Genomic DNA, 72,089 nt, shown 5'->3' on the forward strand with positions numbered 1-72,089 from the left:
CGCAGATCTCCGGGAAAATGGTGTGGCAGCCATTTTCCCAGTGATTTCCTTACGGTGGGAAACGGCCGAAAAATGGCTGCTGCACCATTTTCCTGGTGATTTGCACTACTACTGCCGACTCTGGAGGGTAAGTATTGAAAAAAATGGGTGCATAAGTGTGGCCCCCCTGGACCCCGGGGGGCCCGTGTGCACCACACACACTGCACCCATTACAAATATGCCAGTGTTCAGTGGGCCAGATTCTGATTTGGAAGTACAGCAAAAAAAAGGCAAGGAACTTTGTATGTGGAATAAACCATGTTGCTACGCAAAGGTTTTTGCTGTGCAGGGTAAATAGTGGCTGCTTTTTCATGAAGCCCACAAATGTCAACTTTATATTTACACTGCTATTTAGATTTCTGTTTGGACACATCTCACCCAAATCTAACTCTCTCTGCACACGTTACATCTGCCCCACCTGCAGTGCAGCACGGTTTTGCCCAGATGCACAGTTACTCATACTTGCCTACTTTTGAATAAGCATTTCAGGGAGATTGTGAAAGTAACACATAGCGCGGACGTGTACTGCTACATTGGAGAGGCATGTCATGAAAATGACTAAAGGGCCCTACACATTTAAAGATCCGCCGCTGAGCTGCCCGACGGCGAACACAGGTGACCCGGCGGCGGGGGGGCAGTGACGGGGGGAGTGAAGTTTCTTCACTCCCCCCGTCACCCGGCTCCATTGAAGTGCAGGCAAATATGGACGAGATCGTCCATATTGGCCTGCATGCACAGCCGACGGGGCACCAGCGATGAACGAGCGTGGGGCCGTGCATCGTTCATCGCTGGTGACTCCACACTCAAAGATATGAACGTTATCTCGTTCAATAATGAACGAGATCGTTCATATCTTTGAGGATTATCGGCCAGTGTGTAGGGCCTATTACATACAAATTTAAAGAGCCCCAAAGTTACAGTAGTAAGATCTATTTTTTGAAGAAAAGACTCTGATATTTTGCAGGATTTGTTTGTGTATTGTGTTTTACAAGAGGTTCCATATACTGGAAGTGGCCACGAGAAACCTCATTTGAAATGCATGTAGCCATAGTGATCATTGGGGGTCATTCCGAGTTGATCGCTACCTGCCGTTGTTCGCAGCGATCAGGCTAAATATTAGCACTCCTGCGCATGCATATGGTGCGCACTGCGCACGCGCGACGTACTTTCACAAAAGCCAATGTAGTTTTACACAAGGTCTAGCGACGCTTTACAGTCGCACTGCTGATCGGTGAGTGATTGAGAGGAAGTGGGTGTTTCTGGGCGGAAACTGACCGTTTTCGGGGTGTGTGTGAAAAAACGCTGGCGTGCCAGATAAAAACGCAGGAGTGACTGGAGAAACGGGGGAGTGGCTGGCCGAACGCAGGGCGTGTTTGTGACGTCAAAACAGGAACTAAACAGTCTGAAGTGATCGCAAGGTAGGAGTCTGAAACTGCTCAATTTATTTTTGTAGCAGCGCTGCGATCCTTTCGTTCGCACTTCTGCTAAGCTAAGATACACTCCCAGAGGGCGGCGGCTTAGCGTTTGCACGGCTGCTAAAAGCAGCTAGCGAGCGAACAACTCGGAATGAGGGCCATAGTGCGTAATAACCAATGCAGGGAAATGGCACTGATGAGCCACTTTAAATGTATGTATCAATGATTTCTTCCCCCCCACCAAGAATGTAATGGCTATATAATGGAGGTAAGGTGCAATCAGGGAGATTGCTGGTCTATTCAGGGAGTGAGGGAGATTGCTACTATTTCAGGGAGTCTCCTGCAGAATGAGGGAGAGTAGTAAACTATGCAGTTATGGTGCCCATACACTTGTGAGATAATCGGTGATAACCTTCGATTTCGACCGGATCTGTGAGAGAAATCGAAGGGTTGTATGCACATTTTAGGTACCTTGAGACGCGATGCTCGGGCACGCTGGTCGAATGTCGCGTCTCAAGATAGTATGTGCTGCACTTAATATTTATCGAATCGCAGTGCGATCGCATGTGTTTTTAAAAACACATGCGATATATCGCACTGCGATGCGCGATGGGCACCCGCCGGGAGCGGACGGAGGCCTCTCCCACTCGGCGGTGACGTGCCCATCACATGATTACCATGCGATCTATCACATGATCGCATGGTAATCACTTTGGCAGGTCAGGTGCGATTTCATCGCACCTGAACTGCCAGTGCGATGCCCCGCAAAGTCGCGTCGCAGGGCATCGCACAAGTGTATGGGCACCATTAGTTTCTTTTTGCTTTACTTCCAAATCAGAATCAGGGACCCTTTTAAGACGCCAAGAGACTTCAGGCTCTCTCCAAGACACACTGAATGGATTGGCAGAGCCAGACGGTAACATTTCCCTGTAACGTTTTTCCATACAATAACTCTGAATTTCTGTGAATTAAGATGTGCAATATTTTTATTTGACATTGTTAGTTGACTGTTTTGCATTTAATAGAAAGATGTTTGGATCTCAACAAGAGTAATAAAAATGAATGTTGATGTACAGCATAAAAGGAAGTGATTCCATTTTGCCTGTGTAATGCCTTATGTATTGTACTAAAATTTTCATTGTTTCAGAAGCTATTACAATAAAAATACTAAGTTAATTCCCATCTAAAAGATGGGAATTTAATAGAAACTTTACGACTGATAATTACTAACACAATCTGAAATGCATTACAGGCAATTTTCCAGACAGCCGCTGAGGTTTGCACAGTTCTAACAATCTTTAGAATATAATTTTTTGTAGACTATAAATACATTATTTTATCTTTTGCCTCTGCAGTTGTCGCTTCTGTTTCGTCAAACAATTTATCTCCTAAAGTTTTTGATTGTGTGGCACTTAGCAAACACGAGAACAATTTTGCATTTAATAATAGTGCAAAATTACAAAGGTATTATATATGTTTTAACATACAAAATGCTCAAAAAATGTTTCCTTTAACAAAGAATTCACAGATGGTAAATGTATTTCCACCAGGAAAGTCAGTTTCAAACTATCGGGGAACTTGGCCACCTTTCCGGGGGATGGGAGTGGCAACCAATTTTCAGGAGCCTCTCGGACATTCTAGGAGGGTAGGAAAGTATGGCTTGGGACCAGAAGGATCTGAGATTTCTACGTATTTTGGAATATTTGTATACCATAATGAGATATCTTGGGAATGGGACCTGAGTTTAAACACATAGGGGTATATTCAATTAGCAGCGATAACGGACTTTTCGCGTGAAAAGTCTGGTTATCGCGCGAAAAACCAGACTTTGCCCGCAAAACGCAATTACAGCCTATTCAATTTTCCGGGAAAATTTATCGGTGATCATTTTTTCACTAATTTCACTTCACCTACTCTGAAGCAGGTGAAAAGTTGGGAAAAGTCACTATTTTAAGGTAAAAATGTTTGGATATGGTACAGAACTCCTGGGACACCCCCCTTAATGACTAATTAAGCACGTTGAGGTTTTTAATTATTTTTAATTGGCCAATAATGACATGTCATTTTTGGGGTGAAAAAGTACAAAGTGATGGAAATTGGGGTTCAAGGTATAGGACAGGTATATTGGGGTGCTTTATGAGTGGGACAGGTGTTTTTAGGCTTGCAGATGGGAGTAATCGGTCTGTTTCCACTTTTTTTAAAGTACCCTAAAATGACCCAAATATATACTTATACCCATTTTCATGTACCCCAAATTTAATGAGCATTTATTTTGCTCAAAAAAACTTGCTTTCTATCATTTTTTTGCATTTTAAAAAAAAATGCATATAACAGCCATTTCACACAATTTAACTCCCCAAAAACTCTCTAATGTGATCTCTAATACACTTCTCTTCTGTTTTCCTATGTTAGTTTAGCATTTTTTGGGGTACAGGCTGATTTCCCCATTTTCACCTGCACTTTTCACTGCAAGAATTTTCACGTGAAACCCGTTTGGAATTAAATAGGTCGAAAAACGGAGCGTTTTTGCGGCAATTTTCGCCCGATTGGCGCGGAAAAATTTCGGGCGGAAAATTGCTGCGAATTTGCGGATAATTGAATACCCTAGATAATTAATTTAGGTTTTAATATTCATCTTATAGGCAATATTGTTAAACAATGTTTTTAATAATTTTTTGCATGAAACTAAATTTGTGTACGTTGAACCATCACAAAAGAAAGGTGTCACATTCTCAGTCGTGCTCAAAATTTTTTAGAATTCAGAATATTTCTGATTTTTCATATGGGAGACTGAAACTGTACAATCCTATTGATTTGAACATATTAATTTTAAACAAGTTATTATGGGGCATATTCATTTAACAGCTGAAAGGATCCCCAGTTTGTAAGAATGAGGGACTATATCAGATATCATTGAGATCTGCCTCGATTGTTCCATTTCCTACCACAAAAGTAGCATACATGGGGTTTGCTAAACGGCTGGATTCAACCAAAAAAAGTCAGAAACTGACTTCTTACCGACTTGACGCCAGTTCCAACTTCAATTGAATACACCTATTAGCGGTACAGCCTGAAAGCGCGGGCTTCACCTGATTAGCCCCACAGCAGCCAGTGCAGCGTAAAAGGAGGAGGCCGCATACAGAGATATTCCTCATATTTTTTCTAGATGAATTCAATGGCGCCCCCCAGTAGCCGGCGCCCCTAGGCAGCCGCCTAAAGCTGCCTAATGGTAGAGCCGGCCCTGCCTGAACCAAGAAGCAAAGTGATAGCAATACTTTAACAAGAACTTGTGTTCTTGAAAGCATTGCCAAGATGCCTGAAGGTTCCTAAACTTTCCCAATACGGAGGACCTGCATCAGGAGGGGCAACTGAATGAAGGAAGAAAGGATACCGGGACTCCACATTCATATATTTTTCTGCCCTTTTAAGTGGACTTCTCGTAGCATTGACTGGCATCACTGCAGTAGGTGGGGGTGGGTGGGTGTCACCCTTCGGGGCAGACTCCAAAATGCCAACTCCTTCACAGTGACAGGGAGCCGGCAGTGCAGACAGAGTGTCCGGAGGCAGCCCAGTATCTCTGGGAATGCTGGGTACGCCACAGAAGTCCCGAAAATGGGGTCATATCGCAAGGTCATACCACCCCACTATAGGTCTCGTCCTTCCCCCCAATGTCATCACTTTATGTATTTTAAATTTAAAACAATATTACATTATGGAGCCGATGTTTCGAAATGGATTGTATTAAAAAAAATATATATATATATATGACATTAAATATCACACGAGGAATGTAAACATGTAGGGCCAGATGTACTAAGCCTGAAAAGTGATAAATATCACAGTGATAAAGTACCAGCCAATCGGCTCCTAACTGTCATTTTTCAAACACACCCTGTAACATGGCAGTTAGGAGCCGATTGGCTGGTGCTTTATCACAGTGATATTTATCACTTTTCAGGCTTAGTACATCTCCCCCGTAGTATCAGTCAGATGTATTAAGCAAGAAATGACTGTAATAAATATTTATTTAGTGATGATTCCAAACTTCCGTCTTGCAATTGAAAAAAAGTAGAAATGCGAAAATTCTCAAATGCATCATTAAAAAATAGCAAATATTTCTCGGATTTTCTTGCTCCTGTTTATCGCTTACCTCAGATGGTGTAGAAAAAGCTTTATCATAAGACGGAAGTATGAGAGGTTGATCTGAGAGTCCACCCATGTACTGTATAATAAGACCCCCCCCCCCCCCCCCCCCGTGTAGTGCAGCTCCTTATTTTTGCGTGATCAGGAGCCTTCATCAAATACCACTTCAACTGAATCTTTAATCATTATTAATTATTCTACACATGTAATAAATGGATCCACAACATATGATATGTCAGAACTGAATAATTGTAATCCTATCTTACCGGTAACAGGTAATCACAATATGTTTATGGCATACAATACTTACCTACTCCTCAGGTCTCCTCTCGGAGATGAAAAGTTGCTTGGCACTTCAGGAGGCGGGGACGGGCTGTCATTAGCACCGCCCCCTCCATTCAATGCCATGATTCTCCTGTCTAATCTCCTCATCCTGTCTGCTTCACTTGCAGCTGCCAAGTCTAGGATCCCTCCAACTGGAATCAAAGAGTATCTCCCCCTCAGTAATAAAACAAACTGTATCTGGCATGTCACTGTGCAGAAAAGATTAGGGGCGGGATGTACAAAGGTCAGAAATGGAGGCAAAACTCTGAAAATGACGTTTTTTGAGGTATGGCCGCATTCCCATATAATAATACAAACGGGTATGTGAATTGGCGCTATTGACTATAAATGCTCTAGAAAGCCACTTTTACTTTTCTAAAAACTTAAGTGACATGAATAATTGATTTCACAATTTATTTAAAGTAAAGTGCATATGCAACACTTAAAAACAGCTTCAAACATTAAAAAACATACAAATCACGGAGTGGACCAGAAAGTGCAAACGCAGGTTTTGGATGTATAATGTATCTCACTATTTATTAGGGCTGCGGTGGGCTTAGCTTAATAGTAAAGCAAAAGCCCTGGGCTTAAATGCACGGCACCACCGCAGATGGCATAAGAATGCCCCAGAGGCAAGTCTCTCCTGTAACCGGTCAATTCCTGGATAGCAGCATACAAGTCCGTGCAACGCGTTTCAGTCCGCTGGACCTTTGTCAAGAACGCATTCCCATATGTAACAAGCTCCGGAATGTGATACATTCTGGAGCTTGGACCTGGTGGGTAACGCACCCAATAGGTGTCTATGGGCTTCTTTTCGCTTTTCTCTCCGAGAGGGATCAATCAGATCCCTCCCAGCAACACCTGACGGCACCCACATCGAGAAGGACTCCTGGGTCATAAACATGGAAGTCCACTGATCGCAATCGGGAGAGCTGTCCTTTGTGATACTAATCACAATTCTAGGTAAAGATATGGTCACCCAGGAACTTTAGAGAGTCTGTACACAACCATTCCACCACACGCCTTGGCTCCATTAACCTGACGGCCTCTACGGAAGCAGGACCGCGGTGTAACCACTGCTAAACGTACGCACGTTTCACTCTGTTCCCTGATCCCACTCTGTGAAAAGAAAGCTTACAATTCTGTCTTCATTATTTCAGATATGCACACTTTGCACTTAACCGTGAATAATAAATATGTGTATTAAGAAAGGCAAATATTGTTATAGCAAATTGAATCCGAGTCAACGAGAAGGAATGACGCTCTAATCTGGGAGGGAGGGGGGGGGGAGTGTTTAAAGTCCTGTAAAGCAGAGATATCACACATCTGAGGAGATCAGCACATCCCTAACACGGAAGGTGACAGCTGACGTATATGTGGGAGGTAGAGGAGAATATTGCTTTGTAACAGTTGCCAACTGCTAGGAGGATTTATAAAAATGAAAGGAAAAAAAACTCCCACGGTTTCTCTAGAACATTTCCACTTTATTAAGAGAAGGAAACAATAATAAAGTCTCTAAAATGCAGAAATATCCAGAATTTCATTAAAAAAAAAAAAAAAAAAAATCTTGTTTTAGGGGAAATCTTGTAAAGGGTAAAAAAAATCTATCATCTTAATGTCTATGTCTGTGTACATATAAAATTAGGCAAATAACTGTTTGCAAGGTTCTACAGCATTCTATTTATCAAGTACTGTATGTGCCTGCCTTAAAACATGAGGAAACAAGTTTGGTCCTGGTGATAACTAAAGCCAATGTAGCACATATACACTGCTCAAAAAAAATAAGGGGAACACTAAAATAACACATCCTAGATCTGAATGAATGAAATATTCTTATTAAATACTTTGTTCTTTACATAGTTGAATGTGCTGACAACAAAATCACACAAAAATTATCAATGGAAATAAATTTATTAACACATGGAGGTCTGGATTTGGAGTCACCCTCAAAATTAAATTGGAAAAACACACTACAGGCTGATCCAACTTTGATGTAATGTCCTTAAATCAAGTCAAAATGAGGCTCAGTAGTGTGTGTGGCCTCCACGTGCCTGTATGACCTCCCTACAATGCCTGGGCATGCTCCTGATGAGGTGGCGGATGGTCTCCTGAGGGATCTCCTCCCATACCTGGACTAAAGCATCCGCCAACTCCTGGACAGTCTGTGGTGCAACGTGGCGTTGGTGGATGGAGCGAGACATGATGTCCCAGATGTGCTCAATTGGATTCAGGTCTGGGGAACGGGCGGGCCAGTCCATAGCATCAATGCCTTCATCTTGCAGGAACTGCTGACACACTCCAGCCACATGAGGTCTAGCATTGTCTTGCATTAGGAGGAACCCAGGGCCAACCGCACCAGCATATGGTCTCACAAGGGGTCTGAGGATCTCACCTCGGTACCTAATGGCAGTCAGGCTACCTCTGGCGAGCACATGGAGGGCTGTGCGGCCCCCCAAAGAAATGCCACCCCACACCATTACTGACCCACTGTCAAACCGGTCATGCTGGAGGATGTTGCAGGCAGCAGAACGTTCTCCTTGGCGTCTCCAGACTCTGTCACGTCTGTCACATGTGCTCAGTGAGAACCTGCTTTCATCTGTGAAGAGCACAGGGAGCCAGTGGCAAATTTGCCAATCTTGGTGTTCTCTGGCAAATGTCAAACGTCCTGCACGGTGTTGGGCTGTAAGCACAACCCCCACCTGTGGGCGTCGGGCCCTCATACCACCCTCATGGAGTCTGTTTCTGATCGTTTGAGTAGACACATGCACATTTGAGGCTTGCTGGAGGTCATATTGCAGGGCTCTGGCAGTCCTCCTCCTGTTCCTCCTTGCACAAAGGCGGAGGTAGCGGTCCTGCTGCTGGGTTGTTGCCCTCCTACGGCCTCCTCCACGTCTCCTGATGTACTGGCCTGTCTCCTGGTAGCGCCTCCATGCTCTGGACACTACGCTGACAGGCACAGCAAACCTTCTTGCCACAGCTCGCATTGATGTGCCATTCTGGATGAGCTCCACTACCTGAGCCACTTGTGTGGGTTGTAGGGAGGTCATACAGGCACGTGGAGGCCACACACACTACTGAGCCTCATTTTGACTTGTTTTAAGGACATTACATCAAAGTTGGATCAGCCTGTAGTGTGTTTTTCCACTTTAATTTTGAGGGTGACTCCAAAGCCAGACCTCCATGGGTTAATAAATTTGATTTCCATTGATAATTTTTGTGTGATTTTGTTGTCAGCACATTCAACTATGTAAAGAACAAAGTATTTAATAAGAATATTTCATTCTTTCAGATCTAGGATGTGTTATTTTAGTGTTCCCTTTATTTTTTTGAGCAGTGTAGTATCACTGGAGAGGGATCTGAGGATCCCCCCCCCCCCCCCAGCAGCTTAAACTGTGCACAAGCAGGACCCAATGGCCACACATGTGAAGTAGCTATCTATGCCAAGTCACACCCTGGCAGTAAGTGATTACTACTTACCTCTGCATTCTGCTGGGACAGGCTCTTACTGGTGAAGCTCTCCTGGCCAGGGGTGTTTCATAAATAGCCACAAAATGTCATTGCTTATTGGTGCTAATCTGTGTTTTTCAGAGGGAAAATGCAAAGCATTTTAAAAAGATTCTTAAATGTTTCCAAGTGAGATAACGGCACCGCTGCAATCAGTACTAAGAGCTACTTTCACCTGAGCACAATGGTGTCACATGTGCCACAAAGATCATTAGCGGTTCCCTCCAGTGCTTCACCTTGCCGGGACTTTATTCACCAGTGGCTGGCCCCACTATGCCATAACTGCTAGATGACTTGGAGCCTGATTTTGTTCATATTCCCCCATGTCACGTTCCTTCTAATAGACAAGTGAGAACCTGCTGTTTAATACAAAATCCGTCCTGGAGCCGCAGACAGCATGGGGCTGCAGTCAAGGAGAGGCAATGCAAACCAATTCAATAAGCAAGTACCAATACTGCCAGGGACAGTTATTTATCACTGTGCCCTGTATAAGACACACCATCATTGGAACCTACAGTAGATGTGAAATGGGAGGTATGTGTCTAATCTTGAAACTAGGGGCTACATTTACTAACTGAATCAGGCGAGCTTGGGAGAAGCAGTGCACAGATCACTATGATATATCTCTCCCAGTGAACAGCGTCTGTTCACTGGGAGAGAGGGAAAGGGGTGCATGTCAGCACGCTGGGCATCCCCCCCACACCAGCGAAAACAGGGCGTGTCCTCGCAGGAAGTGCTGCGATCGTGGCATATGTGACAGATTACCCCACATCCATAGTCACGGAATGGGAGAAGGGAGGGTAATTGGGAATGTTTTCTACAGCTGACATGTTTTACTCCTTTTGTCTACTTGCAATCACAACCACAGCAAAGCCTTTCACTGTCATACAAATGACTGTACATTTACTATACAGGGATCAGCACCACCCGCTGCATGACAGCTCCTTACTACAGAACCCACTCAGGTGGGGCTCAGACTGACTTCACTGGTTGTAGAACAGCCCTCTATGACTTTCACTGATACAAATACACACATGGCTTCTAGGGCCTAATCCAGACCTGATCGCTAGGCTGCGTTCTCGTACTAAACTGTGCATGCGTATGCACCGCAATGCGCATGCGTGTCGCACGGGTACAAAGCGGATCGCCGCTCAACGATGGGTTTGTGCGAAGGATCCATTCTCACGGGCGTTCGCAAGGAGATTGACAGGAAGAAGATGTTTGTGGGTGGCTACTGACCGTTTTCAGGGAGTGGTTGGAAAAACACAGATATGTCCAGGCGTTTGCTGGGCGGGATCCTGAAGTCAATTCCGGCCCCAGACAGGCTGATGTGATCGCAGCGGCTGAGTAAGTCCTGGGCTACTCAGAGACTGCACAAAATCTGTTTGTACCGCTCTGCTACACATGCGATCGCACACTTGCACAGCAAAAATAGTATACACTCCCCTTGTAGGCTGCCACTATCTGATCACAGGACTGCAAAAAAATCCTAGCGAGCGAACAGGTCTGAATTAGCCCCATAAGGCCTAATTCAGACCTGATCGCTGCTGTGCGTTTTCGCACGGCAGCTGATCAGGTCTGAGCTGCACTGGCGTCGCAGTGCGCCAGCACGTGCCAGACAGCCGATGGCCATCTCAGCCAAGCGATCGCCTCTGCCCGACTGACAGGGCGGGCCTGGCGGCGTTGGGCCACCAGTTTAAGGCTGCGGTGCGGGCAACGCAGGCGTGCCTGGACCGTGCAGGGGGCGAATGGCAGCAGCTGCGTGACATCACACGCAGCCGCTGCGACCCTACAGCAACGGGTAGCTCCCTGCCAGCGTGCAGGAGCTGTGCTGGTGGGGAGCTACTTTTCAGGTACAAAAGCATCGCCGCTGTGCAATGCTTCCGTACCTGTGCGCAGGGGGCAGGTCCTGATATGCGGGGTGGACTAGCCCTGTGCTGGGCGTCCCCCCGCATGTATGAGTAAGATCAGGTCTGAATTAGGCTCATAGATGGAGCTTTAAGAAAAAATGTAAATAATAAAGCACTTAAAGCTTTTGTCTTCCAGTTTAACACGTCACATTTACTGGTTGCTTTGTAGGAGCAGAAAGATACATTATGCATAAAATAAAACGTCATTAACAAAATATTGTACTATCCCGAAATATAAATTCATGATGATCTGCTGAAATGAAAATCTGGGCAGGTAATTAGTCACCCTCTGTAATTAGAATCTAACATGATTGAGACCACATGTGTTTACGCTGCAATAAACTCTGATGAGTGTAATGTTTCTATATTAAGCATTTGCGGAGTAGAAGTCGTAGCGTCTGAAAATAACATGTACATGACAAGGCATTCACTCCCTACATTACCCTTAGGGAATGCACAGCATAATATGGTCTGTACTGCACTCACTATTTCAGTATAGGAAGGGCTGCGGAGAGTTAAACTTCTCTACACTCCGTCACTGTGTGATCCCGCATCTCCAGGCGTTCACAGTTTTTTTTTACACAGGTGGTTACCTGTCCCTGAGTAACCTGAGTGGGCTTATTCACCACTCCTAGGGATTCCCTCTCACAGTCAGTAACCGCCTGTTACTGACTCCTAACACTGCGTAGAGGGCAGGTGACTCTCTGCCACCACCAGGCACACTAACACCTGGAACTGCCTACTTCTGGGTATGTGTGGGTGCTGCTGCAACACTTCTTGAGTAGTATCGGCAAATTCACGGTGGCCCGTTACTCTGGACCAGTCTGCAATGTAGACGTTTGAGCTTGGAGACACTGGGCCAGATGTACTAAGCCAAAAGTATCAGCCAATCAGCTGCTAACTGCCATGATACAGGCTGGGTTTGAGAAGTTAGTAGCTGATTGGTTGGTATTTATCACTCTCCACTTTATCAGTTTTCAAGGCTTAGTACATCTAGCCCACTGTGCTTAATCCAGAAAAGCAGCAGAATAGCATAGCATTTTACTCTATTCTGTTGTTCAAAAGATTCAGCAGATGTTGACGCTCTTAAGGCAAGATGTTTATTGCTCAAATGTCACTTAAGGTGCTTCTCTTCTCGCGGTAATCAGCGATAGCGGTATATGGCCGGCCAGCTATCGCTGGTTACTGCAAGAAGAGAAGACCGCTGTCGTATTACCATTAGGTGGGTATAGCTAGGGCCAGCAATCACCGCTGTTCATGCGGTCTGGACTTTACCTGTCCACTGAAGCTCGGTTATTCACTGTGCCTAACATATTACCTAACATACCTGAGAAGCTACAGCGCACACATAACAGCGCAGCTTACTACACAGTCCGAATGCTTTGGGATGGGATGTAGCCATTGCGTGTTAACCCTTTGATGTTTGGGTTGGGAAGCACGTATGGACAGGGAACATGGGAAGTTTGCACATACTGTACACAAAGGAGCTGTTTTTCTATTGGATGTTGGGATTGCGATGATCAACGCCATCACGTACTACTTCCCAATGGCTCATATGATAACTGCTGTGGATACCAGGCACTCAATGGAAAAAACACTTCCATTGGATTAGGAACATCCATTGCTGCCAACCACTGGTTTCCTATGTCCATCCCTGTCGGCCAAACATGTCGTTAGTACATGAACTAATGGACATGTGACAGTGTGACACATGACTGTACACACACGTCTCTGGTTTAATGTTTTATACCAATTTCGCAATTCAACCGATACTTCAACAAAAGGTCGACGTGGTAAATAAGTCAACACAAGAAAACATCGACATGAGTTTTGGTTAGGGGGGAAATTATGTCATGACCACGAATCCCAATTAGTGCACTGCGTCCCCTTCCTAATCGTAGTCCACGTGGAAGGTAAAGTACGAAAAAGTTGAAAATAAAAAAAATTTGTGAAAAAACTCATGACGGCCTTATCCCGTGTCGATCTTTTGTCCCTGTAGATAGTTAATAGTGGTCGACTTATTGACTATCAAGTAGTACTGTTGACTTATCATCCGGATATCGTCACCAGCTCCCGATTCTGAAACATTTACGACCGCTGCTGGACAAGACTGACCCATACAAAGAAACAAATGAACTTTCCCTAAAGAGGAATATGTAATTTCCTCAGAATGCCAGTATAATCAGCAGCGGCACTGTATAACCTCGGAGCAGAGGCGTAACTGTGGGAGGCAGCGGAGTCGGCTGCCGACGGGCTACTGCTCTGTAAGGGGGCACCTCTCCTCCCATTCGGTGTTCAGTGACACCATTCAATTAAGTTAATTGACATCCTCCGCTATCTCTTCCATGGCCGACTCCCCTCACCTGCTAGTCCCTGTACCTTACAAGTCACACCCTCTTTATTTAGATGCACATTTTAAATGTGTCATACCAGGATTAGAACCCACGACCTATTACACTGGAAGCAGGCTCCTTACTGATGGAGCTATTTGCTCCTATATAGGAAACATGAGAATTCTAACTATGGGGGTAATTCCAACCCGATCGCAGCGTGCTTTCGTTCGCACAGCTGCGACCGGGTCGCTACTGCGCACACACGGGGGCCATAATGCGCACACGCAGGGGCCGTAATGCACACGCGCGTCATTGCGGCGCCGGGCAACGACGCTGATTATGAAGAAAGCGGTCGTAGTGGTGACCGCAAGAAGATTGACTGCAGGAAGGCGTTCCGGGGTGGCAACTCACAGTTTGGAGCCGTTTTTGGGGAGTGGTAAGGAAAACGCAGGCGTGTCCAGGCGAACGGAGGGCGGATGTCTGACATCAAAGCCGAGCCCATCATCGCTGGACACGTCGCACAGGGTAAGTATGTCCAGGGCTGGTCTTGTTTTGCAGGAAACTTTTTTAGCATAGCAGGGCTGCACAAGCGATCACAGCCCTGCTATGCTAAAATACACTCCCCCATAGGCGGAGATCAGTTGATCGCACCAGCAGCAAAAAGTTGCTTGGTGCGATCAACTCGGAATGAGGGCCCATATGAAGTTACTTCTCTGACAATTACACGTAATGGCATATAGTTAGAATTCTCATGTTTCCTATACAGGAGCAAGTAGCTCCATCAGTAAGTGTATAGGTCGTGGGTTCTAATCCTGTGTTGTATGACTGCTACGAAATGTGTGATTTAGAATAAATGACAGTGAAGTGTAAATATAGATATGCTATTTTTTTTTTCAGAACACTCCACATACACACACCTATCTATATTGGGGGGGGGCATCAATATCTATCTTGTCTCAGGGCAACTGGGACAAACTTACGCCACTGCCTCGGAGCTATGGCGTTCTGCAGCAATGGCAATTGTACAGTACATCCATTTTTGTTCCCTGAATGAAACACAGAACATCCAGAGATGGAAATTACATTTTTGCGCATTAGGGTCATTTTCCAGCAGCCATTACTTCACTTTAATAAAAATGTAATTGGGACTGACTAACTTGGAACTAATAAGGTTTAACCGGCTGTACATGATTTTGTGATGTTGCCTATTATCACAATAGACCGTGCATTCATGGACAGCTAATCCCGCCAGTGTTATTTACAAGTGTAAAGTATTATACATATTTATTCTGGGATGCATTTGCTGTACAGATTTTGTTTGTTAGCATAGTGTTCACTGGTAGCTGGTGCCAATTGTCCTTTCCAGAACACTCCATGTCGGCAAGGAAACCAATTATATTGTTACTGTTTAAATAGAATATGCAGTGTGTTTATCAGATGAGACAGCGTTCACTTAAAGTGTACCTACCCGCCCTACCACCTAGTACTGGCAGTCATAGTGGGGGTGAGTTATTAAGCAGGTAAATGCATCCTATCAATCCTAGAGACATAATTAAAAATTAGAAACTGATTCATGTCATGTCCTCTGTTTTAGGTATCAAAGCTTAGTGAGGGGGTTGGCTGGAGCGACTGAAGGTGGCTGGCTGGTGAGACAGAAGGGGGACTGGCTGGAGTGACAGAAGGGGAACTGGCTGGAGAGACAGAAGGTGGTTGGATGGTGAGACAGAAGGGGGCTGGCTGGTGAGACAGAAGGGGGTTGGCTGGTGAGACAGAAGGGGGTTGGCTGGTGAGACAGAAGGGGGTTGGCTGGTGAGACAGAAGGGGGACTGGCTGGAGCGACAGAAGGGGGACTGGCTGGAGCGACAGAAGGGGGACTGGCTGGAGCGACAGAAGGGGGACTGGCTGGAGCGACAGAAGGGGGACTGGCTGGAAAGACAGAGAGGTGGTTGTCTGGTGAGACAGAAGGGGGTTGTCTGGTGAGTCAGAAGGGGCTGACTGGTGAGACAGAAGGGGGTTGGCTGGAGAGACAGAAGGGGGTTGGCTGGTGAGACAGAAAGGGGTTGGCTAGAGAGACAGAAGGGGGTTGGCTAGAGAGACAGAAGGGGGTTGGCTGGAGTGACAGAAGGGGGTTGGCTGGTGAGACAGAATGGGGTTGGCGGGTGAGACAGAAGGTGGTTTGCTGGAGAGACAGAAGGGGGTTGGCTGGTGAGACAGAAGGGTATTGGCTGGTGAGACAGCAGGGGGTTGGCTCCATGGAGAGACAGAAGGGGTTGGCTGGAGAGACAGAAGGGGGTTGGCTGGTGAGACAGAAGGGGGTTGGCTGGTGAGACAGAAGGTGGTTGGCTGGTGAGTCAGAAGGGGCTGGCTGGTGAGACAGAAAGGGGAACTGGCTGGAGAGACAGAAGGAGATTGGCTGGTGAGACAGAAAGGGGACTGGCTGGAGAGACAGAAGGGGATTGGCTGGTGAGACAGAAGGTGGTTGGCTGGTGAGTTAGAAGGGGATTGGCTGGTGAAACAGAAATGGGACTGGCTGGTGAGACAGAAAGGGGACTGGCTGGAGAGACAGAAAGGGGACTGGCTGGAGAGACAGAAAGGGGACTGGCTGGAGAGACAGAAAGGGGACTGGCTGGAGAGACAGAAGGGGATTGGCTGGTGAGACAGAAGGTGGTTGGCTGGTGAGTTAGAAGGGGATTGGCTGGTGAAACAGAAAGGGGACTAGCTAGTGAGACAGAAAGGGGACTAGAGCTGGAGAGACATAAGGAGGGCTGGCTGGAGAGACATAAGGGACATAAGGAGGGCTGGCTGGAGAGGCATAAGGGGGGCTAGCTGGAGAGCCCTGCCTATTTTGTCTGTCCTGGGCTCCACAATTTCTGATGACTGCCTGCTACAAAAATAAGATTTTACTTACCGATAAATCTATTTCTCGTAGTCCGTAGTGGATGCTGGGACTCCGTAAGGACCATGGGGGGGGGGGGGGGGGTAGCGGCTCCGCAGGAGACAGGGCACAAGAATAAAAGCTTTAGGAAAGGATATTGAATCCCGGGTAAGACTCATACCAGCCACACCAATCACACCGTACAACTCGTGATCTGAACCCAGTTAACAGTATGATAACAACGAAGGAGCCTCTGAAAAGATGGCTCACAACAACAATAACCCGATTTCGTTAACAATAACTATGTACAAGTATTGCAGACAATCCGCACTTGGGATGGGCGCCCAGCATCCACTACGGACTACGAGAAATAGATTTATCGGTAAGTAAAATCTTATTTTCTCTGACGTCCTAGTGGATGCTGGGACTCCGTAAGGACCATGGGGATTATACCAAAGCTCCCAAACGGGCGGGAGAGTGCGGATGACTCTGCAGCACCGAATGAGAGAACTCCAGGTCCTCCTCAGCCAGGGTATCAAATTTGTAGAATTTAGCAAACGTGTTTGCCCCTGACCAAGTAGCTGCTCGGCAAAGTTGTAAAGCCGAGACCCCTCGGGCAGCCGCCCAAGATGAGCCCACTTTCCTTGTGGAATGGGCTTTTACAGATTTAGGCTGTGGCAGGCCTGCCACAGAATGTGCAAGCTGAATTGTACTACAAATCCAACGAGCAATAGTCTGCTTAGAAGCAGGAGCACCCAGCTTGTTGGGTGCATACAGGATAAACAGCGAGTCAGACTTTCTGACTCCAGCCGTCCTGGAAACATATATTTTCAGGGCCCTGACAACGTCAAGTAACTTGGAGTCCTCCAAGTCCCTAGTAGCCGCAGGCACCACAATAGGTTGGTTCATGTGGAAAGCAGAAACCACCTTAGGGAGAAATTGAGGACGAGTCCTCAATTCTGCCCTGTCAGAATGAAAAATTAAGTAAGGGCTTTTATATGATAAAGCCGCCAATTCTGACACACGCCTGGCTGAAGCCAGGGCTAACAGCATCGTCACCTTCCATGTGAGATATTTTAAGTCCACAGTGGTGAGTGGTTCAAACCAATGTGACTTAAGGAACCTCAAAACAACATTGAGATCCCAAGGTGCCACTGGAGGCACAAAAGGAGGTTGTATATGCAGTACCCCTTTTACAAATGTCTGAACTTCAGGTACTGAAGCCAGTTCTTTCTGGAAGAAAATCGACAGGGCCGAAATTTGAACCTTAATGGACCCTAATTTTAGGCCCATAGACAGTCCTGTTTGCAGGAAATGGAGGAAACGACCCAGTTGAAATTCCTCTGTAGGGGCCTTCTTGGCCTCACACCACGCAACATATTTTCGCCAAATGCGGTGATAATGTTCTGCGGTTACATCCTTCCTGGCTTTGACCAGGGTAGGGATGACTTCATCTGGAATGCCTTTTTCCTTCAGGATCTGGCGTTCAACCGCCATGCCGTCAAACGCAGCCGCGGTAAGTCTTGGAACAGACAAGGCCCCTGCTGGAGCAGGTCCTTTCTTAGAGGCAGAGGCCACGGGTCTTCCGTGAGCATCTCCTGAAGTTCCGGGTACCAAGTCCTTCTTGGCCAATCCGGAACCACGAGTATCGTTCTTACTCCTCTCCTTCTTATGATTCTCAGTACTTTTGGTATGAGAGGCAGAGGAGGGAACACATACACTGACTGGTACACCCACGGTGTCACCAGAGCGTCCACCGCTATTGCCTGAGGGTCCCTTGACCTGGCGCAATATCTGTCTAATTTTTTGTTTAGACGTGACGCCATCATGTCCACCTTTGGTTTTTCCCAACGGTTTACAATCAGGTGGAAGACTTCTGGGTGAAGTCCCCACTCTCCCGGGTGAAGGTTGTGTCTGCTGAGGAAGTCTGCTTCCCAGTTGTCCACTCCCGGAATGAACACTGCTGACAGAGCTATCACATGATTTTCCGCCCAGCGAAGAATCCTTGCAGCCTCTGCCATTGCCCTCCTGCTTCTCGTGCCGCCCTGTCTGTTTACGTGGGCGACTGACGTGATGTTGTCCGATTGGATCAATACCGCCTGACCCTGAAGCAGGGGTTTCGCTTGACTTAGGGCATTGTAAATGGCCCGTAGTTCCAGAATGTTTATATGAAGAGATGTTTCCATGCTTGACCACAAGCCCTGGAAGTTTATTCCCTGTGTGACTGCTCCCCAGCCTCTCAGGCTTGCATCCGTGGTCACCAGGATCCAATCCTGAATGCCGAATCTGCGGCCCTCTAGAAGATGAGCACTCTGCAACCACCACAGGAGAGACACCCTTGTCTTTGGTGACAGGGTTATCCGCTGCTGCATCTGAAGATGCGAACCGGACCATTTGTCCAGTAGATCCCACTGAAACGTTCTTGCATGGAATCTTCCGAATGGAATTGCTTCGTAAGAAGCCACCATTTTTCCCAGGACCCTCGTGCACTGATGCACTGACACCTGGGCTGGTTTTAGGAGGTTCCTGACTAGCTCGGATAACTCCTTGGCCTTCTCCTCCGGGAGAAAAACCTTCTTCTGGACTGTGTCCAGAATCATTCCTAGGAACAAAAGACGTGTCGTTGGAATCAGCTGCGATTTTGGAATATTTAGGATCCACCCGTGCTGACGTAACACTATCTGAGATAGTGCTACTCCGACTTCTAACTGTTCCCTGGACCTTGTCCTTATCAGGAGATCGTCCAAGTAAGGGATAATTAATACGCCTTTTCTTCGAAGAAGAATCATCATTTCGGCCATTACCTTGGTAAAGACCCGAGGTGCCGTGGACAACCCAAACGGCAGCGTCTGAAACTGATAATGACAGTCTTGTACTACAAACCTGAGATACCCTTGGTGAGAAGGGTAGATTGGGACGTGGAGATAAGCATCTTTGATGTCCAGAGACACCATATAGTCCCCTTCTTCCAGGTTCGCTATCACCGCTCTGAGTGATTCCATCTTGAATTTGAACCTTTTTATGTAAGTGTTCAAGGATTTCAGATTTAAAATTGGTCTCACCGAGCCGTCCGGCTTCGGTACCACAAACAGCGTGGAATAATACCCCTTTCCTTGTTGTAGGAGGGGTACCTTGATTATCACCTGCTGGGAATACAGCTTGTGAATGGCTTCCAGAACTGCCTCCCTGTCGGAGGGAGACTTTGGCAGAGCAGACTTCAGGAACCGGCGAGGGGGAAACGCCTCGAATTCCAGTTTGTACCCCTGCGATACTACCTGTAGAATCCAGGGATCCACTTGCGAGTGAGCCCACTGCGCGTTGAAATTCTTGAGACGGGCCCCCACCAAGTCTGAGTCTGCTTGTAAAGCTCCAGCGTCATGCTGAAGACTTGGCAGAAGCAGGGGAAGGCTTCTGATCCTGGGAAGCGGCTGCATGGTGCAGTCTTTTTCCCCTTCCTCTGCCCCGGGGCAGAAAGGAATGGCCTTTTGCTCGCTTGTATTTATGGGAACGAAAGGACTCAGTTTGAAAAGACGGTGTCTTTTTCTGTTGATGTGGAGTGACCTGGGGTAAGAAGGTGGACTTTCCAGCCGTTGCCGTGGCCACCAGGTCCGAAAGACCAGCCCCAAATAACTCCTCCCCTTTATACGGCAATACTTCCATATGTCGTTTGGAATCCGCATCCCCTGACCACTGACGCGTCCATAACGTTCTTCTGGCAGAGATGGACATAGCACTTACTCTTGATGCCAGGGTGCAAATATCCCTCTGTGCATCACGCATATATAGTAATGCATCCTTCAAATGCTCTATAGTTAACAATATATTGTCCCTATCCAGGGTATCAATATTTTCAGTCAGGGAATCCGACCACGCGACTCCAGCACTGCACATCCAGGCTGAAGCGATTGCTGGTCGCAGTATAACACCAGTATGTGTGTATATACTTTTTAGGATATTTTCCAGCCTTCTATCAGCTGGTTCTTTGAGGGTGGCCGTATCAGGAGACGGTAACGCTACTTGTTTAGATAAACGTGTGAGCACCTTATCTACCCTAGGGGGTGTTTCCCAACGTGTCCTAACCTCTGATGGGAAAGGATATAGTGCCAATAATTTATTAGAAATTAGCAGTTTTTTGTCGGGAGAAACCCACGCTTTATCACATACCTCATTCAATTCATCTGACTCAGGAAAAACTATTGGTAGTTTTTTCACCCCCCACATAATACCCTTCTTAGTGGTATTTGTAGTGTCAGAAATGTGCAATGCTTCCTTCATTGCCGTGATCATGTAACGTGTGGCCCTACTGGACATTACGTTCGACTCATCACCGTCGACACTAGACTCCGTATCTGTGTCTGGGTCTGTGTCGACCCACTGAGGTAACGGGCGTTTTAGGGCCCCTGACGGTGTCTGAGACGCCTGGACAGGCACTAATTGATTTGCCGGCTGTCTCATGTCGTCAACAGTTTTTTGCAAAGTGTTGACATTATCACTTAATTGTTTGAACACGATCATCCAGTCAGGTGTCGACTCCCTAGGGGGTGACATCACTAACGCAGGCAATTGCTCCGCCTCCACATCATTTTCCTCCTCATACATGTCGACACACACGTACCGACACACAGCACACACACCGGGAATGCTCTGATAGAGGACAGGACCCCACGAGCCCTTTGGAGAGACAGAGGGAGAGTCTGCCAGCACACAACCAGCGCTATATATATATACAGGGATAACCTTATATAAGTGTTATTCCCTTATAGCTGCTGTTTATATTGTCATTTGCTGCCAATAGTGCCCCCCCTTCTCTTTTTTACCCTGATTCTGAAGCAGGACTGCAGGGGAGAGTCAGGGAGCCGTCCTTCCAGCGGAACTGTGAGGGAAAATGGCGCTTGTGTGCTGAGGAGATAGGCTCCGCCCCTTCACGACGTCCTTATCTCCCGCTTTTTTGTGTAAAAATGGCAGGGGTTAAAATACATCCATATAGCCCAGGAGCTATATGTGATGTATTCTTTTGCCACCTAAGGTATTATCATTTATATTGCGTCTCAGGGCGCTCCCCCCCAAGCGCCCTGCACCCTCAGTGACCGGAGTGTGAAGTGTGCTGAGAGCAATGGCGCACAGCTGCGGTGCTGTGCGCTACCTTAGTCTGAAGACAGGATTGTCTTCTGCCGCCGATTTCACCGGACCTCTTCGTCTCTTCTGGCTCTGTAAGGGGGACGGCGGCGCGGCTCCGGTGACCCATCCAGGCTGTACCTGTGATCGTCCCTCTGGAGCTAATGTCCAGTAGCCTAAGAAGCCCAATCCACTCTGCACGCAGGTGAGTTCGCTTCTTCTCCCCTTAGTCCCACGATGCAGTGAGCCTGTTGCCAGCAGGACTCACTGAAAATAAAAAACCTAAATTAAACTTTTATTCTAAGCAGCTCAGGAGAGCCACCTAGCCTGCACCCTTCTCGTTCGGGCACAAAAATCTAACTGAGGCTTGGAGGAGGGTCATAGGGGGAGGAGCCAGTGCACACCACCTGATCCTAAAGCTTTTATTCTTGTGCCCTGTCTCCTGCGGAGCCGCTACCCCCCCCCATGGTCCTTACGGAGTCCCAGCATCCACTAGGACGTCAGAGAAACTACTGATGCAGCACAGAAAATGACCGTCAGATGTCTGATGCATTGTCACATAATTAGTAGTTTTATAAAAAAATGTATACATTAATCTGGAGGAAAACTGCCCCCCCCCCCGCATAAGCATGTATCAATTCAACCTCACATGGGGAATAATTAAACACATCTCTCAACATTTAGACGTGGCATGTAATACAGAGAGTATTCCAGAGATTGACAGACAATACAGAGTGCATCAGATAGGCCTATGTAGTATTAAGAGTACTGCAAAGAACAATACACAATACAAAGAGCATTGCAGTGACCAATTATATAATAGAGAGAGCATTTCCGAGACAGATATACAATAGAGAGGGCATTCAAGAAATTAATATAAATATACTGCAAGCATTCCAGAGATCAACATACAATACAGAGTGTATTACTGCGACTCATACAACACAGAGAACATTCTGAAGACTCCTATACAATAAAAGGAGCACCCAAGAATCCAATATACAGTACAATACAGACAGATTCAAGACATCAATACACAATATAGGGAATATTACAGAGAGAAAAAACCAATGCATGCAGGATGCAGCATTACTGAGATTGATATACAATATACAGAGAAGTACTCTGGTGCCGCCACAAAAGAGAACACATCTTAATGCATACCATGTAATACAGAAAGCATCCTAGTAACTGCTGTACAATTCTTTGTGACTGCCATATAATACAGAGAGCAAACTAGTGACTGCCACAAAATACAACGATCAACCTAGTGTCTGCTGTACAATACAGACAGCACCCTGGTGACTGTCTGTTGTACAACAGAGAGAGCAACCTAACAACTGATATAGAATACAGAAAGCATGCTAGTGTCTAATGTACAATACAGAGCATTCTGGTTAGTTCTGTACAATACAGAGGGCAGCCTAGTGACCGCTGTACAATTATAGAGTATCCAACTGTCAGAAAGGATCAATTAGCATTAATAGCATGCAGCGGTACAAACCTTTTAATACTTAAGGTAGGGTAATGCTATGAAGGCACTAATTGTCATTTACAAACCACCAAACAATGCTCTTAGATGCTCCTACTTTTCAGCCATAGGGTGAGCTGTACTAACAGTAAAATGGGGTAAAGTGCAGGGCTTCTTAACATGCCTCTATAAAAGTATCTGTCACTGTGTTATTGGAGCACCACAGTGCTGTATGGCTGTACAGTACTTTGTAAAAGAGAGATGGATACCTTATCGTATTGACTGATGTGTGGCATCTATCACGTGTATCCAGTTATATTCAATAAAGCATACCCTGGTTCGGAATCAACGTGTGGACTAGCCTCCTTTCTCACATCGATGATGCACCTGCCAACATGTAGGCACCTGCCAATAATAAAGATGCTTTCCTCCAAGGTTCTTAAAATGAAAATATATAGCACAGACCCATATATAAAACTCCACTTCTCAGTCCTACCAATTCTGGGCAGAGCCTTGGCTACACTTGAGATGCTCCTTACGCAGGCCCCCGGGTTCCCCAAGCGGGAACTGTTTGATAGATGATATCAGTTATTTAAAGAGAAATCTTATATTGTCTGTTTTTATTGCTATTGTAACCCATTCGCCCGTGGTAGTCACATCATGATCTGCATAATACATTAGGTAATGTGTCAATCAGGATTCTCCTAACTGCATTTCTATACAGCCAGACGGGATGCAGATTAATCATACACAGTTTTTCCTTTTATCACAGAAAGTCTTAAATCGGCCTCTTTATCCCTGACTCACAAGTGAACTGATGACCTGTAATTCGCAGCTTATGATCATGGGTGTCACCAACCGATAGCATAATAAGCACAAGTGGCAGATGCCTTGGGCAAAGGGATATAGAACCCACACTTATCAGTATTATTCTTATTATCATTATTATTATACACTGAATAGAAGCACAAAAGGTTATTTATTAAATCACAAAGTTGCCGGCTCCCCAGTACAAATGCTGTTTGTAAACGTTTTACTGTAAATACATTCAATTTAGCGCTACATGCAAGTTTTTTCCTTGCTCAAGAAATTTTGGGAGCCTATAGGTGTGTCATTTTACCCCCTGTGATGGGAGGCGTTTAGCGGGTCGGGTGATGGACCCAAGTCTAAATATAAAATACCTACATTCCGTTACTAGATGCTGAGCTTGTTTCCTAGATAGTGATGTCCTATTTACATGTAATGCGAATGAGTAGTTTTGTTGTGACATTGGGATTGTTGCATTCAGAGACATCACGTGCAAAACATAAAAATATAATAATAAACAAAAACTTATATTGTACATTCTGTGCAAAAGGAACACGGGACAAAATACTATTCAGTTTAGTTCCAAGCAGTAATAATGACTGCAACAAAGGAAGGAATATCACAGAGAACGGAGACGTTATTGAACATTTTATGTGATTGTTATTGACAAACTGCTCATGAAACTCAACTAGCAGCAATAAATTAGAACCTGTTCCTTACATCCATCTAGAACGCCTGGGAGTCAGTGTTACAGTGCATTAGGAGGCGCCAATTCTTGTTATCAGTCTGTCGTCCTGCACTCCTGATGAACCAAAGGTCCTGCAAACCTTATCTACCCCCCTGGGGCACTATGGGGTGTATTCAATTCTAGTCGGAAACTGCTGTCTTGTCAGAAAGACAGCAGTTTCCAACTTTTTTAGGTCGGAATGGGCTGCTTTTTTTCCGACAAGTCGGGAATTCCGACTTGTCGGAAAACACGTGGATCGGCAGAATAGCCGTGGATCCACGTGCTTTTGTCGGAAACGCGGCCAAATCCGACAGGTTTTGGCCCCGTTTCCGACAATGTAAATCCAACTTTAAAAAAAGTCTGAGAGAGGAGATGAGATGGGAGAGCGGGGACATGTTTTGAGGGGTGTGGGGACGGGTGAGGATCAGGAGGAAGAGACGGCGGGCGGGCGAGGAGGACGGGAGAGGAGAGGGGCGGGGACACGTCATGAGGGCGAGCGGGGACAGGTAGGAGGGGACGGGGACCATGTGAGGAGAAGAGTGGGAATGGGTGAGGACAGCAGCGGGGATGGATGAGGTTAAGCTGAGAGGAGGAGCGGTAACACCGGGACAGCAGCAGCATGGATGGGACTCCGGTGCTCTGCGTTAGAGGACACGCTTGCCGAACGGGTCAGAAATAGGTGACAGCAAAATCCGACAGTCGGATTTGGCCGCTCATTGAATACTGCATCATCGGATCTTTTCCGTCGGAAAGGATCCGACAAGCATTGAATACACCCCTATGTAAGGAATGTCTGATGCTGATCATGGATTTTACCCCCTTTCTGGGCATATATAACACTCTATGCTGACAGTACAGCAGAATGTCATAGTAATCATCCATTACACGCTATCAGCTCAAGAACTGTCACACTCATAGACTAGGGAAACAGCCTGACTTGACACAAGTCAACTGTTGGATCAAACCAAGGTACTGCACTCCATGAATTGGCGTGTTGGGTTCTATCCATCACATCCAGTAGGGTAGGATGAGAACCTGTGGAGATCATGCTTCAGGACCTCAATCTGGAGAGCAAGAAGCAGAACCACGTACCCAAGTGTGAAACTCTTCTGCCCATATTTAGCTAGCCTTGGTACCACTATGCTGTACGGTGAAGGAAAATATTCCAGAGACACTGTACAGCTTACTACAATCCTCATGCACTCATCATTTCCACAATTTGCTTCTCATTGTGGTATATACAAGGGCAAAGCTCAGAACAGGATGGGAACTACAGTATGTACAGAAGATGACGGGAAGGATCCTATAATAGCAACCACCTATACAAATGATTCAGAAGAAACAGCCAATGTCAGCGACTCTCCGGATTCTGTGCATTGAGATGTGTCTGTACTGCCTGCTGCATAATGTCATCGAGTGCATCACTCATTACCTGTTCCCATTCCAGATGATAGCACTTTTTTGGGGGATGCACCCATAGAATTCCCTCTCCCGCATAATACATTCCCTCCATGCACACCATAAATATGCATACCTCCCAACCTTTTCTGTGCAGGAATTAGGGGGCGTGGATAGGGGCGTGGCCTCATGGGAAATGCCGCAATAGCGAACCACACCCCCATTCTCCGTCACTATGGGGGCATGCCCAACACTCCGAGATGGCACTTACTGCATCCTCATGCAACACAGGTATCCGGACTCTGGTTCGACACCACTTAGGTCGACACCCATTGGTCGACAGTGAATAGGTCGACACTAGAAATAGGCCGACACGACCATTAGGTCGACATGAACAAGGCTGATATGCAAAAAGGTCGACATGAGTTTTTCATAATTTTTTTTTTACTTTTTCATAATTTACCATCCACGTGGACTACGATTGGGAACGGTAACCTGTGCAGACACGGTGCACTATTTGGGGTTCCCGGTCACTTTACAAAGAAAACGTCAACCAAAATACATGAAAAACTCATGTCGACCTTTTTCATGTCAACCTTGTTCGTGTCGACCTAATGGCCATGTCGACCTTTTTCTAGTGTCGACAAATAGGTATTGACCTAGACACTGTCAACCATGAGTCGAATACCCACAACACACTCCTATTTCCCTAACATTTGCAAACTTCCATGCAGTGCCCACATCCCGCTTTGTCTACCTGGTAATACTCAGCCTTGTTTCATTACTGTTTTTATCCAAAAATGTTAAAGTGCTATAAAGTATGTTATCACTGTATAAATAATAACAACAACAACAACAACAGGTATTATATGGTATACCAGGATATGTGGGAGATCATATGTATCAAATCTTCTACAGAGTAGATCATAGGTTCTCAAACTCGGTCCTCAGGATCCCACACATTGCATGTTTTGCAGGTCTCCTCACAAAATCACAAGTGAAATAATTAGCTCCACCTGTGGATATTTTACAATGTGTCAGTGAGTAATGAATACACCTGTGTACCTGCTGGGTTAGCTACAAAACATGCACTGTGTGGGGTCCTGAGGACGGAGTTTGAGAACCTGTGGAGTAGATCATAGGTTCTCAAACTCGGTCCTCAGGACCCCACACAGTGCATGTTTTGCAGGTAACCCAGCAAGTACACAGGTGTATTAATTACTCACTGACACAGTTTAAAAGGTCCTGAGGACCGAGTTTGAGAACCTATGGAGTAGATCATTGAAGAAGTCATCTTCCGCAGTACAGTGCCTGTCACTTTATAGAATGTACTTGATAAATCTACAATCTGATTGGCTGCCTACTTCTCCATTCTTTAGAAGGTTTGATACATTTCTGCCACAGAGACAAACGTAAGACAGAGATTAGAAAACTTTCCACATTTAGTTGAGCCAATTAATTCAAGCCATGGGGTCTAATTTATTTTGTGTGGGATTAGTCATGAGATGTCTCACTCTGGTTCTCATGTAGTCCTGCGTCTGAGCCGGGAACTTCACAGATTTTACAACAATTCTTTTAACTTCCCCCAGTGTTTGGCAAAAACACACACAGGGCTTAAAGGAACCAAGATGATCAAAACCCTTCCCTATCTCCAGCACGTATCTGAGCCCTATTTTGCTATGCAAATGAATTCAAGGCCTCCGAGCTGAGAACACTCCATCCAGATATAATATGGAACTTCTCCACACAACGTGAGCTACTAGATGAATGCAGATGTTGTCATTTAAATATTCACCTAGAAATATAATATAACCCTGCCTGTCCCCATACTCAGGACATAGGGGTGTCTGCAATTTTTAGGAGCCGGCATTTTCGTGTCACCCCCTCGGAAGGTGACACCTGGGTGCTGATTTTAATTAAGCAGCAGAAATTGTTTTTGAGTTCAGCAACCTTTTATATGAAATGGGTCTATGTAAATTGTTACAGTTTTCAGCACACTTTGTGCCGATTTTTGCGGGGCAGTCCCGTGTTTTGAGCACTGTCCCACCCGAGGGCCGCAGTGTCCCACAGTGGGGGGGCAGTTGGGAGGCTTCCTGTCACTCTGCTCTGCATGGCAGAGCAGCAGTGAATAGATGCTGTGCGCATACACACAGCATCTATTCACAGGAAATAGAGGGACTGGGGGAATGCCAGCAGCACACAGAGCGCTGGGCGTGCCCCCATAGTGATGGAAACTGGGATGCGTGGCTTGTGGATGCATCATCCCGGCAAAGCCACGCCCCCTTTCCCTGAGGTATGTTTTGTGCAAAGTGAGAGCAGTGTTTTGGGAACACTTCCCTACTGTCCCGCATCTCCCGATTTTTCAGGCAGTCCCCCTCACCCACGGAAGCGTGTCAAAATCTCCCACATCCCGCCGCTTCCTAGTGAAGCCAGCAGGATGAGGAGATTATAACTGTACCTGGCAAAGGTGGCTCTGTATAAAGGGGCAGGTCTAAATGGCACTAATTTGCATCATTTAGCCCACCTCCTTCCCGCAGGCTCATGAATCGTGGCATTTTGCAGCTACAGAGGCGGAGCTTAGTGAAGAGACAGCTCGGCCCCACCCCCTAAAGTGTCCTCCGGTGTCTCTTCTCTGGGCTTCTCCTAGAGAGGGCACCAGTTCATAACCGTAGGTAAGTATGGTTTTGGGGCAACCACTGGGTCATGCCTACGGGTGAGGGAAGCCTGTTTCTGCTGGGACTCTTGCACCTACAGTGGGACTGGTGTAAGAGCAGATATTAATAATGGCGCTGCGGACACTAGATCAGGCTAGTCAGCCTCTCCATATGACAGGGGCGAAGGTGTTGCAGCCTTATAAAGGACTGGGCAGCATGGTTGGTGTAATGGTTAGTATTACTGCCTCACAGCACTGAGGTCTTGGAGTCAATTCCCACCAAGGCCTCATTGGTGTGGAGTTTCTACTATTCTCCCTGTGCCCCATGCAGTTTCCTCCCATAATCCAAAAATATACTTGTAGGTTAATTAGCTCCTAGCGATACATTAACAATTGTCTGTGATGATGAATGCGCCACAGAAGATGCAGAGACGCGTAGTCATATCCAGCACAGCATCTATTACATGAGGAAACTACATAGTAACATAGTATCTAAGGTTGAAAGAAGACAATTTGTCCATCGAGTTCAACCTATTTGTGGTCTCCTATGCAGGATTATTTTTGGACTAAATTTTGTCTGATGCTGATGTCAGCCGTTGTGTTTTTATTCCTCTTTTTTTAATAACTATAGTACGTGACTACGCACCATAACCCTGGATATCCTTATCCAATAGGAATTTATCTAACCCATTCTTAAAGGTGTTGACTGAGTCCGCCATGACAACTCTCTCAGGCAGGGAATTCCAAACACGTATTGTCCTTACCGTGAAAAAACCTTTTTGCCGCATTGTGCGGAATCACCTCTCCTCTAACCTAAGCGAGTGTCAACCTGTCCTCTGTGCTGATCTTACCAAAAACAGGTCCCGCGCAAGCTCTGTGTATTGTCCCCATATGTATTTGTAGATGTTGATCATGTCCCCTCTTAGTCTCCTCTTATCCAGTGTAAACATGCCTAGCCTTACAAGCCTTTCCTCATCTCCATGCCCTTAATTAGTTTGGTCGCCCGCCTCTGAACCTTTTCTAGCTCCAGCATATCCTTTTTGTAATATGGTGTCCAAAACTGTACACAGTATTCAAGATGTGGCCTCACTAGTGATTTATATATTGGGAGTATAATACTCTCAGTCCTTTTCCAGTACAGAATCCCCTAATATTACCCTATTTAGTATGTAGGTGTTATTTTTGTTCTTGATACCACAGGGCATTACCTTACACTTGTCTGTATTGAAGCACATTCTCCATTTGGCTGCCCAAGCTTCTAGTTTAATTAAGTCGTTCTGAAGAGACTCAGCATCCCCCTCCGTATTTATAACCTTACACAATTTGGTATCATCTGCAAAAATTTACACCTACTGTTAGGTCGTTAATGAAAATGTTGAACAATAGTGGTCCAAGTACAGATCCTTGTGGCACACCACTTAGCACTTCAGTCCAATTTGAAAATGATCCATTAACCACAACGTGCTGCTCCCTATTATCTAACCAATTTCTGACCCAAGTGCATATTGTGCTCCCTTGCCCTATTTCTTGTAGCTTATAGATAAGTCTCATGTGTGGTACTGTGTCGAAAGCTTTGGCAAAGTCTAAAAAGATTACATCCACCTCCTTACCCTGCTCAAGTTGTGCACTTACTGTTTCATAAAAGCCAAGTAAGTTGGTTTGGCATGATCTGTCCTTCACAAATCCATGTTGATTCCTTTTAATGACGTTATTGGCTTCAAGGAACTTCTGAATACTATACCTTAGAATACCTTCCAATACTTTCCCCCCTATAGATGTAAGACTAACTGGTCTATAATTACCCGGTTCAGCTTGACTTCCCTTTTTGAATATTGGCACTACTTACGCTATAAGCCAGTCTTTGGAAACCATACCTGATATAACTGAATCTTTAAAGATCAAAAATAGCGGTCCTGCAAGTTCAGAGTGAAGCTCCATAAGACCCCTTGGGTGAATTCCATCGGGACCCAGTGACTTATTAATCTTTAAATTTTTTAATCGGTCACAGACTACCTCCTCACTTAAATAAGCACTTAGCAGTGGGACATTATCTTTGTTGAGATTGTGTGTTAGTCCCTGCATTTGGTCCTCTCTTGTAAATGCCATTGAAAAAAACTAATTTAGTTTTTCCGCTATGTCATTATCATTTTTGATTAAGACTCCCAACCTGTCTTTTAAAGGGCCTATACTCTCCTTCTTTAATCACTTGCTGTTGATATATTTAAAAAAAAAATGGTATTCGCTTTGCTTTCCTTTGCTACTAGTTTTTCAGTTTCTACTTTAGCCGCTCTTATTTCTTTTTTGCATATTTTGTTACAATCCATATAGTGCTGAAATGACTCTGCATTCCCGTCAGATTTGTATTTTTTGAATGCTCACCTTTTCTTGCCCATTAGTTCCTTTATCTTTTTGTTAAACATCATTAATGTTCCACAAGGTCTAAAAGGCAACAGGATAAATAGGATTCAGATGTCACCTGAATATCAGACAACTCCACCTAGCAATGCCCCCGTAGAGGACGCTGGGAGATCCACTATGGCACCACAAAGTTAATTATTTCTTTGAGCCCTTTGGAGGAATAACCGTAGAATACAATACAACAGAACGACAGGGAAAACATTATGGAGATTAAATGCTACCCTGAGGAATTAGACTGATGTCAGTGGGAGATGCACAGAAATAAGTAGCGTCTAGATTCTGAAGACTGAAAATAACTTGGAAGAGACATCTTAAAATCTTTACATAAGTGGTTTGGAAAAAAGTGTTGCAAACTCAATATAACAGGAGATGGGCAGTTGTAAATCTGCTGCTGAGTAGAACCCTGAACAATAAGTTTTTATTTTTTTACCCTAACAAGTTCAGCGTTAATATTATCACTCCGGATGATCAGCCTACACTGAACAGGGGCTGAAAAACTGTCATTCACTAGTGCTAGTGCCGGTGCATAATCAGACGTAGTCATGGGCAACGGACGGGTGGGTGTAACCATGCCCCCCAAAGATGTTGCAGCCGCAGATAGCTTATTCAAGTGGTTATACAACGCGCGCCACCATTGGTATTGTGAAATGTTAGTTTAAATATGTTATATTTTTTATTACATTTAATTGTAAAAAAAAAAAAACAAACCAGACTTTGTATGTTATTATTATCCGTCATTTAGTAGGCGCCACAAAGTGTGAGCAGCGCTGTACCGTCGGTGAACAGTATAACCACAGAATGTGAGGGCTGAGTACAGGGGAAAGGGATAAGCAACTCACTATAGGTTGTAGGAGCAGACAGTGGAGAGTCGCAGCGGGGGAAACATAGGTGGTCATTCCGAGTTGATCACTCGCTAGCAGTTTTTAGCAGCCTTGCAAACGCTATGCCGCCGCCCACTGGGAGTGTATTTTAGCTTAGCAGAAGTGCGAACGAAAGGATGGCAGAGCGGCTACAAAGTTTTTTTGTGCAGTTTCAGAGTAGCTTCAGACCTACTCAGCGCTTGCAATGAATTCAGACTGTTCAGTTCCTGTTTTGACGTCACAAACACGCCCTGCGTTCGCCCAGCCACGCCTGCGTTTTTCCTGGCACGCCTGCGTTTTTTCGAACACTCCCTGAAAGCGGTCAGTTGCCACCCAGAAACGCCCTCTTCATGTCAATCAGTCTGCGGCCAGCAGTGCGACTGAAAAGCTTCGCTAGACCTTGTGTAAAACTACATCGGCCGTTGTGAAAGTACGTTGCGCGTGCGCATTGCGCCGCATGCGCAGAAGTGCCTTTTTTTTGCATCATCGCTCCGCAGCGAACATTTTCCGCTAGCGATCAACTCGAAATGACCCCCTTGGTGTATCTATAGTGGGTGCAGAATGAGTGGTGCCCATGGCTCCTGGGTCCAAACCGCACACCCTGCACCCAATCAATATTCGCACACTCTGCACACGTGCCCCACCCTTCCTCATGCGCGGGGGGTAGGCACAACATCCCTGCCCAAGAGCTAGCCTTACAGAGGGATACATCTGCTTCTAGTGTTTGAAGACCAGAAGCCATGCACTGGATGATCAATGATCCCTTTTCAAAGTTCCTTCTACAGAGAGTAATTGTCAGTCAGCTCCATTCAGTGCCAGACGAGGGTAAGGCAGTTTAAGAAGCAGTGGCGACAAGAGCTGAGTACAGTGTGTATGTAGCCTCATATGGTTGTGAATGAATAGTTTATGCCACAAATAATATTGTCACCGGCAACTAGATTTCATTATCTTTTTTTTGTAACGTTGGACACCAATGTCAAGGACACTAGCATAGATATTGCAGTGTACGGTGAGCAACCACAGTGACATATATCTTTAAGGGGCCCATTTATTAATTATCTGTTTTTTTGTCCGAATAATTATGATTTCTTATCGTCGCTAATTGCAGCAATAAGAAATTATAGTAAGTACCACCCAGATGTATCATTGATCACACCCAGGGACAGAGGCTCCGATAGGAACCCATCCCCGCGATGGGTCATAGTAAAGTGATCGCATTAGCGTTTAGTTTCCGGGGATCCCTCTCCCAGTACTTTTTGAGGTGTGTAGTCTATAGGCTATAATGGCTGACATCATCATCAGATGGGCTAAGCTACGGGTAGCCGAGAAATTTGCAAAGAAAGTAACCCTCATAGTTTTATTTAGGGTGTACTTCATTTTTGCAGGGTATCCCACAAATATTATTTGATAAATGGGCCCCTAAGTGTTGATTGCCCGTCTTGAAGTAGTATCAAGACACCAATTACTCATAGTCACAAAGGGGGTCATTCCGAGTTGATCGTAGCTGTGCTAAATTTAGCACAGCTACGATCAGGCACTCAGACATGCGGGGGGACGCCTAGCACAGGGCTGATCCGCCCCGCATGTCAGTGCCGCCCCCCCCCCCCCCCCCACGCAGAAGTGCAAAAGCATCGCACAGAAGCGATGCTTTTGCATTTCAGGAATTACTCCCGGCCAGCGCTGCTCCTGCGGCTAGCCGGGAGAAGCTCTTCGGTGCCCCGGGTCGCAGCGGCTGCGTAAGACGTCACGCAGCCGCCGCGGCCCACCCCCTTCCACCCAGCGACCGCCTCTGCCTGTCAATCAGGCAGAGGCGATCGCTACAGTACAACGGCCTTCGGCCGTCCAGCATGTGCCGGCGCGCTGCGGCGCCGGAGCAGATCCGACCCGATCACTGCGCTGCAATAAAATGCAGCGAGCAATCGGCTTGGAATGACCCCCAAAATCCAGAAACGATACAGAGGAGGACAGAGTGATAATGGGCTGTAAACTGTATACATAAGACGAGAGACATTTTGGGGGTCATTCCGAGTTGTTCGCTCGGTAAAAATCTTCGCATCGCAGCGATTTTCCGCCTAATGCGCATGTGCAATGTCCGCACTGCGACTGCGCCAAGTAAATTTGCTATGCACTTAGGAATTTTACTCACGGCATTTTCATCGTTCTGGCGATCGTAATGTGATTGACAGGAAATGGGTGTTACTGGGCGGAAACAGGCCGTTTTATGGGCGTGTGGGAAAAAACGCTACCGTTTCCGGAAAAAACGCAGGAGTGGCTGGAGAAACGGAGGACTGTCTGGGCGAACGCTGGGTGTGTTTGTGACGTCAAACCAGGGACGACAAGCACTGAACTGATCGCAGATGCCGAGTAAGTCTGGAGCTACTCAGAAACTGCTAAGTAGTTTGTAATCGCAATATTGCGAATACATCGTTCGCAATTTTAAGATGCTAAGATTCACTCCCAGTAGGCGTCGACTTAGCGTGAGCAAATCTGCTAAAATTCACTTGCGAGCGAACAACTCGGAATGACCCCCATAATCTGACTTTGGTACATTTCCTGCACTGTGATTGGCCGGACTCTCTTTGGGGAACCAATTATTCTGTAGACTTGAGCTAATCAGAGATCAGGTAATTGCTGATTGGCTGCTGTGCTTTCGTGCAGATTACACCTAAACGAGAATCAGCAGAGTTTTTTCGATGACAGATCAAGAGAAACAGGTTTAATGAAAAAACGCAAAATATCCCTATGTCACCTCTGAACTGTTTTCCCATACTATCAAAAATATAATAACATAAAAAGAAATAGATCGGGGAGTAGATAACAGAAATGAATCAAAAAGAGAAAGAAAAAAAAACATTACGACAACAATAACAAAAGAAAATATCTGATGAGAAAAGTAGTTTCAGGAGCTGACAAGAGATGAAGCAATCTCAGGATGCCGGGAGAAGAATTCAATAAGTTGCTCTTTACAAGACAAGATAAACGAGATGGTAATAACATATAAATGCACTGCAGTAAGAGAAAGTTTTGTAGATTTAAGAAAAGCTAAAGAGAACAAAGAAAAAACTCTGTAACAGCAACTTCAGTGAGATCAACAACCAGAATAGTCGTTATGACTCACACAACAGTGCTTGATATATCCTTCAGAACCCTTGACTCTTGATTCGTCGTCCTTATAAAGCGGTTCTTAGATGCCCCAAGACTTCAGCGTGGTCAGTTAGAATATATCCAGCACTACAGTACTATGGGGGTCATTCCGAGTTGATCGCTAGCTGAAAATGTTCGCTGCGCAACGATGATGCAAAAACCTGGCACTTCTGTGCATGCGTATGCGGCGCAATGCGCACGCGCGACGTACTTTCACAACGGCCGATGTTGTTTCACACAAGGTCTAGCGAAGATTTTCAGTCGCACTGCTGGCCGCAGAGTGATTGACAGGAAGTGGGCGTTTCTGGGTGTCAACTGACCGTTTTCAGGGAGTGTTCGGAAAAACGCAGGCGTGCCAGGAAAAACGCAGGCGTGGCTGGGTGAACGCAGGGCGTGTTTGTGACGTCAAAACAGGAACTGAACAGTCTGAATTCATTGCAAGCGCTGAGTAGGTCTGAAGCTACTCTGAAACTGCACAAAATTATTTTGTAGCCGCTCTGCGATCCTTTCATTCGCACTTCTGCTAAGCTAAAATACACTCCCAGTGGGCGGCGGCATAGCGTTTGCACAGCTGCTAAAAACTGCTAGCGAGCGATCAACTCGGAATGACCCCCTATATGTATATTTGTAGAAGTATAACAGGACACCTAAGTAAAACTTCACCTATTAACACCTGCTTATATAATTCACGGTAATAATCGGAATGGTGGGTGATAAGAGCTAACAATTAAAGTGGGGAGATTACCGTGGAAGTAACAAACATCTACACAGAATAATCAGATAAATACCCTGATAAATACACTAAGACATAGCCAGATTAAGGTGGGGCACAGGGGATACTGTACCCCGGGCCCCCCTCTGTCAGGGGGCCCCCCAGCCACAGCACACTGACATCACTAGCTCTCCCTCTTATGCAGCAGCAGAACCAGGCAGCAAGAATGCGAGAAGGACAACATGCAGTGCAGGCAGAGACAAAGGAGTATCAGGTTTCATGAACCAGTGCCGTAACTAGACATTTAAGCGCTATGTGCAAGAAACGGAATCGGCGCCCCCCCCAACGTAAACCGACGGCAGTGCGCGCCATCGGCGTGCGCAAAAATATATAGGGGCGTGGCTACACGGAAAAGGGGTGTGGCCACAAAAATAAGATTTTAAACCTGCCGGTAAATCTTTTTCTCGTAGTCCGTAGAGGATGCTGGGGACTCCGTAAGGACCATGGGGATAGATGGGCTCCGCAGGAGACATGGGCACTTTAAGAAAGACTTTAGGTATGGGTGTGCACTGGCTCCTCCCTCTATGCCCCTCCTCCAGACCTCAGTTAGAAAAACTGTGCCCAGAGGAGACAGACAGTACGAGGAAAGGATTTTTGTTAAACCAAGGGCAAGATACATACCAGCCCACACCATTCACACCGTATAACTTGTGATAAACTAACCAGTTAACAGTATGAAAAAACAACATAGCATCAGTCGGAGACCGATGAAAACAATAACATAACCCTTATGTAAGCAAAACTATAAAAAAAAGTCTTGCAGAAGTAGTCCGCACTTGGGACAGGCGCCCAGCATCCTCTACGGACTACGAGAAAAAGATTTACCGGTAGGTTTAAAATCTTATTTTCTCTTACGTCCTAGAGGATGCTGGGGACTCCGTAAGGACCATGGGGATTATACCAAAGCTCCCAAACGGGCGGGAAAGTGCGGATGACTCTGCAGCACCGATTGAGCAAACAGGAGGTCCTCCTCAGTCAGGGTATCAAACTTATAGAACTTTGCAAAGGTGTTTGAACCCGACCAAGTAGCAGCTCGGCACAGCTGTAGTGCCGAGACCCCTCGGGCAGCCGCCCAAGACGAGCCCACCTTCCTAGTGGAATGGGCCTTGACCGATTTTGGTAACGGCAATCCAGCCGTCGCATGCGCCTGCTGTATCGTGTTACAGATCCAGCGAGCAATAGTCTGCTTTGAAGCAGGAGCGCCAACCTTGTTGGCTGCATACAGGACAAACAGTGCTTCTGTTTTTCTGACTCTAGCCGTTCTGGCCACGTAAATTTTCAAAGCCCTGACCACATCAAGGGACTCTGAATCCTCCAAGTCTCGTGTAGCCATAGGCACCACAATAGGTTGGTTCATATGAAAAGATGACACCACCTTAGGCAAAAATTGAGGACGGGTCCGCAATTCCGCTCTTTCCATATGGAAAACTAGACTCGGACACTCGCCAAGCCGAAGCCAAGGCTAACAACATGACTACCTTCCAAGTGAGATATTTTAACTCCACCGTTTTAAGTGGTTCAAACCAGTACGACTTAAGCAAACTCAACACCACGTTAAGGTCCCAAGGCGCCACCGGAGGTACAAAAGGAGGCTGAAAATGCAGCACTCCCTTCACAAAAGTCTGTACTTCTGGGAGAGAAGCCAATTCTCTTTGAAAGAAAATGGATAAGGCCGAAATCTGAACCTTAATGGAGCCTAATTTTAGGCCCAAATTCACTCCAGTTTGTAGGAAGTGAAGGAAACGGCCCAGATGGAATTCTTCCGTAGGAGCATTCCTGGCCTCACACCAAGAAACATATTTTCGCCATATACGGTGATAATGTTTAGCTGTCACATCCTTCCTAGCCTTTATCAGAGTAGGAATGACCTCATCCGGAATGCCCTTTTCCGCTAAAATACGGCGTTCAACCGCTATGCCGTCAAACGTAGCCGCGGTGAGTCTTGGAACAGACAGGGCCCCTGTTGCAACAGGTCCTGTCTTAGAGGAAGAGGCCACGGATCTTCTGTGAGCATCTCCTGCAGATCCGGATACCAGGCCCTTCGTGGCCAATCTGGAACAATGACAATTGTCTGTACTCCTCTTTTTCTTATTATTCTCAACACCTTTGGGATGAGAGGAAGAGGAGGAAACACATAGACCGACTGGAACACCCACGGTGTTACTAGGGCGTCCACAGCTACCGCCTGAGGGTCTCTTGACCTGGCGCAATACCTCTGTAGCTTTTTGTTGAGGCGGGACGCCATCATGTCTATCTGGGGCAGTCCACACTGGCATGCAATCTGTGCGAAGACTTCCTGATGAAGTCCCCACTCTCCTGGATGCAAGTCGTGTCTGCTTAGGAAGTCTGCTTCCCAGTTGTCAACTCCCGGAATGAACACTGCTGACAATGCGCTTACATGATTTTCCGCCCAGCGAAGAATCCTGGTGGCTTCCGCCATTGCCACTTTGCTCCTTTTGCCGCCCTGGCGGTTTACATGAGCCACTGCGGTGATGTTGTCTGACTGGATCAGAACTGGTAAGTCGCGAAGCAAGGTCTCCGCTTGACGAAGGGCGTTGTATATGGCCCTCAGCTCCAGGACGTTGATGTGAAGACAAGTCTCTTGACTTGACCAAAGACCCTGGAAGTTTCTTCCTTGTGTGACTGCTCCCCAACCTCGGAGGCTCGCGTCCGTGGTCACTAGAACCCAGTCCTGAATGCCGAACCTGCGACCCTCTAGAAGGTGAGCACTCTGCAGCCACCACAGGAGAGATACTCTGGCCCTGGGGGACAGGGTGATCAACTGATGAATCTGTAGATGTGACCCGGACCACTTGTCTAGTAGGTCCCATTGGAAGGTCCTCGCATGGAACCTGCCGAATGGAATGGCCTCGTAAGATGCCACCATCTTTCCCAGGACTCGAGTGCAATGATGCACTGACAGCTGTTTTTGTTTCAATAGGTTCCTGACCAGAGTCATGAGTTCTTGAGCCTTTTCCATTGGAAGATAAACCCTTTTCTGGTCCGTATCCAGAATCATGCCCAAGAAGGTCAGACGAGTCGTGGGAACCAGCTGCGACTTCGGGATATTGAGAATCCAGCCGTGTTGCTGTAACACCTTCAGTGAAAGTGATACGCTGTTCAGTGCTCTTGTGATCTCGCTTTTATGAGGAGATCGTCCAAGTACGGGATAATTGTGACTCCTTGCTTGCGCAGGAGCACCATCATTTCCGCCATTACCTTGGTGAAAATTCTTGGGGCCGTGGAAAGCCCAAACGGCAACGTCTGAAATTGGTAATGACAATCCTGTACCGCAAATCTCAGGTACGCCTGATGAGGTGAATATATGGGAACATGTAGGTATGCATCCTTTATGTCCAGAGATACCATAAAATCCCCCCTTCCAGGCTGGCGATGACCGCCCTGAGCGATTCCATCTTGAACTTGAACCTTTTCAAGTATAGGTTCAGGGATTTTAAATTTAGAATGGGTCTGACCGAACCGTCCGGTTTCGGGACTACAAACAGGGTTGAGTAATATCCCCTCTCTTGTTGAAGTAGGGGAACCTTGACCACCACCTGTTGAAGATACAATTTGTGAATTGTATTTAACACTATCTCCCGTTCTGGGGGAGAAGTCGGCAGGGCCGATTTGAAAAACCGTCGAGGAGGCACCTCTTCGAATTCCAGCTTGTAACCCTGAGAAACAATTTCTATTGCCCAGGGATCCACCTGTGAGTGAACCCAGATGTGGCTGAAAATTCGAAGACGTGCCCCCACTGGGGCGGGCTCCCTTAGCGGAGCCCCAGCGTCATGCGGTGGATTTTGTAGAGGCCGGGGAGGACTTCTGTTCCCGGGAACTAGCTGTGTTGTGCAACTTTTTCCCTCTGGCAAGAAAGGACGCACCTCGTACTCTCTTGTTTCTTTGTGACCGAAAGGACTGCATTTGATAATGTGATGCTTTCTTAGGCTGTGAGGGAATATAAGGCAAAAAAATTGATTTACCAGCTGTAGCTGTGGAGACCAGGTCCGAGAGACCTTCCCCAAACAATTCCTCCCTCTTGTAAGGTAAAACCTCCATATGCCTCTTTGAGTCGGCATCACCTGTCCACTGCCGGGTCCATAGGACTCGTCTAGCAGAAATCGACATAGCGTTGATTCTAGAACCCAGAAGACCGATGTCTCTTTGAGCATCTCTCATATATAAGACGGCATCTTTTATATGTCCTAGGGTCAATAAGATGGTATCCTACACACCCAAGCCGACGCAATAGCCGGTCTGAGTAAGGTACCCGAATGTGTGTAAATGGACTTCAAGGTAACCTCCTGCTTGCGATCAGCAGGATCCCTAAGGGTAGCCGTCTCTTGGGATGGCAGCGCTACCTTTTTGGATAAGCGTGCCAACGCTTTGTCCACCCTAGCGGAGGATTCCCACCGTATCCTGTCCATTGGCGGGAAAGGATACGCCATAAGAATCCTTTTGGGAATCTGCAGTTTTTTGTCCGAAGATTCCCAAGCTTTTTCACATACAGTAACTCGTTCAGCTCATGTGAGGGAGGAAAGGTTACCTCAGGTTTCTTTCCCTTATACATGTGTACCCTCGTGTCAGGGACAGGGGGTTCCTCTGTGATATGCAAAACATCTTTTATTGCAATAATCATATATCGAATACATTTAGCCACTTTTGGCTGTAACTTTGCATCATCGTAGTCGACACTGGAGTCAGAATCCGTGTCGGTATCTGTGTCTACTATTTGGGATAGTGGGCGCTTTTGAGACCCCGAAGGTCCCAGCGACATAGGGACAGACATGGGTTGACTCCCTGGCTGTTCCCTAGCTTCTGCTTTGTCTAATTTTTTGTGCAATAAATTTACATTAGCACTTAAAACATTCCACATATCCATCCAGGCAGGTGTCGGCGTTGTCGACGGAGACACCACATTCATTTGCTACTCCTCCTCCCTAGGAAAGCCTTCTATCTCAGACATGTCGACACACGCGTACCGACACACCACACACTCAGGGAATCCTCTTATCTGAAGACAGTTCCCCCACAAGGCCCTTTGGAGAGACAGAGAGAGAGTATGCCAGCACACACCCAGCGCTATATGACCCAGTAAAAAACACACACAATATGTTTACCTAGATAGCGCTGTAAGTATTTTGCGCCAAATATGTGCCCCCCCTTCTTTAAAACCCTCTTTCACCATGGATAAGCAGGGGAGAGTCCGGGGAGCTTCCTCTCAGCGCTGTGCTGTGGAGAAAAATGGCGCTGGTGAGTGCAGAGGAAGAAGCCCTGCTCTCTCGGTGGCGGGCTTCTGTCCCGCTCAAATATCTAAAAACCTGGCTGGGGCTCTTTATATATACAGTGCCCAGCTGTATATATATACTTTTGACAGAAAACGAGGTTTATTGCTGCCCAGGGCGCCCCCCCTGCGCCCTGCACCCTTACAGTGACTGCCGTTTGTGTGTGCTGTGCGGGAGCAATGGCGCACAGCGTTACTGTGAAGATCTGAAGTCTTCTGCCGCCTCTGAAGTCTTCTTTCTTCTCATACTCACCCGGCTTCTATCTTCCGGCTATGCGAGGAGGACGGCGGCGCGCCTCTGGGACGGACTGCGAGGGTGAGACCTGCGTACCGATCCCCCTGGAGCTAATGGTGTCCAGTATCCTAAGAAACAGAGCCTGACGTTAAAGAAGTAGGTCTGTTTCTCTCCCCTCAGTCCCTCGATGCAGGGAGTCTGTTGCCAGCAGTGCTCCCTGAAAATAAAAAACCTAACAAATATACTTTCTTCCAGGAAACTCAGGAGAGCTCCCTGTAATGCACCCAGTCTCCTCTGGGCACTGTAGTAAACTGAGATCTGGAGGAGGGGCATAGAGGGAGGAGCCAGTGCACACCCATATCTAAAGTCTTTCTTAAAGTGCCCATGTCTCCTGCGGAGCCAGTCTATCCCCATGGTCCTTACGGAATCCCCAGCATCCTCTAGGACATAAGAGAAATAATACCAATTCATATAATGGTACACAGTAGACTCCATTATTCAAATTAGGCCGCACAGTAGCACTACTACACCAGGTAGAGCCCCTTTTTACACATTACGGCATACAGCATCCCCTTTTTACACATTACGGCAGACAGCGTCCCCTTTTTTCACATTACGGCAGACAGCGTCCCCTTTTTACACATTATGGCAGACAGCGTCCCCTTTTTACACATTATGGCAGACAGCGTCCCCTTTTTACACATTACGGCAGTCAGCGTCCCCTTTTTTACACATTACGGCAGACAGCGTCCCCTTTTACACATTACAGCAGACAGAGTACACATTTTACACGTTACGGCAGGATAGGTCCTCGTTTTACACGTTATGGTAGGCAGAGTCCCCTTTAACACAGTACGGCAGGCAGATTCCCCTTTACACCCCCCCCCCCCCCACCCACCCTTAGAGTGTAGTGAAGTGTACTGTGGTGTAGTATAGTGTAGTGTACTGTAGTGAAGTGTAGTGTAATATAGTGTAGTATACTGTAGTATAGTGTAGTGTAGTGTACTGTAGTATAGTGTAGTATAGTGTAGTCACTTACGTGATGTGTACGTTCTTCCAGCGCTGTTGCCGGCTCCCGACTCCTCCTGTCCACTTCACAGGCAGAGAACTCAGCCGCAGCGCTGTCGGGACCTCAGCAGCGGCGGCGGTGGCTTAAGCTGGACACAGGCGGGGGCGGCGGCTTCACCGGGACACAGGCGGGCGGCTTCAGCAGCAGGACACAGGCGGGCGGGCAGCAGCGGCTTCAGCGGGACGCAGTAAATCTGCAGCTGTGCGGGTGTGATGCTCGATGGTGCGCCCTCAGTCCATTTGCGCTGTGGGCAAGGCGCCATCAGCACACACCTAGTTACGGCTCTGTCATGAAATACCGGTGGAGGTTCCCGACCAGAGTAGAGATAGGAGGGGAGGGGAGGGGAGCTGTAAGGGACCCAGGGATCCCAGCATCGCCTCATCTTCTGTGTTGAAATATTGTACCTTTATTATCAATGAAACAGTTTACCAAAGGTGATGCCAATCATATATATAGGAGGGAAGTTAAGGAGCAGAGCATTTTGTCCCTCCTGGAATGGGTCATGTTTGGAGTTATGCACAATCTAATATACATCCACCCCCCGTTCCCCGGGTGCCCACTTGTCTTAAGTGCCCCGGGCTCCGCCAAGGCTTAATCTGGCCCTGCACTGAGACTGTATCTGATAATGCCAGTGAGTGCTAAATGCAGTACAAATAAAAGGTAAACTTGGTAAGGACAAAAGGATTAAGCAAAATTGTAAAGTCAGAAAAATCTGAGGTCAGGGCAGGCAGCAAACAAGCTGTCAAATAGAAATCAGAGGTCAGGGACTCCAGAACAGAACAAAACTACTCTATCCTGGAGCAGGGAAGCCCAACTGAAGCTACTGTAACGCCGGCAATGGGGCTGAGCTCTAATTGTCTATTTAACCCTGCGTGATTCAATGAAATACTGACTGGTCACTAGGCATCTGGCTGCTGCGCTGTGTCTGTAAGCAGCGGCTGACTGCAAAAGAGCTATCACATTCTAACAATACTCTATAGTAGTGAGCTGTGGCCGTACCAGTAAGCTGGCTACTGAATCAAATTAGTAGCAGCCTTTTTGCCCACAATCAATATTTTATAGTTGGGAAACCATTTTTCCAGTAGGAAAACATTTCTCACATACAGTACATGAAAGGTCATGGTACTAAAGAACAATAAACATGCAGCAGTACAAATCATATTTTCTAACACAAATCTATTTTTAATGTGAATGCGGATCCTTTTATCATAATGTGGGAGGGGTCAGACTATTGGACAGTACTGTAATAAATCTGGCCCTTTGGATCATCCCACCCACTTGCATGTAAACCCCACCCAATTTGACGAAGGTAAATCCATTCAGATCTGTGAACCCACTGTCAAGGCAAAATCTTGACATTGTGGGGGGGGGGGGGGGGGGAGGGGGAGGGGCTTGTCAGTGCATCTTGGAACAAGATACTTAAGTGTGTTCCAAGGACTGGAAAAGCACATTTCCTGGGTTGCTGGGTAGTTGTTTTTTAATGTTAACTAACAAAAGGCGCACTCTCATAAGTGACCTTTTAACGTCCTTTACCAAAGTAAATGAAATGACAAATTGGTTATCAGCTGCGTCAGGCCGACGCGGAAGAATTATTACTAAACAATAATCCCACAGCACAGAAGAAATCCCAGCAATTACAGAAATAATTCCCTTTAGCAGCCAGCACATGACTGAGCGCTGAATGGGAGGAACGCCTGCTTTCTATTACCCTACAGTTGTAAATGCATCATTAGGAAATGTTGCTTTTACTTTACATGGTGATTGCAAGATTATTGTGTTCTGGAGAGACAGATTGGGCACATTAAACACCGGGGGTTTCTGAGAAGAGAACAGCTCCCGTTTATTTAAAGTAACGGCTTTATTTTCAGAAACACCACTGACATTTATTTATAGTCGTGAATGTATGTAGTAGTAAGTGCATCTACGCAGCCTTTAGTAAGCGCACTTAGGCAGTCTGTAGTAAGCGCACTTAGGTAGTCTGTAGTAAGTGCACTTAGGCAGCCAGTAGTAAGCGCACTTAGTCTGTAGTAAGCCTACTTACAGTAGGTATCTTGTAGTAAGTGCACCTAGGCAGCCTGTAGAAAGCACACATACAGTAAGTAGCTTGTAGCAAGCACACCTAGGCAGTCTGTAGTAAGCGCACCTAGGCAATCTGTAATAAGCGCACCTAGGCAGTCTGTAGTAAACGCACCTAGGCAGCCTGTAGTAAACATACATACAGCAGGTAGCCTTTAGTAAGCACACCTAGGCAGTCTGTTGTAAGCACACCCAGGCAGCCTACAGTAAGCATACTTACAGTAGGTAGCCTTTAGTAAGCACACCTAGGCAGTCTGTTGTAAGTGCATCTAGGCAGCCTGTAGTAAGCACACCTAGTCAGCCCGTAGGAAGCGCACCTAGGCAGTCTGTAGTAAGCGCACCTAGGTAGTCTGCAGTAAGTGCACCTAGGCAGTCTGTAGTAAGCGCACCTAGGTAGTCTGCAGTAAGTGCACCTAGGCAGTCTGTAGTAAGCGCACCTAGGTAGTCTGCAGTAAGTGCACCTAGGCAGTCTGTAGGAAGCGCACCTAGGCAGTCTGTAGTAAGCGCACCTAGGTAGTCTGCAGTAAGTGCACCTAGGCAGTCTGTAGTAAGCGCACCTAGGTAGTCTGCAGTAAGTGCACCTAGGCAGTCTGTAGAAAGCGCACCTAGGCAGAAGTGATTGCCCCTTTAAAAAAAATCAGAGTTCGGCTGGCATCCCACACAGCTGCCGAACTCGGGCGTCATTACATCCGGCCCCATATTTTTCAATCTCAGTGTATACCTAAACCTAATGGTAACCATAACAGTAACCCTAACCTGAACTGTAACCCTAACCTTAACAGTAACTCTAACCTTAACAGGAACCCTAACCTTATCAGTAATCCTAACCTTAACAGTAACTCTAACCTTAACAGTAACTCTAACCTTATCAGTAACCCTAACCTTATCAGTAACTCTAACCTTAACAGTAACTCTAACCTTATCAGTAACCCTAACCTTAACAGTAACTCTAACCATAACAGTAACCCTAACCTTAACAGTAACTCTAACCTTATCAGTAACCCTAACCTTAACAGTAACTCTAACCTTATCAGTAACTCTAACCTTATCAGTAACCCTAACCTTAACAGTACCCCTAACCTTATCAGTAACTCTAACCTTATCAGTAACTCTAACCTTATCAGTAACTCTAACCTTAACAGTAACTCTAACCTTATCAGTAACTCTAACCTTATCAGTAACTCTAACCATAACAGTAACACTAACCTTAACAGTAACTCTAACCTTAACAGTAACTCTAACCTTAACAGTAACTTTAACCTTAACAGTAACTCTAACCTTAACAGTAACCCTAACCTTAACAGTAACTCTAACCTTAACAGTAACTCTAACCTTATCAGTAACACTAACCTTAACAGTAACACTAACCTTAACAGTAATCCTAACCTTAACACTAACTCTAGACTTAACAGTAACTCTAACCATAACAGTAACACTAACCTTAACAGTAACTCTAACCTTAACAGTAACTCTAACCTTATCAGTAACTCTAACCTTAACAGTAATCCTAACCTTAACAGTAACTCTAACCTTATCAGTAACTCTAACCTTAACAGTAACTCTAACCTTATCAGTAACCCTAAACCTAACAGTAACCCTAACCTTAACAGTAACTCTAACCTTAACAGTAACTCTAACCTTAACACTAACTCTAGACTTAACAGTAACCCTAACCTTAACAGTAACACTAACCTTATCAGTAACCCTAAACCTAACAGTAACCCTAACCTTAACAGTAACTCTAACCTTAACAGTAACTCTAACCTTAACACTAACTCTAGACTTAACAGTAACCCTAACCTTAACAGTAACACTAACCTTAACAGTAACTCTAGCCTTAACGGTAACCCTAACCTTATCAGTAACCCTAACCTTATCAGTAACCCTAACCCTATCAGTAACCCTAACCTTAACAGTAATTCTAACCTTAACAGTAACTCTAACCTTAACAGTAACTCTAACCTTAACAGTACCCCGAACCTTAACAGTAACTCTAACCTTAACAGTAACTCTAACCTTAACAGTAACTCTAACCTTAACAACACTAACCTTAACAGTAACACTAACCTTAACAGTAACCCTAACCTTAACAGTAACCCTAACCTTAACAGTAACCCTAACCTTAACAGTAACACTAACCTTAACAGTAACTCTAACCTTAACAGTAACTCTAACCTTATCAGTAACCCTAACCTTAACAGTAACACTAACCTTAACAGTAACTCTAACCTTAACAGTAACCCTAACCTTAACAGTAACACTAACCTTAACAGTAACTCTAACCTTAACAGTAACTCTAACCTTATCAGTAACCCTAACCTTAACAGTAACTCTAACCTTAACAGTAACTCTAACCTTATCAGTAACCCTAACCTTAACAGTAACACTAACCTTAACAGTAACTCTAACCTTAACAGTAACCCTAACCTTAACAGTAACTCTAACCTTAACAGTAACACTAACCTTAACAGTAACTCTAACCTTAACAGTAACACTAACCTTAACAGTAACTCTAACCTTATCAGTAACCCTAACCTTAACAGTAACACTAACCTTAACAGTAACTCTAACCTTAACAGTAACTCTAACCTTAACAGTAACCCTAACCTTAACAGTAACTCTAACCTTAACAGTAACCCTAACCTTAACAGTAACCCTAACCTTAACAGTAACTCTAACCTTAACAGTAACTCTAACCTTATCAGTAACCCTAACCTTAACAGTAACCCTAACCTTAACAGTAACCCTAACCTTATCAGTAACCCTAACCTTATCAGTAACCCTAACCTTAACAGTAACCCTAACCTTAACAGTAACTCTAACCTTAACAGTAACCCTAACCTTAACAGTAACCCTAACCTTATCAGTAACCCTAACCTTAACAGTAACCCGAACCTTATCAGTAACCCTAACCTTAACGGTAACTCTTACCTTAACAGTAACCCTAACCTTAACAGTAACTCTAACCCTATAAGTAACCCTAACCTTAACAGTAACTCTAACCTTAACAGTAACTCTAACCTTAACAGTAACTCTAACCTTATCAGTAACCCTAACCTTAACAGTAACTCTAACCTTAACAGTAACTCTAACCTTAACAGTACCTCTAACCTTAACAGTAACTCTAACCTTATCAGTAACCCTAACCTTAACAGTAACTCTAACCTTAACAGTAACTCTAACCTTAACAGTAACCCTAACCTTAACAGTAACCCTAACCTTAACAGTAACCCTAACCTTAACAGTAACTCTAACCTTAACAGTAACTCTAACCTTAACACTAACTCTAGACTTAACAGTAACCCTAACCTTAACAGTAACACTAACCTTAACAGTAACTCTAGCCTTAACGGTAACCCTAACCTTATCAGTAACCCTAACCTTATCAGTAACCCTAACCCTATCAGTAACCCTAACCTTAACAGTAATTCTAACCTTAACAGTAACTCTAACCTTAACAGTAACTCTAACCTTAACAGTACCCCGAACCTTAACAGTAACTCTAACCTTATCAGTAACCCTAACCTTATCAGTAACCCTAACCCTAACAGTAACTCTAACCTTAACAGTAATTCTAACCTTAACAGTAACTCTAACCTTAACAGTAACTCTAACCTTAACAGTACCCCGAACCTTAACAGTAACTCTAACCTTAACAGTAACTCTAACCTTAACAGTAACTCTAACCTTAACAACACTAACCTTAACAGTAACACTAACCTTAACAGTAACCCTAACCTTAACAGTAACCCTAACCTTAACAGTAACCCTAACCTTAACAGTAACACTAACCTTAACAGTAACTCTAACCTTAACAGTAACTCTAACCTTATCAGTAACCCTAACCTTAACAGTAACACTAACCTTAACAGTAACTCTAACCTTAACAGTAACCCTAACCTTAACAGTAACACTAACCTTAACAGTAACTCTAACCTTAACAGTAACACTAACCTTAACAGTAACTCTAACCTTAACAGTAACCCTAACCTTAACAGTAACTCTAACCTTAACAGTAACACTAACCTTAACAGTAACTCTAACCTTAACAGTAACACTAACCTTAACAGTAACTCTAACCTTATCAGTAACCCTAACCTTAACAGTAACACTAACCTTAACAGTAACTCTAACCTTAACAGTAACTCTAACCTTAACAGTAACACTAACCTTAACAGTAACACTAACCTTAACAGTAACTCTAACCTTAACAGTAACCCTAACCTTAACAGTAACTCTAACCTTAACAGTAACCCTAACCTTAACAGTAACCCTAACCTTAACAGTAACTCTAACCTTAACAGTAACTCTAACCTTATCAGTAACCCTAACCTTAACAGTAACCCTAACCTTAACAGTAACCCTAACCTTATCAGTAACCCTAACCTTATCAGTAACCCTAACCTTAACAGTAACCCTAACCTTAACAGTAACTCTAACCTTAACAGTAACCCTAACCTTAACAGTAACCCTAACCTTATCAGTAACCCTAACCTTAACAGTAACCCGAACCTTATCAGTAACCCTAACCTTAACGGTAACTCTTACCTTAACAGTAACCCTAACCTTAACAGTAACTCTAACCCTATAAGTAACCCTAACCTTAACAGTAACTCTAACCTTAACAGTAACTCTAACCTTAACAGTAACTCTAACCTTATCAGTAACCCTAACCTTAACAGTAACTCTAACCTTAACAGTAACTCTAACCTTAACAGTACCTCTAACCTTAACAGTAACTCTAACCTTATCAGTAACCCTAACCTTAACAGTAACTCTAACCTTAACAGTAACTCTAACCTTAACAGTAACCCTAACCTTAACAGTAACCCTAACCTTAACAGTAACCCTAACCTTAACAGTAACTCTAACCTTAACAGTAACTCTAACCTTAACAGTAACTCTAACCTTAACAGTAACCCTAACCTTAACAGTAACTCTAACCTTAACAGTAACCCTAACCTTAACAGTAACCCTAACCTTAACAGTAACTCTAACCTTAACAGTAACTCTAACCTTAACAGTAACTCTAACCTTAACAGTAACTCTAACCTTAACAGTAACTCTAACCTTATCAGTAACCCTAACCTTAACAGTAACTCTAACCTTAACAGTAACTCTAACCTTAACAGTACCTCTAACCTTAACAGTAACTCTAACCTTATCAGTAACCCTAACCTTAACAGTAACTCTAACCTTAACAGTAACTCTAACCTTAACAGTAACCCTAACCTTAACAGTAACCCTAACCTTAACAGTAACCCTAACCTTAACAGTAACTCTAACCTTAACAGTAACACTAACCTTAACAGTAACACTAACCTTAACAGTACCCCTAACCTTAACAGTAACTTTAACCTTAACAGTAACTCTAACCTTAACAGTAACTCTAACCTTAACAGTAACACTAACCTTAACAGTAACTCTAACCTTAACAGTAACCCTAACCTTAACAGTAACTTTAACCTTAACAGTAACTCTAACCTTAACAGTAACCCTAACCTTAACAGTAACTTTAACCTTAACAGTAACACTAACCTTAACAGTAACTCTAACCTTAACAGTAACTCTAACCTTAACAGTAACTCTAACCTTAACAGTAACCCTAACCTTAACAGTAACCCTAACCTTAACAGTAACCCTAACCTTATCAGTAACCCTAACCTTAACAGTAACTCTAACCCTATCAGTAACCCTAACCTTAACAGTAACTCTAACCTTAACAGTAACTCTAACCTTAACAGTAACTCTAACCTTATCAGTAACCCTAACCTTAACAGTAACCCTAACCTTAACAGTAACCCTAACCTTAACAGTAACCCTAACCTTATCAGTAACCCTAACCTTAACAGTAACTCTAACCCTATCAGTAACCCTAACCTTAACAGTAACTCTAACCTTAACAGTAACTCTAACCTTAACAGTAACTCTAACCTTATCAGTAACCCTAACCTTAACAGTAACTCTAACCTTAACAGTAACTCTAACCTTAACAGTAACTCTAACCTTATCAGTAACCCTAACCTTAACAGTAACCCTAACCTTAACAGTAACTCTAACCCTATCAGTAACCCTAACCTTAACAGTAACTCTAACCTTAACAGTAACTCTAACCTTAACAGTAACTCTAACCTTATCAGTAACCCTAACCTTAACAGTAACTCTAACCTTAACAGTAACTCTAACCTTAACAGTAACCCTAACCTTAACAGTAACCCTAACCTTAACAGTAACTCTAACCTTAACAGTAACTCTAACCTTAACAGTAACTCTAACCTTATCAGTAACCCTAACCTTAACAGTAACCCTAACCTTAACAGTAACTCTAACCCTATCAGTAACCCTAACCTTAACAGTAACTCTAACCTTAACAGTAACTCTAACCTTAACAGTAACTCTAACCTTATCAGTAACCCTAACCTTAACAGTAACTCTAACCTTAACAGTAACTCTAACCTTAACAGTAACCCTAACCTTAACAGTAACCCTAACCTTAACAGTAACTCTAACCTTAACAGTAACACTAACCTTAACAGTAACTCTAACCTTAACAGTAACTCTAACCTTAACAGTAACTCTAACCTTATCAGTAACCCTAACCTTAACAGTAACCCTAACCTTAACAGTAACTCTAACCCTATCAGTAACCCTAACCTTAACAGTAACTCTAAACTTAACAGTAACTCTAACCTTAACAGTAACTCTAACCTTATCAGTAACCCTAACCTTAACAGTAACTCTAACCTTAACAGTAACTCTAACCTTAACAGTAACCCTAACCTTAACAGTAACCCTAACCTTAACAGTAACTCTAACCCTATCAGTAACCCTAACCTTAACAGTAACTCTAACCTTAACAGTAACTCTAACCTTAACAGTAACTCTAACCTTATCAGTAACCCTAACCTTAACAGTAACTCTAACCTTAACAGTAACTCTAACCTTATCAGTAACCCTAACCTTAACAGTAACTCTAACCTTAACAGTAACTCTAACCTTAACAGTAACCCTAACCTTAACAGTAACCCTAACCTTAACAGTAACCCTAACCTTAACAGTAACTCTAACCTTAACAGTAACTCTAACCTTAACAGTAACTCTAACCTTAACAGTAACTCTAACCTTAACAGTAACCCTAACCTTAACAGTAACTCTAACCTTAACAGTAACCCTAACCTTAACAGTAACCCTAACCTTAACAGTAACACTAACCTTAACAGTAACACTAACCTTAACAGTACCCCTAACCTTAACAGTAACACTAACCTTAACAGTAACACTAACCTTAACAGTACCCCTAACCTTAACAGTAACACTAACCTTAACAGTAACACTAACCTTAACAGTAACCCTAACCTTAACAGTAACTTTAACCTTAACAGTAACTCTAACCTTAACAGTAACACTAACCTTAACAGTAACACTAACCTTAACAGTACCCCTAACCTTAACAGTAACTTTAACCTTAACAGTAACCCTAACCTTAACAGTAACACTAACCTTAACAGTAACCCTAACCTTAACAGTAACTCTAACCTTAACAGTAACTCTAACCTTAACAGTAACACTAACCTTAACAGTAACCCTAACCTTAACAGTAATCCTAACCTTAACAGTAACTCTAACCTTATCAGTAACTCTAACCTTAACAGTAACCCTAACCTTATCAGTAACCCTAAACCTAACAGTAACCCTAACCTTAACAGTAACTCTAGCCTTAACAGTAACTCTAACCTTAACAGTAACTCTAACCTTATCAGTAACCCTAAACCTAACAGTAACCCTAACCTTAACAGTAACTCTAGCCTTAACAGTAACTCTAACCTTAACAGTAACTCTAACCTTATCAGTAACCCTAAACCTAACAGTAACCCTAACCTTAACAGTAACTCTAGCCTTAACGGTAACCCTAACCTTATCAGTAACCCTAACCCTAACAGTAACTCTAACCTTAACAGTAATCCTAACCTTAACAGTAATTCTAACCTTAACAGTAACTCTAACCTTAACAGTAACTCTAACCTTAACAGTACCCCGAACCTTAACAGTAACTCTAACCTTATCAGTAACCCTAACAGTAACTCTAACCTTAACAGTAACTCTAACCTTAACAGTAACTCTAACCTTAACAACACTAACCTTAACAGTAACCCTAACCTTAACAGTAACCCTAACCTTAACAGTAACACTAACCTTAACAGTAACTCTAACCTTAACAGTAACTCTAACCTTATCAGTAACCCTAACCTTAACAGTAACACTAACCTTAACAGTAACACTAACCTTAACAGTAACTCTAACCTTAACAGTAACTCTAACCTTATCAGTAACCCTAACCCTTAACAGTAATCCTAACCTTAACACTAACTCTAGACTTAACAGTAACTCTAACCTTATCAGTAACTCTAACCTTAACAGTAATCCTAACCTTAACAGTAACTCTAACCTTATCAGTAACTCTAACCTTAACAGTAACTCTAACCTTATCAGTAACCCTAAACCTAACAGTAACCCTAACCTTAACAGTAACTCTAGCCTTAACAGTAACTCTAACCTTAACAGTAACTCTAACCTTAACACTAACTCTAGACTTAACAGTAACCCTAACCTTAACAGTAATCCTAACCTTAACACTAACTCTAGACTTAACAGTAACTCTAACCTTATCAGTAACTCTAACCTTAACAGTAATCCTAACCTTAACAGTAACTCTAACCTTATCAGTAACTCTAACCTTAACAGTAACTCTAACCTTATCAGTAACCCTAAACCTAACAGTAACCCTAACCTTAACAGTAACTCTAGCCTTAACGGTAACCCTAACCTTATCAGTAACCCTAACCCTAACAGTAACTCTAACCTTAACAGTAATCCTAACCTTAACAGTAATTCTAACCTTAACAGTAACTCTAACCTTAACAGTAACTCTAACCTTAACAGTACCCCGAACCTTAACAGTAACTCTAACCTTATCAGTAACCCTAACAGTAACTCTAACCTTAACAGTAACTCTAACCTTAACAGTAACTCTAACCTTAACAACACTAACCTTAACAGTAACACTAACCTTAACAGTAACCCTAACCTTAACAGTAACTCTAACCTTAACAGTAACTCTAACCTTAACAGTAACCCTAACCTTAACAGTAACACTAACCTTAACAGTAACTCTAACCTTAACAGTAACCCTAACCTTAACAGTAACTCTAACCTTAACAGTAACACTAACCTTAACAGTAACTCTAACCTTAACAGTAACACTAACCTTAACAGTAACTCTAACCTTATCAGTAACCCTAACCTTAACAGTAACACTAACCTTAACAGTAACTCTAACCTTAACAGTAACTCTAACCTTAACAGTAACACTAACCTTAACAGTAACACTAACCTTAACAGTAACTCTAACCTTAACAGTAACCCTAACCTTAACAGTAACTCTAACCTTAACAGTAACCCTAACCTTAACAGTAACTCTAACCTTAACAGTAACCCTAACCTTAACAGTAACCCTAACCTTAACAGTAACTCTAACCTTAACAGTAACTCTAACCTTATCAGTAACCCTAACCTTAACAGTAACCCTAACCTTATCAGTAACCCTAACCTTAACGGTAACTCTTACCTTAACAGTAACCCTAACCTTAACAGTAACTCTAACCTTAACAGTAACCCTAACCTTAACAGTAACCCTAACCTTATCAGTAACCCTAACCTTAACAGTAACCCTAACCTTAACAGTAACCCTAACCTTAACAGTAACCCTAACCTTATCAGTAACCCTAACCTTAACGGTAACTCTTACCTTAACAGTAACCCTAACCTTAACAGTAACTCTAACCCTATCAGTAACCCTAACCTTAACAGTAACTCTAACCTTAACAGTAACTCTAACCTTAACAGTAACTCTAACCTTATCAGTAACCCTAACCTTAACAGTAACTCTAACCTTAACAGTAACTCTAACCTTAACAGTACCTCTAACCTTAACAGTAACTCTAACCTTATCAGTAACCCTAACCTTAACAGTAACTCTAACCTTAACAGTAACTCTAACCTTAACAGTAACCCTAACCTTAACAGTAACCCTAACCTTAACAGTAACCCTAACCTTAACAGTAACTCTAACCTTAACAGTAACTCTAACCTTAACAGTAACTCTAACCTTAACAGTAACTCTAACCTTAACAGTAACCCTAACCTTAACAGTAACTCTAACCTTAACAGTAACCCTAACCTTAACAGTAACCCTAACCTTAACAGTAACACTAACCTTAACAGTAACACTAACCTTAACAGTACCCCTAACCTTAACAGTAACTTTAACCTTAACAGTAACTCTAACCTTAACAGTAACTCTAACCTTAACAGTAACACTAACCTTAACAGTAACTCTAACCTTAACAGTAACACTAACCTTAACAGTAACTCTAACCTTAACAGTAACTTTAACCTTAACAGTAACTCTAACCTTAACAGTAACCCTAACCTTAACAGTAACTTTAACCTTAACAGTAACACTAACCTTAACAGTAACTCTAACCTTAACAGTAACTCTAACCTTAACAGTAACCCTAACCTTATCAGTAACCCTAACCTTAACAGTAACCCTAACCTTAACAGTAACCCTAACCTTAACAGTAACCCTAACCTTATCAGTAACCCTAACCTTAACAGTAACTCTAACCCTATCAGTAACCCTAACCTTAACAGTAACTCTAACCTTAACAGTAACTCTAACCTTAACAGTAACTCTAACCTTATCAGTAACCCTAACCTTAACAGTAACCCTAACCTTAACAGTAACCCTAACCTTATCAGTAACCCTAACCTTAACAGTAACTCTAACCCTATCAGTAACCCTAACCTTAACAGTAACTCTAACCTTAACAGTAACTCTAACCTTAACAGTAACTCTAACCTTATCAGTAACCCTAACCTTAACAGTAACTCTAACCTTAACAGTAACTCTAACCTTAACAGTAACTCTAACCTTATCAGTAACCCTAACCTTAACAGTAACCCTAACCTTAACAGTAACTCTAACCCTATCAGTAACCCTAACCTTAACAGTAACTCTAACCTTAACAGTAACTCTAACCTTAACAGTAACTCTAACCTTATCAGTAACCCTAACCTTAACAGTAACTCTAACCTTAACAGTAACTCTAACCTTAACAGTAACCCTAACCTTAACAGTAACCCTAACCTTAACAGTAACTCTAACCTTAACAGTAACTCTAACCTTAACAGTAACTCTAACCTTATCAGTAACCCTAACCTTAACAGTAACTCTAACCTTAACAGTAACTCTAACCTTAACAGTAACTCTAACCTTATCAGTAACCCTAACCTTAACAGTAACTCTAACCTTAACAGTAACTCTAACCTTAACAGTAACCCTAACCTTAACAGTAACCCTAACCTTAACAGTAACTCTAACCCTATCAGTAACCCTAACCTTAACAGTAACTCTAACCTTAACAGTAACTCTAACCTTAACAGTAACTCTAACCTTATCAGTAACCCTAACCTTAACAGTAACTCTAACCTTAACAGTAACTCTAACCTTATCAGTAACCCTAACCTTAACAGTAACTCTAACCTTAACAGTAACTCTAACCTTAACAGTAACCCTAACCTTAACAGTAACCCTAACCTTAACAGTAACCCTAACCTTAACAGTAACTCTAACCTTAACAGTAACTCTAACCTTAACAGTAACTCTAACCTTAACAGTAACTCTAACCTTAACAGTAACCCTAACCTTAACAGTAACTCTAACCTTAACAGTAACCCTAACCTTAACAGTAACACTAACCTTAACAGTAACACTAACCTTAACAGTACCCCTAACCTTAACAGTAACACTAACCTTAACAGTAACACTAACCTTAACAGTACCCCTAACCTTAACAGTAACACTAACCTTAACAGTAACACTAACCTTAACAGTAACCCTAACCTTAACAGTAACTCTAACCTTAACAGTAACACTAACCTTAACAGTAACCCTAACCTTAACAGTAATCCTAACCTTAACACTAACTCTAGACTTAACAGTAACTCTAACCTTATCAGTAACTCTAACCTTAACAGTAATCCTAACCTTAACAGTAACTCTAACCTTATCAGTAACTCTAACCTTAACAGTAACTCTAACCTTATCAGTAACCCTAAACCTAACAGTAACCCTAACCTTAACAGTAACTCTAGCCTTAACAGTAACTCTAACCTTAACAGTAACTCTAACCTTATCAGTAACCCTAAACCTAACAGTAACCCTAACCTTAACAGTAACTCTAGCCTTAACGGTAACCCTAACCTTATCAGTAACCCTAACCCTAACAGTAACTCTAACCTTAACAGTAATCCTAACCTTATCAGTAACCCTAACCCTAACAGTAACTCTAACCTTAACAGTAATCCTAACCTTAACAGTAACTCTAACCTTATCAGTAACTCTAACCTTAACAGTAACTCTAACCTTATCAGTAACCCTAAACCTAACAGTAACCCTAACCTTAACAGTAACTCTAGCCTTAACAGTAACTCTAACCTTAACAGTAACTCTAACCTTATCAGTAACCCTAAACCTAACAGTAACCCTAACCTTAACAGTAACTCTAGCCTTAACGGTAACCCTAACCTTATCAGTAACCCTAACCCTAACAGTAACTCTAACCTTAACAGTAATTCTAACCTTAACAGTAACTCTAACCTTAACAGTAACTCTAACCTTAACAGTACCCCGAACCTTAACAGTAACTCTAACCTTATCAGTAACCCTAACAGTAACTCTAACCTTAACAGTAACTCTAACCTTAACAGTAACTCTAACCTTAACAACACTAACCTTAACAGTAACACTAACCTTAACAGTAACCCTAACCTTAACAGTAACCCTAACCTTAACAGTAACCCTAACCTTAACAGTAACACTAACCTTAACAGTAACTCTAACCTTAACAGTAACTCTAACCTTATCAGTAACCCTAACCTTAACAGTAACACTAACCTTAACAGTAACTCTAACCTTAACAGTAACCCTAACCTTAACAGTAACTCTAACCTTAACAGTAACACTAACCTTAACAGTAACACTAACCTTAACAGTAACTCTAACCTTATCAGTAACCCTAACCTTAACAGTAACTCTAACCTTAACAGTAACACTAACCTTAACAGTAACTCTAACCTTAACAGTAACACTAACCTTAACAGTAACACTAACCTTAACAGTAACCCTAACCTTAACAGTAACTCTAACCTTAACAGTAACCCTAACCTTAACAGTAACTTTAACCTTAACAGTAACTCTAACCTTAACAGTAACACTAACCTTAACAGTAACACTAACCTTAACAGTACCCCTAACCTTAACAGTAACTTTAACCTTAACAGTAACTCTAACCTTAACAGTAACACTAACCTTAACAGTACCCCTAACCTTAACAGTAACTTTAACCTTAACAGTAACTCTAACCTTAACAGTAACACTAACCTTAACAGTAACCCTAACCTTAACAGTAACTTTAACCTTAACAGTAACTCTAACCTTAACAGTAACTCTAACCTTAACAGTAACCCTAACCTTAACAGTAACTTTAACCTTAACAGTAACTCTAACCTTAACAGTAACACTAACCTTAACAGTAACACTAACCTTAACAGTACCCCTAACCTTAACAGTAACTTTAACCTTAACAGTAACTCTAACCTTATCAGTAACCCTAACCTTAACAGTAACTCTAACCTTATCAGTAACCCTAACCTTAACAGTAACTCTAACCTTAACAGTAACACTAACCTTAACAGTAACTCTAACCTTAACAGTAACACTAACCTTAACAGTAACACTAACCTTAACAGTACCCCTAACCTTAACAGTAACTTTAACCTTAACAGTAACTCTAACCTTAACAGTAACACTAACCTTAACAGTAACTCTAACCTTAACAGTAACCCTAACCTTAACAGTAACACTAACCTTAACAGTAACTCTAACCTTAACAGTAACCCTAACCTTATCAGTAACCCTAACCTTAACAGTAACTCTAACCTTATCAGTAACCCTAACCTTAACAGTAACTCTAACCTTAACAGTAACACTAACCTTAACAGTAACACTAACCTTAACAGTAACTCTAACCTTAACAGTAACACTAACCTTAACAGTAACTTTAACCTTAACAGTAACTCTAACCTTAACAGTAACACTAACCTTAACAGTAACTCTAACCTTAACAGTAACCCTAACCTTAACAGTAACACTAACCTTAACAGTAACACTAACCTTAACAGTACCCCTAACCTTAACAGTAACTTTAACCTTAACAGTAACACTAACCTTAACAGTAACTCTAACCTTAACAGTAACACTAACCTTAACAGTAACACTAACCTTAACAGTACCCCTAACCTTATCAGTAACCCTAACCTTAACAGTAACTTTAACCTTAACAGTAACTCTAACCTTAACAGTAACACTAACCTTAACAGTAACACTAACCTTAACAGTAACCCTAACCTTAACAGTAACACTAACCTTAACAGTAACCCTAACCTTAACAGTAACTTTAACCTTAACAGTAACACTAACCTTAACGGTAACTCTAACCTTAACAGTAACTCTAACCTTAACAGTAACCCTAACCTTAACAGTAACTTTAACCTTAACAGTAACTCTAACCTTAACAGTAACCCTAACCTTAACAGTAACTCTAACCTTAACGGTAACTCTAACCTTAACAGTAACACTAACCTTAACAGTAACTCTAACCTTAACAGTAACTCTAACCTTAACAGTAACTCTAATCTTAACAGTAACTCTAACCTTAACAGTAACTCTAACCTTAACAGTAACTCTAACCTTAACAGTAACTCTAACCTTAACAGTAACTCTAATCTTAACAGTAACTCTAACCTTAACAGTACCCCTAACCTTAACAGTAACACTAACCTTAACGGTAACTCTAACCTTAACAGTAACCCTAACCTTAACAGTAACTCTAACCTTAACGGTAACTCTAACCTTAACAGTAACCCTAACCTTAACAGTAACTCTAACCTTAACAGTAACTCTAACCTTAACAGTAACTCTAACCTTAACAGTAACTCTAACCTTATCAGTAACCCTAACCTTAACAGTAACTCTAGCCTTAACAGTAACTCTAACCTTATCAGTAACCCTAACCTTAACAGTAACTCTAGCCTTAACAGTAACTCTAACCTTAACAGTAACACTAACCTTAACGGTAACCCAAAGCCTAATGCAAATGTCAGCATTTTCCCATCTACTAATCCCCTCCTTATTTCCCAGACATATCACACCACCACCCCCATCCTATTCCCTGTCCCCAACCCTCCTTTCAGTACCCAGATCCCCCTATATTCCCTCTGGCACTCGTCCCTCTCCTCCACATGCCTAGCTAACCCTTTCTCTCTTTAATCTACTACAGGTAAAGTTACGTCTGACATGATACATGCGTGTGCTTACTCATCCAGATAGCTATAACCTCCACGAAAGCCATTGCTAGAACCTTATCGGTTCCTTTTGTTTGGAGTTACATTTTCACGCACCTCCGAGCATTAAGATCTGTATTTCACTCATCAGTCGACACGTGAATGAAGACGGTTATTTTGGGTAATACGCAAGTGGATGTGAGCCACAACTGGCTCGACATAGCTCATTGTGTGATCACGTGCAAATCTCTCCTGCTTACAATCAGCTCCTTCTAGTTTCTCCTGATTAATCGATGTCAGTCAAGTATAGAAATTGTCATGAACCTGAGCAGCATGTAATTAGTAAATATTGTCTAATATTAAAATAATTATATCTTTTGCTCCAAGCAGCAAAAATTGATGATAAATTCAGGTCTCAAAACTTCCGACTTGACTCTACAGAAACTACCATTGGCTGCCAAGACAAGTGACTAGCACAGGTGCCACCCCCAACCCAGAAGTTTAAATCACATCTTTTCATATGTCAATCATTCGGTTCCTCTTCCATAGGATCAAGTTATATTATATCTGTCTCGCAGATAATTCTAACCCTAGTAGATGAACATGCAATATATTATATATTCACAGTCTCATTAAATAAGACCCCTTTCAACCATCCACCCAAATAGAACTGCATATTATAAAGTTCTAAGTGATGTGTTATAGTACAAGTCATGGAGAATAATTAAACCGATTATACACCGGGGTCTCTCCCATTGCAGAGCCTGCTGGCTGATTTATCCCAGGGATTATATCAGATGCCGGGATGCCAGTGAATTAATTACCATTGATAATATCTCTGGAGCTGCCCAGTATACTGTATAACGCATGTGGGCCCCAGGACGCAGCTGCACGTAATGAAATATGCACTAGAATTTTGCATGGATAAATTGCTCCCTGTCATGTTTCGTTATAGTGGCAGTAATAAAAGGAACACAATTATTACTGTATTAAAATGTATATCAGATGCGTTACCAGCTAGGTCATGATTTTGTAAAAATAGATCTTTTTTTTTTTTCTTTTTTTTTTATATTCAAAAATTGTTGAAGGGGAATTTTTTCATCACCATGCAGTTATATTTTATGGTGTGTACAATTAAATCAAGCTTAATTCAGTCATTTAGTTTGACTGCACAACTGAAAACGTTGCTACGTAAACACCAAGAAATGTCATTCTCTGGTGCGGTCTACCTAAGAGTGGAAATGCAGAATTTCTCGCCTCATTCAGGATTATATCATACGGCCGGATTCTGAGTCCCATATAATGCAGTTCCGGGAACCTGCAGCCAATGGAAAGCTAATGTGACGGCACGCCAATATTCTGTGTCCTACGCGTCTACGCAACTGCACAGCCCTTGGCCTTTCAGCCGCAAGAGCATGGTAGATCATACTGGCTGCCGTCAAGCCCACATTACCCCAACGCTGCCCCGAAAATGCTCATTTTTTGCCCCCCGCCCGCCCCCCGTGCGCCTTTGCCTGTCAATCAGGCAGAGGTGTTTGCAGTTAATGCAACCCATTTGCATTAACTGCGCAATCACATGCAGGACGTGACCTGCGCATGTGCAGTACCGCCGTCGCCAGGGTTATTGGAGTCGCATTGATTAGCGATGCAACCTGAATAATAACCCCCATTATCTCCAGATCCTGCCCACTTCACTAGGAATGTGTGAGATCCATTAACTCTTCCATGATCCAGGGGACTACCTGATAAATTGTGAGTCTCCCAAACCTTCCGGGAGATTAGATAAGCATGTGTTGGGTGCAGGAGATGCAGTTGAATTTGGTGTGCACTATCTATATCCTCCCCTACAAGATGCTGATATCAGTTCCAGTCATAAGAAGGGCAAAAAGCTGAAATCACAAAACATAGCACGCCCTCTGTGTTAAATGGTATGGTCCACTTGGACAATGCCTCACTTTTGGTCCAAACCTCAGTGCATCAGGTAGAAAACTGGGGATGGGGGTCAGTCCTTCAAACCGTGTCTGTTTTTTTGTCAAGACCAGTCCTGTTAAACAGTGTAGAATAGAGAACGTCTAGTCAGTGTTGTTAATTATGAGTGGACTCCTCGACTGTCCTATAATATCAGCTAATAAATGCCCCATTGTTATATTATATAAGTATGGATTTCGAGACATATAACAATCATATTACAACACCAGATGAGGTAACTGAGCTGACCTGTAATGCCTGGTATCCTTAATGGCGCGATTGCTAGGGATTCGCTCACTTTCCCTCTGATTAAAAGCATACAGTCTGTAGGGGTCTTCTCCAGGTTTCCATCTGTAGGCATTAAGGTACCTGCGTTCTTCAAACTGGTCCCACAGATCATCCCAATCCATGTCCGCATCCTGCAAAGAAGAAGGAAATCCATTGAAATGAGCCGGATTCCGTGCCTACCGGTCATTTTATTGCAGGTTAACCAATGGCGACTCCAGAGGTGGGGCTACGACGCAACCCAAAGTTCAAATAGGGAAGCCGCACCTACTGCCAGTGAGTCAGTTTGGGATGACAGTTGGTGGCAGTTGGTGTGACTCCACTATTTCGAACTTTGGACTGCGCTCTTCGTCCCCACCTTTCGATCTGCCACTGAGGTTTAACCACATGTCTGACTCCTAAAACAATACAAGGAGGTGACACTCGATGAAATAATTCCTAATAAAATTCTTTAGAAATATATTTTATTTGTTTACAGGGTGCCTCCTAAAATGAATGCAAATCAGATTGTTGCAAAAATAAATAGTGGCTCACCGCTGTAATGTGGAGGCCAATGAAGAGTACAGATTTCCATACAAGTTGGAGGAGAGCCACAGTGGGGGTACACAAAGGCAGCTGTCACTGGAGGTGGGGGGGGGGTGGGGTTTGAAATAAATATTTAATGAGTGTTATGAGTTCCAACTTTGCTCTTAGTTATAAAGAGTAATAGTATTTGTATGTTATTTATTATGTACATTACAAGTTTTGAAACATTTATAGTTTCTGTCAGCACAGAGGGCCCATTTTATCAATTAATATCTGTAGGATATCCCCCACAAACACCTGTTTTCAGGGGAAGCAAGGAAATATTAAGTATACTTTGAATGTGTCTACGGGGGGCTGCCACAAATATTGCCCATATCAACCAATCACATTTTAGCTAACATTTTATTAAATGTGCCCATCAAAATGACACCTAAATAATGCCTACACTCTTGGAATGGGCGGGAGGCTCCCAAAAATCATGTGGTGCTCCCAGCTTCCCCAGAGCCGCCCACATCCCGACACCCAACCGCCCACATACCAAGTAAAGTGAGCGGACTGGGTGGCCGATGACGCGAATTGTGCTGAAACGCATAATCAGAGCTAATCTTGGCATTGCATAACGGGAGGCGTGGCTAAAATGACAAGAATGTGCATCCACACACCCATCCACAGCCTCTTGTGCCATGCCACGCCCCCTCCCCACCTTCTATGCTAAACCACGCCCCACCGCTGTGCCGCCTTGACTGCCAGAAAGTCGGCAACTATGCCTATAATCTGATTGGTTGCTATTGGCAACTCCTCCACTTGAAATCTCAAGAAGGTCTGATACATCTCCCCCATATGTCTGTTATGTACTGCCTGAGCTGTGATCAGGAGTGTGATGAACACATTACACCGTATATGCCAGGCTGAACAGAGATCACTGCTTTCTATAAAGTCCACACAACCTTTAGTGAATTATAGATTGCCCATTACAGAATACTGTATAGCGCAGGGAGCAGAAGCAAGGCCTGCACAATAATCTAAGTGAATGACGTGTATGCTTCTCTATTGGGTGCAATAATCCCTATTATAAATGGTTTATACGGCATGTGTTGGACTGTCACCCTGTCCCCCAGCCCAGCCCACCGCTGGCTGGAAGGAACATTGATGTATATATAGCATCGTGGGTATGCAACTTAACTATTAATGCCAGACTACCAATGAATTACCATTTAGTTTGATTTCCAAAAATTTACACTAAACTTTTTAACTTGTGCGGACATTTATAAATGTTGCATTTTTATATCATTAAAAATACAATATTTTATTTAAGAATAATTGGCCCATTACTGAATTAAAATGGATGAACTTTTTGCGTCACCCCCATCCATTTGGTCCCCTTTTGATGGTGACCAAGCACGTCACCCCATCCTAACTTAAACTGGCTCTGGAAGCAGCAAGCAGTGGACCCTGGCCAAGGAGACTAAGTACAGATAAATCACATCTCTTGCTTTCTCCCTCTATCAATAAATAACTTAGAGTATATGGAGATAAGGCAGGAGATGTAAGAGGAGTAGGTGTTGAGAGATGAGGGTAAGGATTTTGAGGTCGATTCTGGAGGGTATGGGGAGTCGGTGATGTGGCCCGGGTGACAGAGTGTTCAGGCAACTATGGTGAGGTGACAGAGGAAGACTAGTCTCATCAAAGAATGTAGGATAATTAGGCAGGAATAGAATGGCAGTTAGGAGAAGGTTGCAGTAGTCCAGGTGGGAGATGATGAGAGTGGGCAATGGTTTTGGCTACATCAAGTGTGGCAAGGGTGCAAAATCTAGCAATGATAACAAGGCAAAAGCAACCGGACTGTAAGAGACTAAGGAGGAGAGTTATAAAACATTCTAAAGGGAGCCAAGAAAGATGTTGCCCATAGCAACCAATCAATTTCTAGCTATGATTTTATAGAATGTCTTAGATAAATAACAGCTTGAATCTGATTGGTTGTTATCTCCTTAAAAGGTTTAATAAATATCCCCCTAAATGTGAGGGGTGAAGAAGAGGATGTAGACTAGGATGACATCCAGACAGCAAGGATGGGGGACATGGGAGGGTGTAGTGTCATTGACAGTGTGATATATTAGGTGCATTGGTGACTCGGGAAGGGATGATATATTGTATACCCTTCACTGAGGGTCTGTACCAGCCATTCATCTATGGTAAAATACCAAATTATTCTAAAATGTAATTATAAGTTGGATGTTTGCCTTGGTTGGCTGTTGTAATGGTTGTTACCGGTCTTGAAGGGGAGGGATGAACACAGTAGTGATAAATGTGTGGCAATTCATTCCTGCTAAGCTTTGTCATATTAGATGTGAGGAACATGGGCTATGTCTAGTATCAAACTTGTCTGTGGTAACATAGAGATGACACTATGGCCCGATCAGGAGGTCCACCGGTGAATCTGTGAACTATCTGAATTACCAACTGATATGACCTCAACATTTTCCCTCCATACAGTGTATCTGTGCTGTGAAAAACATTTAAGAGAAACGGGAAACACAGGAGACAAGCTGACTAGTCTATTTCTGTATGCCACCAAAATATGGCATGTACTATATTGTCTGTAATCACATGGCGTACCTGCCAACTGTCCTCACTTGACCATGACAGGCCAGAAGGGTGGTGATCTGCACAGACATGGGTGTGGTTTGTCCAGAACTGGTCGTGGTGAAGCAGTCCATAGCGTGGCCTGTTTTGTCCCAAATGTACAATTTGGAAGGTTGGCAGGTATTGCATGTAAGGTTTAATAAAAAAGGTCACCTAGGCCTAAACGGGGGTGATCGCAGGGTCCACAAGCTGAGCCATGCTTCAACATCTCAGCACCTACATATGATGCCTATGTTTTCTTACGTTCCTATACTAGTACATTTACTGGAGGTGTGGTAGCAGATGCATTGAGGTATCAGGGATACCATCAGAAATTGTGGGGCCCGAGACTGACAAAATAGACACATGACACATGACTCCAAATCCCCCCCTCCACACAAAAAAAGTGCATGATGACATTTATTATCATTTATATCTATTATGCTATTGTCAGATCCACGCATGACGTTCTGGAGTCATATAGTGTAAATAATGTGAGCACTCCCTTAACTTTGAAAAAGAATGGATCCCATAGCCGGAAGCCGTGGAGCTTATTGGGGCTGGAGGAAGGAAGATGGCAAAGCTTTTTGGGTGGGGCGGAGGATGAGGCAATACATTTAAATCTATGCCTACTGTATGTAGGAGGGTGTGGATCATAGAGTCGACCACACGTAGGTCGACAGTGTCTAGGTTGACCACTATTGGTCGACAGTGACTAAACCAACACCTGTAATAGGTCAACACAAGCATTATGTCGACATGACAAAAGGTCGACATGAATTGGTGTCGTTTTCGTCGTAGAGTGACCATGAACCCCAATTAGTGCACCGTGTCCCCTCGCACGGCTCGCTCCGCTACCCCTGCGCTCGGCACAGGTTACCGTTCCCAATCGTAGTCTACGTGGATCGGAACGTATGAAAAAGTTCAAAAAATGTAGAAAAAAATGTGAAAAACTCATGTTGACCTTTTGTTATGTTGACCTAGTACATGTCGACCTAGTGTCCATGTCAACCTAATGCATGTCGACCAATAGTGGTTGACCTAGACACTGCCGACCTAATGGTGCCCATACACTTGTGCAATGCTCCACAACGCGACACGCGGGGCATCGCACCGGCAGCTCAGGTGCGATTATATTGCACCTGAACTTCCAAAGTAATTACCATGCGATCATGCAATGGATCGCATGGTAATAACGTGATGGGCACGTCACCGCCGAGTGGAGCGGCCTCTGGCCACTCCCAGCGGGCACCTATTGCGCATCGCAGTTCGATATATGGTTGTAGTATGGTATGGCGGCGGCCGGGATCCCAGCGGCCAGCATATCGGTGCCTGAATCCCAAACGCCGGCATACCGACAGCTGGGCAAGCGCAAATGAGCCCCTTGCGGGCACGGTGGTGCGCGTATTCTCCCTCCAAGGGGGTCGTGGACCCCCAAGAGGGAGAAAAGTTGTCGGTATGCCGGGTGTCGGGATTCCGGTGCCGGGATCCCAACAGCCGGCAACCTAAATACCACCCGCGATATATCGCATGTGTTTTTAAAAACACATGCAATCGCACTGCGATGCGATAAATATTAAGAGCAGCACATACTATCATGAGACGCGATATTCGAGCGGTGTGCCCGCGCATCGCGTCGCATGGTAGCTTAAATGTGCATACAATCCTTCTATTTCTCTCACAGATGCGGTCGAAATCGGAGGATTGTATGCCATATCGCACAAGTGTATGGGCACCATCAGTGTGTTCGACCTAGAGACTGGATACCATGTAAAATGGACTAAAAAAATAGAAAACCGCCCCCCTGTTTTTACCTGTTGTGAGCGGTCCCTTTTCTTTACCCTTCCTATTTACTGCTACCAATGGAACCCTTTAAGAAACTGGTACGCATTATCCCAGCTGAAGGAGTTAACATTGATGTGATTTCGTCCTGTTCTCTATAGCCGTACCGGTGCTTGATATTAATTACTAGCACAAGACTTGCTGAAGGGGAATCATGGTTGGCCGGGGTCTGTGACAGTCAAAGTGTCATTCCCAATAGAAAATGTATTGTACAGCTTACTGCTCCGATAAAGCTTTAACTCCTTTGTTATGAAATGTACACATTAAAAAACACTTACAGCATCTAATTATCACTATATCATTTCAGGCGTGAAGAATTACAGTATATAGCCGAGGTCTGTCTGCGCCGCATCACCGGCTGGCTGCACCGGGGAGATAAAATTCCGTTACATGCAAATAAGGGAGAGGTTTCATCTCAGGCTTTGTCAGACAATTTGGATATGTTGTAAAATGAGACAATTAGGTCAATGGCTGCTCAATAAACATATAATTATGGATGCGGCACAGAATATTGATTACCCGTTGGTTCGGGAGAGAAGAAAGTCGCAGCATGGAACCAAGTTACACTTTCTGAGGACCAACTTTAAGGACTCCCTGCCCGGGGGGGCATTATAAACACATTTTATTATCGCTTACAGACAGTATAGCAGCACCACCAGTTACATAGTCCTGCACAGAGAATAACTGTCATTCACAAGAATCCCTGCACCACTGGGCTTGCAATCTAAATTCCTTAACACACAACCGCAAACACAGTCATTCATTCCAGCCAACTACTCAACCAGAATGGGGGTTTTTTTGTGAGAAAACCAGAGAACCCATAGAAAAACACACCCAACACAGTGAGAACCAGGGTCAGACTGATCCATGGGTGTCAGGGTCGGACTGGCCCACAGGGGTACAGGGGAAACCACCGGTGCCCCTCCCCCCCCCCCCCCCCTGCCTGGGGGGCCCACCCCCTCCTCTAGGGATCAGATTTTGCACTTGAATTATACATTATCCATATGTTACATTATACTGCACAGAACTATGGTGTACTTTCTACAGTGTTATTGCTATATATATTTAACAAGGGGCCCAGAAAATGCAAGCCTCTAAGCATGGGCCCCTGATACTGCATTTACCCGGTGGGCCCTTCATGCCCCAGTCCGACACTGATGGGGGTACAGGGTATATAACCAATGGGCCCCACTGCTTGTGGGCCCCTACCCCACCTCTAATTTCAGTTACACCAAGATCCGCCCTCCAGCCAATGACAATTAACGGTTGGGTTAAAAAAAAAAAAAAAATTATATCTATATATATATATAATACTAGGTGCTTCATCGCGCCCTACGGGCGCTCTTCACACCGTCGCAAGGGGCTACGCCCCCTTAACCCTTGCATGCCTTTCTGGGGTTTAATATTTGTATTATATGGAGTATTGCCTGCATTCCTTTGTTAGTTGTTAAATATTGCACAATGAAAGGGCGTGCGATGGTGAAGGAGGCGCAGCCCCTTGCGACGGCGTGAACAGCACCTGCAGGGCACGATGTACAGAATGTAGCAGGTGCGGGGGGGACTGCGGATGGTGTCTGTAGATGCTGCGGGTGGAGGGAGGCAGAAGTGGGGGTGGGGCCCGGATGGGGAAGGTTCGGGAGGTGCTGCGCGTGGGGGAGGGGCAGAGGAGTGGGGGATGCAGATGGGGGAGGGGTCCGGAGGCACTGAAGGTGGGGGAGGGGCAGGGGTGCCACGGGTGGGAGAGGGGCAGGTGTGGGGATGTTGTGGATGGATGAAGGGTTCCGGAGGTGCTGTTGGATGGGAAGGGACGGGAGTGCCGGGGGTGGGGTAGGGGACCGCAGGCACCATGGGTAGGGTAGGGGCAGGTACGGGTGTTGCGGCGGATGGGAAGGAAAGGAAATCCGGAGGTGCTGCAGGTGGTGGAGGGGCAGGTGCGGGGGTGCCATTGGTGGGGGAGGGGTGGGTGAGAGGGGGACCGCTGATGGAGGAGGGTGTCTGCAGATGCTGCGGGTGGAGGGGGGCAGGTGTGGTGGGAGACATATAAGGGGGGTGAATGGTGGAAGGGGCCTGGAGGTGCTGTGGGTGGTGAAGGGGTGGAGGAGTGGGAGCCACGGGTGGTGTAGGGGGTCTGGAGGCACAGCATGTGGGGGAGGGGTGGAGTGCCGCATGTGGTGGAGGGGAAGGTGCGGAGGTGTGGTGCATTGGGGAGAGGTCTGGAGGCGCTGCGGGTACTGTACATGCCATAAAAGGTAGTTGGAGGGTATGCAGTAACAGAGCCAGGACAGGGGTGACAGGGTCAGTACAGGGTTGACGTGGCCAGGACAGGGGTGACAGGGTCAGAACAGGGGTGACGGTGCCAGGACAGGGGTGACGGGGCCAGGACAGGGGTGACGGGTCCAGGACAGAAATGATAGGGACAGGATAAGGGTGACAGGGCCAGGATAAGGGTGAAAGGGCCAGGATAAGGGTGGCAGGGCAAGGCCAGGGACATGACAGAACACAGGGCACGGGAGAGATTGGTATTAGGGACAAAACAGTGGTGACAGACAGATGTGTCTTACCGGAGTCACTGCTGCTGGCTGCTGCTGTTCCACTCCAACCTGTTGGGATCTGCTGCTGCTGGAGACTTGGCATGGCTGACTCTCTCAGGCTGGAGTCCTGCTTCCGCTGCCCGTCCGCATCCCTCCCCCCCTCCTCAGTCACACACCGCAGACCTCGCGCAGCTGCCGGGCACTGTGGTAAGGTGAGACTGGAAATGACTGGTTAGCCCCCAGGAGATGCTGCGGCTGGAGGGAGGAGGGGGTCATAGCATGCACGTGGCGCGGACCTCACGGCTTCCGGGCACTGTGGTAAGGGGAGACTGGGAGTGACTGGTTAGCTCCCAGGAGACGCTGCGGCTGGAGGGAGGAGTGGGTCAGAGCCTGCAAGCAGCTCGGATTTCTGTAGCGCTACCCGCCAGCTAAAGTGTGTGAAGGAGCTGGGTGCACCTCACTGCGGGTGGCAGCGCTGCAGCTAGTGGTGGGGTTGCCGGGGCTGGAGATAACAGAGGCAGTATGGAACCTGCACAGCGGCTGGTGCCTCACTAAACTGCAGCTAAGAAGCGTGGAGTGTGTCAGAAAGTGACGCTCCTCCGCACCAGAGAGACCCTGCTGAGTATGCCGATGTGGGGGGTCAAGCACACAGTGAGCCGGTGCCCGTCTGTCTGTATGACATACCCCTCACACACCCCCATACCTCCCAAATGTCCCGATTTTCGCGGGACAGTCCCATTTTTTGGGGTCTGTCCCGCTGTCCCACCCGCGGGTCGCAGTGTCCGGCGGTGGGGGGGGCAGTTGGAAAGCTCCTGTACTCGCTGTTCTGCTTAGCAGAGCAGCGGTGAATAGTGGAGACAGAGGGAGAGGGGGCATCAGGGGGTACGGATTAATGGGGGGGTTCCAGCAGCAGAGCCGGATTAAGGTGTGTGGGGGGGGGGGGGCAGGGGATACGTACCGTTGGCCCCACAGTTTTAGGGGACCCCCCGGCTGGAGTAGCTCTGTCCCATCTCAGAAGCTCCCCCGTCCTACCAGCAACAGCGGCAGCATTTGTGCTACAGTCAGCACACGCTGCTGCATATTGGCAGGTCTGTGGTGTTACAGGGAGGCAGCAGTCTCCCGGCTTTCTTCTCCCTGTGCGGGTGTGTAGGGGGGAGCGACCACGTCCTCTGCGCAGCCCAGGACTTACTCAGACGCTGCGATCACTTCAGCCTGTCCGGGACCGGAATTGACGTCAGACACCCGCCCTGCAAACGCTTGGACACGCCTGCGTTTTTCCAGACACTCCCTGAAAACGGTCAGTTGACACCCACAAACGCCCTCTTCCTGTCAATCTCCTTGCGATCGGCCGCGCCTTTGTGCCTGTACGACGCGCCTGCGCATTGCGGTGCAAATGCATGCTCAGTTCTGACCTAATTACAGCGTTACAAAAAACACTAGTGAGTGATCAGGTCTGAATTACCCCCAAGGTCAAAATCCCGACATGGTCAAACACCGACATGGTCATAATACCGACATTGAAAATGTCGACAGGTCAAAAAGTTGACATGAGTTTTTCATGATTTTTTTATTGAAACCGACTTGTTCATACTTTACCATCCCAGTGGACCTGGAGGGGGGAATATAATAGTGTGCCGAGCGCAGCGAGCCATGCGAGGGGACGCGGTACACTTGATGACTTGATGACCTATGTCGACATACACAAAAAAATAACAATGAAAAACTTGTGTCGACTTTCTGACCTGTCGACATTTTAAATGTCAGTATTTTGAGCTTGTCTGTATTTTGATATTGGCGGTATTTTGACCGTCGGTATTTTGATTGTAGGTATTTCATACTAAAGCCACTGACTGTACAGGTCATTACATGTGATCTCATGTTTTACTACGGCTGCATATGCTCCATGGCTGCCGGGTCACCTACCTGCACTGCTATGTGCTGGGCGTTTTGTTTATATTCAGGGCATTCAGCCGTGTTTTTATATGAAGGACAGTTTAGTGGTAGAAGCCTGTAGATACCAACAGGAGTGTGAAGAATGGATCCTTACGAGATATAAATGTATGAAAATGTAACATCTGAAGTGCTCGGCGTCCGGCGTCCTGCCGCCAGCAACTCCCACAGCAGCTGTGCCCACGTCTACTGATACTGGGGATTGTAGTATATGCCAGGGAAGCTGCACCATGCCAGCTGTACCCTTATTATCCCTGCCATAATATACTGCAGACTGGATCACAGCCCATAATCTGTGATCTATCCCAGGCACAGGAATCCTGTCTGCT

Source organism: Pseudophryne corroboree, chromosome 4 (genome assembly GCF_028390025.1).
Source record: "Pseudophryne corroboree isolate aPseCor3 chromosome 4, aPseCor3.hap2, whole genome shotgun sequence".
Classification (NCBI taxonomy): domain Eukaryota; kingdom Metazoa; phylum Chordata; class Amphibia; order Anura; family Myobatrachidae; genus Pseudophryne; species Pseudophryne corroboree.